This window comes from Apium graveolens, chromosome 10 (genome assembly GCF_009905375.1).
Source record: "Apium graveolens cultivar Ventura chromosome 10, ASM990537v1, whole genome shotgun sequence".
Classification (NCBI taxonomy): domain Eukaryota; kingdom Viridiplantae; phylum Streptophyta; class Magnoliopsida; order Apiales; family Apiaceae; genus Apium; species Apium graveolens.
In genome coordinates this window covers 77,721,134-77,793,222 of record NC_133656.1, presented here as the reverse complement: position 1 = coordinate 77,793,222, position 72,089 = coordinate 77,721,134, and the positions used below count along the sequence as shown (strand labels likewise).

Sequence of the window (72,089 nt, the reverse complement as noted above, 5' to 3'; positions counted from 1 at the left end):
AGTGGAGGAGTCACATCGGTCTCGCTTAAAACCCACAGCCTTACAAGTTCTATGAACCCGTTGTTGACAAAATCGCCCCATGTCAGAAATAAAGAAAATTCGTATTTTATTCCGTGTTTCATAAACACGAGAATCTCATGATCGTTTGTTAATTTTAAATCTTGAGTCGTTACAGATTTTATCTTGTTTAAAGGCATGGCATGGGTGATGTATCTAATACATACATACATCATTAATCTAATTAAAACATGCATTTTTCTACTCTACACATACTATTTATACATCATATGAAAAGTACGTAAAGTAAACGTGCAATAGTTATGGCCCAATCCTATGTGATCTTTTCAGGCTAATGAAAAGATCAAGGTCAATCTATGGTGTAAAAATAACTATTACATATGTCTTCTCTATTGCTTCCATTGTCTCCTTGGCCTCCATAGGATGCCTCCTCTTTCCCTTGTCCTTCTAGGATGTTACATTAAGAATTATACTAATGAACTTATAAAAGAACTCGAGTTACATTCGAGATAAAACAACTACAAATAGAAAACGACATGCAAGTCGTATTTATTACAAACCAAAAGAATAAACCATTACAACTAAGGTCTTAAGGCCATAACTATGCACCATGCTCAGTAACCATTAAAGAACAAGATAGATCATATAAAGATGACATACTATTTATCACTTATCATGATCCAATCAAGAATAATAAATAAGTAAAGCATATGTCATAAGCATATGTCAAGTATCAGAATACTAGAAAAACATGTATCAGAATACTATTCCAGAAGCATGTATCAGTATACACACGATCCATATCCCAGTTACCAAAAACGTGTATCAGTATACATATTTTAAGAGATCGCATACATATGAGTTATGGCAGATCTTAAACATACTAGTATCATCATATAGATCATTAACAGATTCTTCATATCATTCATATAATATAACTGTTATCATGGCAGACTCATATAACATAACTGTTATCATGGCAGACTCATCACACATGCATACTTGTAAAAATACAGTAAACACGTAACCAAATCAGCCCCTTATACACGTAGCTCTGATACCATTGTTGGGTTCCGAAGGCATAAAACGCAGCGGATAAACGTAAATAAAACAAAAAAATTCGAAACCCAAAAACAGGATCCATGTATAATTATGGGCAGATTATGGAGATAACGAATCATACCTTTCAAGAGATTAACTTTTACGAACTCAACGGAGATCCTAGCTATCACGCTTTGTGTCTACCTCTCGGAGAAACACCTCTATGGTATCCACACGAGCACCTTCAAGAACGTCTCACGAACTTGACTACGGAATGGATGTACTAGCCTCCTTCTTGACGATCTGAATTGCCTCTGCCTCTCTTTGCTGCTAGGGTTTTCTTAAAAACGTTCAAGCCTCTTTAACCTCTCATTATCTATTTATAATGACTGATTAAAAAGGCCCATAATAGCAAAGCCCAACCCTAGTAGGTATTGGATTAAATAATAAAAACGAATTTCTATTATTTAATTAATAACTAAGTCATACTTAATTATTATGGGCAAAAACATTCCTTTTAATTCGAATTTATATTATCTCAATTAAGTCTTACTTAATTATAATAAAATTCAAATAATCATCAATTAATTTAAATCCATAATTTAAATTAACTATTCCATTAAGTGCTCTATTTGTGTGACCCTATAGGCTATTATTTAATTGGCAATAATTTTATTCTCTAATAAAATTATAAACAATGAGCGGTATCTAGTAATACATCATTGTTACCCAATTAAACAATAATTAAATCGTGATTAGATAAAACCTTTCGTGATTAATGTTTTTTCGTGTAATATAATCCCTTTAACCATACATATTATAGATTAAACTCGAGGCATGTATTTAGTCATCCTCTTCAACATTTAATCTGGGTTTACTTGATGCATGAGTAGATTATTGAAACAAATCATTATTTGAGCATGGCCATGCTTTTATAATCTCACTCAATCAAGAGGCCAATAATATCTCTCCTAATTATAGGAGGGTTAAATCCTTTATCTATCATTCATATTTCTCATACGACTCATGATATACCCGATGTCCACTTTTATCATCACCCGATCAAAAGTAACTTTTAATGTAGTCAAAGTATATTAATCCTCGTATAGAAATATAATGATTTCAAGTCAAAGGATCGTTACACCATTATCACTGTGAGTCTTTCTTATGACTTTATTAAACATGAAGAATCTCACTGTGGGTCTGTCCAGTACCATGTACTCTCACATGTACCTATGTATTGACTTCAGTATCCCCATACTTATAACCAATGAGATGTGGTTATCTTGTCAAACAACATACTAGTCTATCTATGTATTATTATTGTCCTATATAATAATACTCGACTAGGGACCTTTAAGAATATGATATATTATATAATCTCAAGTTCAAGTCATGTACTTAAACTATACAATTTGTATCATGATTCTAAGGACATTTATTATGCTAACAAAATATCGCAGTAATTAAGGTCATAATAAATACATTTATTGAATGATCAACTGACATAAAGATAAAAGAATAATGTATTGCCTCTAGGGCACCTACACTAACAGTTCTGATAATCTCTCTTTCCTTTTATAAGTCAGCATTTAGATATTCATTCAATTTTAACACTTCATCTCCAACATATAAAGCATCATCTTTTTCTTTCTCAGTTTGATGAAGAACAACTAACTCCTTTTCTAAATAATCATTTCTCTTTTTATAAGCAAGATTTTTAGATGTTAATCTTTCACATGTTAAAGTTTGATCTCTATAACTAATAAACATGGTTTTAAGATATAATCTCAACTCAGTAATATCATCAGTATGAAATGCATAAGTTGTTTGAGGTACCTTCAATTCAGCAGTTTCAGGGCTGCTGTCAGCATTGCCATCAGGGAATAGTTCACCTCATGTTCAGAATCTGAAGTGTGTGTCCAGCTTTATTTCTTTGTGACAAGTGCCTTGCCTTTGTCACTTTTTCCTTTCTTGCAGTCAGGAGATATGTGGCCTCTTTCACCACAATTGTAGCATTTGACATTTGAGTTGTCTCCTCTGTCAGACTTTCCTTTACCTTCAGACCTTCTGAACCCTTTCTTATCAGAATTTCCACTTTTCCTGGAAAACTTCTTGCCTTTTCTGAATTTCCTGTAAGCTATCTTTGTGATACCATTCACCATAAGAGCACACAATTTCATCATTTCTTTATCAACATCCATCTCAGGTAAACTTTCAGTTTCTAAATCATCATCATCAGAATATGATGACTCTGAATCAGACTTTATGATGAGAGCCTTTCCTTTGCCCCTTTTTGAGGCAACAACTTTAGGAGATTCCTCCTCAGCTTTAAGAGCAACTGTCCTTGACTTTCTTCCATGCCTCTTGCTCCTTTGATCCATCTCAAGTTCATAAGTCTTGAGCATACCATAAATTTCATCAAGAGTAGTTTCAGTAAGGTCATAGTTGTCTCTTATGATAGTAGACTTTAAATCCCAATTTTCAGGAAGAGCTAAAAAAAGAAATTTAGATTTGAATCTTCAAGATCATATTCCTTGTCTACCAGTGACAGATCATTCAAGAGTTTGACAAACCTGTCATATAAGTCAGTTAAAGACTCATCAGCTTTTGAGTCAAAGTGCTCATACTCTTGAGTGAGTATAGTCCTCCTGTTCTTCTTGATTGCATCAGTTCCCTGACATCTTGTCTCCAAAGTATCCCATATCTCCTTTGCAGTCTTGCAATGAATTACCCTATTTGACATGACATTATCATTGGCACTATGCAGCAAATGCCTTACCTTTGCATCCTTGGCAATAGATGAGATGTCTTCAGCTGTGTACTCACCTTTCTCCTTTGGTATGGTCTTTGCTGGTTGATCAGCAACTACAACAGAGAGCTTGGTTGGCTTATATGGTCCTTCATTACTTCTATCAAGGTATTCTGGATCTGTAGCTTCCAGAAACATAGCCATCTTCACTTTCCATATGGGATACTCAGAAGGTCTCAGTATGGGAACCCTAATAGTCTCATATCGACTGTGGGTTTGAGTCTTTTGAGTTTCTTCAGTTTTGGTGGGCTTGGTTGGAGTTCGTACTTCTTCAAACATGATTATTTGGATCTTTACTGTATGTGTGTTAATAGATAAGCTCTGATACCAATTGTTAGGTCACACAACACTGTAGAAGGGGGTTGAATACAGTGTTAATACAATCAAATCGATTTAACACAAGTATGTAACAAAGATTAAGTATATTGAATAAACTCTGTTACAATAAGAACTGTTATTGTCTCTCAGTGATGAACAAATATCACTAAGAGCTGCGAAGTTACAATGTATAATCTTCTCAATAATGATAACACATATAGTGTACACCCTAAATCTGTGTTTATATAGTACACAGTTACGAGATAACTTCTAATTGATATGGAGTATAATTCTGTCTCCTAAAATATATCAATCAGATATCTTCTATAAGTCTTCCAGTTATTTAACTCTTTCCATGCATATCTTTTGTTGTTTTAGTCTTTATCTTCTACTGTAAATCAGCTTCCTTCCTTATATGAAAGTCTTCCCGCACTTAAGTTCTGACATGACCTTAAGTTCTGATATTAAGTTCTGACTTCCAGTAAGTCCTGATTTCAATAAGTCCTGATATGTCATGTTTGTTAAGATCTGAAAACTAAACATGAATCATATTAGACATGACATCTCAAATATATCTAACAAAGTACTTTCACATATTTGGCTGCAAATGTTTTGTTCTCAAAACTCATCCTGAACAGCTTACAAAATTTGATCTAAAAGCTGATGAAGGCATTTTTATTGGATATCCACTGTCAATAAAAGCTTTCAGAGTTTATAATCTGAGAACAAGGAGTGTTATGGAATCTATTTATGTGTATTTTGATGATAAGAAGATTACATGTCTAAAGGATGCAGATGACCATGGAAAATTGAGATTTCAAAATGAAGTACCATATGCTGAATAGTTAAATCCTGACAGTTAGTCAGATCCTAATAATCTAACAAACCCTGATACAGCAAATCCTGAAATCACTCTAAACTTTGATGAGCCGCATGTTAGTGGAAACTCTACAAATACTTAAGCATAGGTTGAAGGGAGCAACATGATTCACATCAAGGGTCAAGTGATTCAAATCAAGAAACATCGGTAGACACTCCATCAGACTCTGATTCCACAACTACTGATGATGCTGGAAATACTGATTCAGGGGGAGCATTAGGAAATAACAGTGGTACAAGGAAAAATGAAACAAGAGACTTCATGGACCAAGGGGAGGTTCTACTTCAAGAAGTCAACTTCCTTCTGCAAGAAAATGGACTAAGTCACATACACCTGACTTAATCATTGGAAATCCTGATTGTGGTGTTAAAACAAGGAAAGCCACTCAAAATGAATGTCTCTAACATTCTTTCCTATCTCAAACTAAACCCAAGAAAGTAGGAGAAACTCTTAATCTTTCTGCTCACAACTTTTATGCAATATTTATGGGAGATGCTGAAATGAGAAGATTCTTCACTGAAATTGGCTATGACAAAGACATGAAGAATATAGGCCAACTGAAGAGGATTGGGCTGAGGAAGGAGTGGAACTTCTTCTTTGATTGTATCACAAGGGCTTTCAACAACAAATGCACAAACTTTGTAAGTCATATGTCATAGCCTATTTGTATATTCGAGGATTCAACTCAACTCAAATAAGAATGTAATAAGTAAATAGTGGATCTACCGTCAGAGAGATCTCGCAAAGTAATATCTATCAAAGGATTCAGAAACAAGGTTCATCTACAGACTTGAGGAGTTAATTCACTGGAAGAAGTTCAAGAAGTTGATCATGCCTCAGTGATATAAATCAAGATCGTGGATTTAATCAAGTGACAGAGATCTCGTCAGAGTATCATTAATTACAAGGATTTAATCTGAAGAAAATCAGAGTATCAAAGTCAACACATGAAGAAACGTCACGGAAGTTAGTCACTCATGAACCAGACAGTACATCGAGTGTCAACGTTGAAGTGGTGGAATTGATTCATAATTTTCAGTGATTTTCAGAAGATTTGCAGAAGAATGGTTGCTGCTCAAGACTAGAATTAATTCTCTATTAATTAATTAAGTCATCTAATTTAATTAAGAAAATAAATTATATCTGCGAAGAATAATTTATTTATTAATTGAATTAATTGATTAATTAATTCTGAATTAATTTTAGGAATTTTCAGAAGTTTAATTGGTTTAAAAACAGTCTTAAATCAGCAAGACAATTGAAAATGAACTAGCATGACAATCTGGATTGTCATACCGATTGTCATGCCAAGTCATTTCAATTGTCATACCGAAAGTTACAATAGGAAGGAGATTGTCTTGCTAGTTCAACTGATTGTCATACCGATAGTCATTGTAGTTCAATCAGATTGTCTTGCTAGTACAATTGAAAGTCCTACTGAAAGTCTTGCTGAGCCAAAGAGATTGTCCTACCGATTGTCATTGCAGTTCAAGTAATTTTGTTGGATTGCATACAAAAAGAAAAAGAAGCAGAAGACATTAAAACACTGAAAAAATACAAGAACACAGCAGCCGCCTAAGAAATATTTCATTGTTCTCTGCTGAAATTCAAAGATCAATTTCTAGATTGCAAAGTTAAATCCAATCAACTAGAAATCTTTATCTTGTTCTTGCGTAACAATCTAGCGGATCAAAATCCCTAGAACTTAATCTCAAATCGCGTTTAGCATTTGATTCTAATTATTGCAAAAATAGAAAAAGTTCATGTCGAATTTATTCTAGATTTGTGATAATTGATTTGAGATTAATACCTTGTAATCGATACAGTTGTTATAACACCTTTCAAGTTTAATAATATTTTTATTTAACTTGAATTTTGTTTCACATTTTTTATTCCGCATTTATTCGATTATTTGGTACTGTTTGTATTCAACCCCCCCCCCTTCTACAAACAAATTGGGACCTAACAATTGGTATCAGAGCCTTCTGATTAACGAACAAATCAAGATCCTAGACTTTTGTGATTTTTCAACTCCTTGAATTTTTATTTATTCAAAAATTCATAATGACTTCACATAAAGTTGGAACCGTTAAAATTCCACAATTTGATAAAGAGAATTATATCATGTGGAAGAAGAAGATGCTATTATTTTTACAAGTTGCAAATCCCAAATATTCAAACTTGTTAAAGAAGGGTATAAAAACTCCGATGGTTATTGAACCGGAGGTAATAATAGATGGTGTGGTGACTACTAAAGCTAGAACCTATCCAAAAGAGCCCGAAGATTTTACTCCTGCTGAGAAGGAAGAAGCCTCCTTGGATGTCAGCCTTCAATTAATATTAATTGATTCCCTTGATCCTTTGATGAACAGACATGTGATGAACTGTAAAAATTCTAAACACATGTGGGAAACTATTGAGGTAATTAATGAAGGCACAGAGGAAGTTAGGGAGAACAAGTTGGAAATCCTAACCTCTGAATATGAACATTTCAAATCAAATCCAGGAGAAGGAATTACTGAAGTGTTTGAGAGGTACAATGCGAGGTCAACAAAAAGTTCCTTTTAACACTGCCAGCTCATCTTGAACATAGAATCACTGCCATTAGAGAAGCTAGAGATCTGAGTGAGATTTCTTTGGACAGGCTCTATGGAGTGTTAAAAACCTATGAATTGGAGCAGATTCAACAGAAGGAAGTCTACGGGAAGGATAGAATGGTCAGCACATCTACTGCACTTGTAGCTGAAGGTCAACAACAACAACAATCTCAACAGTTAGAAAGAATGGTACAGTTTTCCAAGGGTGAGGAAAATGAGTTAGTAGCAGAATATGATCCTCCTACTACAAATCAATCAAGTGATGATTTTTATTCCTTGGAAGAGCTGGAGCAATTGGAAGATGAATCAATGGCCCAAATTGTCAAGAGATTCTCTAATGTCAGATTCAGGAGGAATCCCAAGCTTAAGTACAAGTCCAACTACAACAAATTCCAGAAAGGTGGATCTTCATCCTCTAACACCAGCAGTGGTGGGTACAAAATAGGGATGGTTGATCGAAGCACCATTAGATGCTATAACTGCAATGAGTTGGGACACTTTGCCACAGAATGTAGGAAGCCAAAGCAAGTAAGAAAGAACTCTGAAAGGGCTTATCTGGCAAAGGGAAGAAGCTGCGATGATACTGACAGTGAAGATGAAGAAGAAGGAAATCTTGCTCTTATGGCTATTGATGGAAAAGCTTCATCGTCAAGAATAGAGGTAAAACTTTCTGATGCTGAAATGGTTTATCATCTAAGAGGTAACTTAGATTGTGCACGTCGTGATAATGAACTGTTAAGTTTAAAGATCACAGACCTTGAGAAAGAGGTCAATGAATTAAGACTTGTGCATATTAATCAAGACAAATTAAAAGAACAGGTATCTTTTCTAGAGAATAGAGTTGACTGTTATAGAAAACTCGAAACTATTCTCAAAGACAAGATCACCGGTCTTGAGACTAAGGTTAGAGCCTACTTCAATTCTTGTTCGAAGGCTAAAGAGTTCTACAGTAAGCAAACTGTTAATCAAACATCTGGAATAGGTTATGATTACAATGCTGCTATTGGAGAATTAGGCATAAACTCCCCTCCTCATGTCTGTGCTAAAGGGAGGGAAGTACCACATGTGCTTAAGGGTGTTGATGAACCCCTCTATAAAGCATCAGTTGCTGAACCATTTGATGCGACCTCTTCTGTTATTCAAGAAGAAATACGTGCTGAAGATCTTGCTAATGAGAAGGTTGTTTCCAAGTCAAGTGTGTCGAAAGTTCCAGTCAAAGTTGTGAAAGCAACTGAGACTAACTCAGACACACATGAGTTGGATAACAAAAATGCCATGTCTACCATACATAAATTGCCTGCTGTTAATCACTCTCATAAAGCATGTGGTGTTTCTAATTGTATGTCTTGTGCTTTTAATATGATGTATGCTTATTTTAATGGTAAGCATGTGTCTAATAATAAGACTACTCCTCGTCAGCATGTGAATAACAAGAAGCATGATAGGTCTAAGACTGCCAGTCCTTCTAAGGCTAGAAAGGAGACATTTGTGCCTAAGCTTAAACAGAAATTTGTTAAGGCTGTTTACAAGGTCAAATGTTCAGTCAGTGAGAAAGTTGAGACAATTAAAATTAAAAATGTTGTTTTGCCTGACAAAGGACAGTTCTACAAGTATGCCGGGCCCAACCAAGTTTGGGTTCCGAAGAAGGTCTAATCCATTTGTAGTGCAGGGCATTAAACAAGTATAACCGGTAGTGTGGATTCTTGACAGTGGATCATCAAGACATATGACCGGAGATAGAGCCCTGCTATCAAATGTGGTTGAGAAAGCTGGCCCCATGGTTACCTTTGGAGATAACAGCAAAGGTTTATCCGAGGGATATGGCTGTTTGCAAAATGGGAATGTTATCACTGAAATTTTGTATAAGTGTGCTAGGTTATTATCAGGAAGCAGTATCTAACATATAGCACCAGTGACGAGACTTGAGAATATTACGACATATCAGGCACTTGCTGCACATTACACTTGGAATTGTACTCTAGTAAGATGTGTACAAGTGTACTCCTGGTTGGTGAGTTAAAAGAGGAAGTCAGTGCACCACAGTTCATGGACTTTGCAGCTGCAGATCTATTGGACTATGCAATCTCTTCTTCACAATCTCACTTCAGGTTGGTATGAACTAGTATACTGCTCAAGCAATCGTCAAGGACATGGTATGGCACTCTAACTGCAGTTACAGTTTTATATAAATAAGTAGAGTCGTCATATTTATAACTCTCTTATCACTAGGCACAAACATATTATTTTATATGTGCAGTGGTATATTGATTATGCAACATAACAATTAGTATCTAAAGTACTTGACAAGTATCGGTCAATGATATCTTGTTAACATTATGTTGCAGATATTTGTAAGCTTTTGACATGAATGAGAATTACTTAGACTTTACCCTAAGTGATCAATGTTTTATCAAAAACTCATTCATATTGAAAAACAAAATTAAACTTCTTTCTACATTAGTGATTTCTTATTTCATGTAAAATCTTTTGAAATCACTATTGAAAATCATTTTCTCTCTATTACCATATATTCTGTGTTACAGGTTCAGTCTCCAATGACTTTCTTTCATTGACAGTCATGAGGTTGAAAACCCACAACGTCTATCCCAGACTGTAAAGATAAACACAGAAACAGAACCAACCAACACTCTCTTACCACTAAATGTAGTATGAATGAGCGTGAGGGAGATAGTGCCTTAGTGCACCACATAAGGAAGGTTCTGTAGTCAACCCAGTAGCTCTGTCTCCTACATAGATGAGTAGTATTTAAACCGAGACAACTGCTAGCCCCCATACATCTTCTCAAAAAGATGTAATGGCTGAAAAGGCACAAAAACAGTTACTAGATTCATTCTCTCAACAGGGTGCGTCTATTGAATTTTGCCTGTCGGCCAAGGTATCCGATGTAGTGTCACCACTTCAAACATAATCAATTCTTGATGCACAAGGAGAGGTTACACACACAAAGGATGAGTTGACGGAAACAAGAGTTTCGACCATTTTAAGGTCAGATTCGATTGTTCAAGGTTCGTTAGTGGACCAATTGCCTTTACAGGTGTTAGGAGAGGATACTGATCCAAAAGCCATATGTCAGTGGTCAGTGTCTACCTCCCCAGGCTTAAATCCCCTGGATGCATCTGCGGATAGTGGATCTGACATAGGTGCAGATCGGCAACTTGTTGACAATGATTCAGATATTACCTGATAAGTCACAAGGAAATGTCTTCACAGACATTAGAAGGGAACTTTGATCCTTATGCTAAATTCTTTGGATCATTGTTTACCTTCCCAGAATTCAAATCTGGAACCCTAAAAGGGAAACTAGCAACTTATAAATTATGACTCAGATTCATCTGACGAGTTTAACAAGGATGGGGATTTGTGAACTCCCATTGCACCACATGTGACCTCCTTAAGGATGGCTAAGGTGATTTTCCTTGCAGGTACAGCTGGATTATGGAGCTATGAGAGAAGAGTGATACACTTGTGAGAATGAGTGTAAACATGAGTGGAGAGAAGAGTGAAACACATGTGAGGTACACTAAAACAGGATCACACACTCACAGTGAGGAAGAAAGAGAAACACTTGTTATTTCTTTTCCAACCAAGTGAAATATGAGAACTCCTTCAGACGACGGCATACATTCCATCTTTAAGGGGGAGATAAAAGCTTAAGTAATAGTTTGGAGGATTCCTCAACTAAGGGGGAGAAATAGCAGGGAGGAAGAAAAAGACCCTAAAAATGTACACTACACCACACCATTGTTGTTTGTAACTACGGATCCTATTGTACGGGAGAGGTGGTAAACACAAGGTGATTTCCTAGTAAGGGAAGAAGCTGTTAAGGGAGTACCATTGGTTTTTATCTGCGGATCCTATTGTACGGGAGAGGTGGTAAACGAAGGTGATCTTCTTTAATCAGTTGATTCTCATAGGGGGAGAAGCAAGAGATATAGGCTTCTCAACAGGAAATGTGGTTGTACAAATGAAGATGAAACTACTTGAAGATATGTTCAGTCTAGAGGAACATCTACTTGGAATCTGGAAAATGTTAAATCTAGTCCAGAACTTTTCTACTATTTACTTTGCATGTATGTTTATATCTTTTTCTTATTTGTTAGTTGAGTTATCCTCTAGGTATTTGTGTGTTATTGTCTAACAAACAAATAGGGGGAGATTGTAAGTCATATGTCATAGCCTATTTGTATATTCGAGGATTCAACTCAACTCAAATAAGAATGTAATAAGTAAATAGTGGATCTACCGTCAGAGAGATCTCGCAAAGTAATATCTGTCAAAGGATTCAGAAACAAGGTTCATCTACAGACTTGAGGAGTTAATTCACTGGAAGAAGTTCAAGAAGTTGATCATGCCTCAGTGATATAAATCAAGATCGTGGATTTAATCAAGTGACAGAGATCTCGTCAGAGTATCATTAATTACAAGGATTTAATCTGAAGAAAATCAGAGTATCAAAGTCAACACATGAAGAAACGTCACGGAAGTTAGTCACTCATGAACCAGACAGTACATCGAGTGTCAACGTTGAAGTGGTGGAATTGATTCATAATTTTCAGTGATTTTCAGAAGATTTGCAGAAGAATGGTTGCTGCTCAAGACTAGAATTAATTCTCTATTAATTAATTAAGTCATCTAATTTAATTAAGAAAATAAATTATATCTGCGAAGAATAATTTATTTATTAATTGAATTAATTGATTAATTAATTCTGAATTAATTTTAGGAATTTTCAGAAGTTTAATTGGTTTAAAAACAGTCTTAAATCAGCAAGACAATTGAAAATGAACTAGCATGACAATCTGGATTGTCATACCGATTGTCATGCCAAGTCATTTCAATTGTCATACCGAAAGTTACACTAGAAAGGAGATTGTCTTGCTAGTTCAACTGATTGTCATACCGATAGTCATTGTAGTTCAATCAGATTGTCTTGCTAGTACAATTGAAAGTCCTACTGAAAGTCTTGCTGAGCCAAAGAGATTGTCCTACCGATTGTCATTGCAGTTCAAGTAATTTTGTTGGATTGCATACAAAAAGAAAAAGAAGCAGAAGACATTAAAACACTGAAAAAATACAAGAACACAGCAGCCGCCTAAGAAATATTTCATTGTTCTCTGCTGAAATTCAAAGATCAATTTCTAGATTGCAAAGTTAAATCCAATCAACTAGAAATCTTTATCTTGTTCTTGCGTAACAATCTAGCGGATCAAAATCCCTAGAACTTAATCTCAAATCGCGTTTAGCATTTGATTCTAATTATTGCAAAAATAGAAAAAGTTCATGTCGAATTTATTCTAGATTTGTGATAATTGATTTGAGATTAATACCTTGTAATCGATACAGTTGTTGTAACACCTTTCAAGTTTAATAATATTTTTATTTAACTTGAATTTTGTTTCACATTTTTTATTCCGCATTTATTCGATTATTTGGTACTGTTTGTATTCAACCCCCCTTCTACAAACAAATTGGGACCTAACAAACTTTGATGCCCTTCCAATCATGACTCAACAAATTGGGTACTCTCTAATTCATGGTACAAATTATGATTTTGGTAGAGTGTTTAATGTTTTATAGGGGATAGATTAAAAGTTGATAGGAATATAATATATTATGCTAGATTTTTTCAGTTAATTTTCAATGTTTATTTTCCTGAAACCCCAATCCCTACTAATCAATTTGTGTCACTGTTTAAGCTCACCGAGAGAGCTTTCTCTGATCTAATTTCTAAAGATTCAGAGAGGGTTGATCTTGCACCTTTGAGGTTGCCAGTGATTTCCAGAAACTTGCTAATTGTAAGGCTTCTTGTGACTTATGGTCTGCAAAACTAACAAAGTGCTATGGTGCAGGAAATAACAGTTGGGTACCCACCTGTAGCTCATCCCAGCACTGCAACCAAAACACTTCCACATACACAATCCACCTCAGGTGTATCGCAAAAGACACATGTTATAAATAGGAAGAAACCAGCAGAGTTGACTACTAGAGTTATTGTTTCAATTGAGAATCCATAGGACATAATTGTCCAGTCTGCTAGGTCAAGTGCTGCAAATGTTAATATTGCACAGAAAAGGGATTTTGTACAAGCTTCTCATTCTTCTAAACCTTCAGAATTTGTTAAGAGAAAGCTTGTACTGGATGGTGTAGAATCAATTGATGAAGACAATGCTCATTTATCATCAAAATTCAAGAATTTAAAAGTTGATTATACCTCAAGTTTGGTTGTACTATCAACTGATAAGGGCACAACCACTGGTGATGTTATTCAACCTGGTGATGTTGTTTAAACTGGTTTGAGCCCAAGACCAAAGAAGAGGAAGTTGGTCAAATCCTACATTGCTCAAAATCTGAGGAATATTAAGAAAGAAATTGCTGATGAGTCACAGGGTGCCAATACTGATGCTCAGCAACAGTCAATTGCTGATGCACCTGTGATGGTTACTGAATATCCAATGAAGAGGACAAGAGTGAGAGAGATCACTCATGATCAAGTAGAGCAGTCTGTCAAGAGGTCACAGAAACAAGGATTGTTTCCTGGATCAAGCACACAAGAACCGTATCTCAAAGGGATACAACAACTACTATAAATCATGATCTTGTCCCACAAGAACGTGCACTTTAAAGTAGTACAACACACATTGAAGAAATGGAGCATCTTGCTGAAAAGTCCATTGGCATAATGAAGCAACTGCTAAGATAACAGCTGAAGCTGCCAAAATTAAATTTTTTTTACCAGTCTATTAAGAGAGCTGCATCTAAGTATACAGCTTGTTTCAAACTTGGAGCTGCACAGGAGTCAGACACTGAATCTGAGGAGAGGAGTCCACAAGAACCTAAATGTCAAAGTCATCCAGCAATTTCTGAATCTCCATCCCCTCAAGAACCACTACCTCAAAGTGGTAGTGAAGGCTTGACTCCTGATCCAAGTATCTTAACTGTTGATCCTGAAGGAAGGGTTCATCCAACACCCACATCAGCTGAACTTCTCACAGTTCAATCTTTGGATGTCTATACAGAAGCCGATCCTTTAGAAACACAAGGTACAAATACTGATTTATCTTTATCAGCATTTGATTTAAATACTAATTTTGTATTATCATCATTTACTTATAGTATAAATCCTGATGACATGAATCTGATTAGACCTTTAAAAAGGAATACCTCTAGTCATATGATCACAGACAACTCTTCTCAACCGCCTCTTATTTCTGTAGGACAAAATTATCTGAGCCTTTCATGTGAGAATGAGAGAAAAGATCTAGAGAAAAATAGAATTAAAGAGATGTAGGATCCTTACCTGGCAAAAGGAGAGGTAGATGAGTGTCAGGATTTAGTTAATTTCTGTGAGGAAACTTTGACTATTGAAAGTCATGAGATGAGTGGTGTGAGGAGTAGTGAGACTACTTTAAAAGAATATAGAGCTTTAAGTATTTTTGTAAATAATTTTGTAGGTGCACAGAGTACTAAAGAAACATCTGCTGAACAATAGTCTGTAGACCCTCGATAAACTCTGATGTACCAAGTGTTGATAATCTCCCTGCAGGTCTAAGTACTGATACTTTCCTGCAGTCCACTCAATCTATCTTCCCACCTTCTGTTATCCTCCCTATTGTTGTTGTTGATGAAGATGTAGAATAGTCCACTCATATTGACTCCATAATTCCTGAATCACCACAGTACTCTACAGGTACTGAAGTTTTGGAGATAATTATTGAAGCTTCACTTCATATGGCAACTATTTTTCAAGATATGGAGTTAAATGCTGATGGTATGGCAGTTTCTAAAATAGCTGGATCACATACTGCACCAATTTCTGATGATCCGTTAAATGTTGATGTTGAAGATGAAGTAGCATAGTTTGTTCAGGACCCGGTTGCTGATGAAGAATCTGTTCATGAAAGTGAGTCTAATGATGGAGAAGATATTAATGTAGCATTAGATCCTGATGAATATCTTGATGAGATTATCTTTCCTGAAGGCATGTCAGAAAGGGATAAACAATTGAGAATAGCTGAGCTTGATGCTAAGAACAGTAAAGAGTTTTTTGATGCATAATGGACTTCTAAATGGAAGGATGCTTCACATCTTATCTCTGTTGCTAATGCTTTCAGATATTTGGAAACATCAGAGAAGAGTATTACAAATCCTGATATCCCGACTCATCTCAAAGCTTCTACACTGTTGATCAAAATAGTTCACAATACTCAGTCTTAGGCTAATTCTCAGATTAACAAACTCAAGGAATCTTTTCTGAAAACTAAGCTTACTGTTTCCTATGAGATGACCAAGCAATTGAGACCTATCCTTACTAGACAAGAAAAATCGAAAGACAACCAAGCTAAGTTGGAAGCTAATCAAGCAAAGATGTCTGGTCAATTGGATGATGTACAACAGTCTTTGGAGTTCATTATTTCCCTTCTACTTGGTGATGATTCCAAAAAAGGGAGAAAGTTTTGAAATCTAAATGCAAACAACTCCAATTGAAAGATATTGATGACAAAGATAATGGTCATGATGGACGAAGTAAAAGAGGTATAAAGGAGATTTATGGAAGGAAATATGGAGATCTAATTGGTACTAGTGGTAGTGGTACATCTAAAACCACTAGTCAATTTATACAAGGTGGGGAGATCGGGAGATTTGAAAGGAAAGTCTCAAAGACTGAGCAAAGTAAAGAGTTGGCTGTGACTAAATCTCAACAAACTCTGAAAGTCACAAATGCTGATGATAACCAATGCATTCTGGAGATAGAAGCTAGTGCTGAAGCTAGTCAGTATCTACAAACACTGAAGGTGAAAGGGAATAAAACAACTATGTTCTACAAGGATCCAAAAATTCAAGCTTTTGATTCTGAGGTGAGTAGAAGAATATTTAAGAGAGAAAATCCTGGAGTTGATATGTAATAGTTTAGGCTTATGGAGGAAGAATTCAAATCAATGAGATCAGCAAATACTGATGTTATCTTGCCTTATGATGATATTCCTGGAAGTAGACCTACAAAAGGAGTAGTGATCAAGGAGATCAGTCAAACTGATGCTGAAGGACCTTTAAGGTCTCAAGCAATTTTAAATGCTGACAGGATTTATAAGGGGAAGGAGAAAATTGGTGAGAAATCAAAGCCAAAGCCTAAAGAAAAATCCAAGAAGAAATCAGCATTTAAAGTTTCAAAATCTCAAACACTGATAGATCCAATCTATTCAGTATTTGTAGCTCGTGATGATGCTGATGAATAAAAGATTCAAGAAGAAGAAACCAACCAGTTCCACAAGAGAAGAAAGATGATTCCTGGAGCTGATTGGGCTGAGAAATTAAAGCTAGTAACAACCTCTGACAATGCTCAAGTTGATGAAGAGCAATTGTTGAAGCTCAACCAGTCACAACCCCTGATACTACTCAAGTTGTTGATAGTTCAAGTAAAACACAAGCTGATTTAACAAATCTTGATTCAGAGAATTTAAATTCTGATATGCCAGAATTGACTTTAGAAGAAAATAAGAAACTACTATGGGGAATCAAGACACCTGCACCGGTAAGAGATTCTTCTGAGACTATAAACAAGATCTATAGTGGAAACTCTCAATCTAGAAGAGCTGGTAGAAGAAGTGGCTTGTGACTTCCAAATGCTAATACTTATGTTGCTGATGCTTTAATTCTAAGGGAACCTGGAAATCTGAAAGCAATTAGAAATAATACAAAGCTTGAAGATTTGCAGAAAATTTTATCGGTACAAATTGTGAATGATCTAGTTGGAGAAAAACTGAATTATTTTCTGGATTCTGAGAGAAGGTTGAGGCTTACTCAAGAGCAATTGAAGAGTAAACCATGACAAAAGTTGTAATTTGTCACTACTTTATTCAAGGTAACCAACTCTACTACTGCTAGATGGTCAGAATTTTTGAAGAATCTGGTATACATGAAGCAGAGAGGAATGACATACAAGTCTAATTACATTCCAAAGTACGTTCATGAATCTGGTCATACCGTTGATATGCCTATTGGAGGAGCCAAGGTGGTTAAGTCTTTAGGAAGATAAGTTCTTACTTTCAGTCCTGGTGGAAAGATAGTTGGATTTATGGAACTGGATGACTTATCACTTGGAGAATCTAATGCACATGACCTCAGAGCTGCTGTTTATCAGAATGATGAATCAACAGAGGAGCTCAAGGATATCAAACAGAGAATGGAAATGTATGTAAATGTTCTTGAAGATATTCTACTTAAGAAATTCCTTGATAAAGCTACTGATAGTACTAGAGTTCAAGACTGAAGATAAAGTCTGAAAACACTGATCGTAAGATAGACTATTTATTTGTATTTCTGCATTTATATAGTTTTGACATCATCAATTTAGAACATGTACATATTTTCATAATGCACAAGTTAGGGGAGATTGTTAGAAAAAATTGATGATATCAGCATATAAACTATCAGAGTTTATTTATCAGTATTTTATTAGTATTTAGCAGAGGTGACATTATCATCATTTATCATCAGCATTTGCTGATCAGTATTTGACATCAGCATTTGGTCACTTTAGCTGAAAGTCGGGAGATATCAAAGAAGGAAAAGATTTGCAGAATACATATCAATATAGGACTTTACTTCTTGTAGAAATCAATACACATATATGTTTTAGAATTTCTTATTGTAATAGGATAGTATTCCTTATTAATTGTGTGGTTGTGCAGTATATGAGCACAAATTAGATTTACACTTTATGTGTCACGAATTAATACATCTTTTTATGTAACCTAGCAACTCTCAAGGATATTTGTTCATCATTTGAGATATTAGTTTTGTAATCAGTTTTTATTAATCAATACAAAACTGTTATCCTGTTGAGTACTTAATTCGATTTGTCTGCATAAACTGTATTCATCCCCTTTATAGTTGTATTAAGGACCTAACATAATTGATTCATATACTCATACCATATTTTGACTAGAAAATTGCAGAAGCTAACGGATTATAATCTTGATTAAATTAATACGAAATGCACTACAATAGCAAGACCTTTTTCAATAGAAATGAAAAAAAATCATATATTCATAAGGCCTTTAATATAATTTATCGTTTATTTTGTAGTCTTAATAATATAACATTGTTTAAGAAAATCATGAAGCATAAATGAAACAGTAATTAATTAAGATAAAATTTTAAAATAAATTAAATTTTAGAAAATATCAACAAAAAATGAAAAAAGATGAATAATTATTTATGTGTTATTAATTTTGAAGTAAAATTAATAGACCATTGATAAACGGATCTTGGGTATTATTTTGACGGGTATGTCTTTGTTTAACTCTCACAAAATCCTAGAGTCTAAACTTTTCTTTACCCTCCTCAATCTCTTTCAAATATCGAATCTCTTCAGCGTCGTAAATTTAGTCAATTGGGTATGTAATTTCATCTTTCACCTGCACTTTTGGTGGTGGTGTGTGTTTCAGTAAATAGTTGCTTATATTGTTTTAACCATAAATGAGAAATTGAACTGAGATATTATTTTTGTTGTGTTTAAACTATGTCGGAACCTCCTTCAGATGATTCAAAATATGATAAAATTTCAATACGTGATAAAATGTTAAGTAACCTATCACATAAAGAAAATTGAATATCATTACGAGGGGCATATATCACGTTTTTTGGATGGTGGCCAACCGGACATAGCCCTTGGAAAAATTAAATATGTAATTAAATTGAATGCCCGTGCCATATGGTACAAGAAGATCCATATGGTCTTAATAAAGACAATTTTAAAATAGTGCAATTCACTATCACATGTCCAATTACCCATGTTTTTATTGAACTGCACTTGACATTTTTTAAATTAGATCTGAATTACACTCATATATAATTTTTTTTTTAAATTCATGTCATGCTTTGGATGATATTTTTTGCCAAGGTATTCCATTTAGATATCCAACTACATACATTTTATATGGGTACATTTCGTTTATATGGGTTGTTTATAATTCTTCAAATACACATTATGTCATTACGTTAAAGCTAGACTTTATCATCATGCATTTTATTCTTTTTTATGTCCGGCGTTGCATTGATTTATAAAGTTTTAATAGAAATTTCTCCCTTAAGCATCAACTCGTACAAGTTTTAATTGCAAATTTATTCATCTGAGCACACAAGGTTTTCCCTACGCTTGGGAGGGGCAGAATGAAATAACTTATCGTTATCGCAGATATAGCCATGACTTCTATAAATGCTAAAGTGTATCCTGCCCCTCGATGAGAATAACCCACCTTACTATAGGACGAGTGATCCCACGCGTACAAGTGCAAAGTGCGAGATAACCCCCAAAAATCTCTCAATGGGTACAACCCGTTAAATACGGAGACAAGACTTCCAAAGCACACACAAAGTTTATTCTCCTACTATTTTCAGGGTCAATTGCGAAACTACTACTTTCAGGGGAGATGCAGGCTGGATTTCCCGAGAAACCATAATCTTCTTTTTGAATTTTTAGAATGGTTAAATTCAGTTAGTTAAGCAATCTGAAAACAAAATGGCTAATTATTTAGCTCATTTATTTATTTTTCAATATATTGCAAGATCAGTTAAGGTTTATCTCGATTGAATCTATTTCAAATTAATAATAAACTCTGTTTAAATTTGGCAAAAAAAGTACAAATTGAAAATTCCATTTACTAAATTTCCATTTAGTAACTGTAATATCAATTTTTTAATTAACAAATTTTGCAAAATAACATGCTAATACTGATATAACATTATAAAATGTTGTTAGGTAATGCTAAATGTACCAAAAATTATTACGATATTTTTTTTATTATTCGAATATGTGTGAATGCTGACGGACTATTGTTATATAGTCAATCAACACATACAACATGTGACATTTTGTATATTTTTTCGAACTTAGTTTGGTGTCTCAAGCGTTTTTCATATTTTTATTTATTAATATGAGTGTTAAAACACGTGAGTCCATTACATTGTAGAATTAATATTCTGGAAAGATTAGGGAATCTCAAATTACCAGGTATGGTTGCAATTTTTTTACTACATACAAATAAGGATTGTTTACCTATAGCTGTTGCGTTAGTGGTTAAAAATGTGAGAATCAATCCTAGTTGATCTCGGGGTTAGTTGTGTCCAAAAGATGCGTTTTATGTTCTTTTTAGGTATAATTTTTCACAAAAAGTACGGAAGTCTCTTTGATTACACGAGTTTATTATGTTAGAACTAAATGATACCGTGCTCGAATTAATTAAGAAGCATTTAAAAGACTACCTAGAAGATGATTTTATTGGAACTTATAAAACAAATCGGGGGAACAAGTGGATATGTGATCAATTTAGCATGTTTGCTTTTTGTATGAAATAAGAATCTCTTAACTTACCGGAAACAGGCAAGGAAGAGGAGAGTAAACATAGTATGTAACCTAAAAATATCGATCATGCATTTAGCTTCATGCATTATTAGTACATGGTGTTTTATATGTGACAGTTTTAGTGAAGTTAGGTGTAACATAACTACTGAAAATTTCACAAATATTGGAGTTTCGTAACTTAAAGAAAAGAAGTTCAATTAAAATGAAACATTATTGTGGACTAAATACTGAAGATGTTTTAAAAAATATTTTTGAATATGGTTTTAAATTGTTAGTTGAAGAATTACCGAGAATGATGAAAAATCTCATATTTTGAGACAACTATTATTAGTTGGGTTTAAAAGTTATTAAAGTAAGATAATAAAGTGTGTTTGTGACAATAGTGAAGTGTGTTTACTCATACGATGCATTACAATATTACTAGCCTTACAACCCGTGCGATGCATGGGTCTTCATTAATATTTTTATATTATTTAAAATGATAATAAATTATTTTTGGGTGCAATTGAAGGGTTTTTATTAATACTTTTATATTATTTAAAATTATAATTTGTTTTGGATCATTATCTTAGTAGTGTATTTATAGATAATAATATAAATATCTGTTGTTGGCGGGGTTCGAACCTGAATATTGGGTAGTGTATAAATACAATATAAATATTTGTTGTTGGTGGGGTTCGAAACTGGGAGTTTTAGTAGTGTATAAATATTTGATGTTGACGGGGTTCGAACCTGGGAGTTTGAGTAGTGTATATATTTTTATTATTTGAATCTAACGTTCTTGATCACTTGATTAAAAAGATCCAACGGTCATAAATGGGGATAACCAAACCAACCAAAAAAAAGCATACCAAATTATACCCCATTCCGGTTATTATAGTATAGTATAGTATAGATGATTTCTTTTTTTATCATATTATTGTTGAATGTTGATTACGCGAAGTTTAAAAAAATTAACAATAATTTTATTAAAAAAAATAATACACTAGTATTTGATGAACATTTTTTCAATCTTTATTATTTAATTTAACATAGCTCTTATAATTAATTTTAAGAATTAGTATTGTAATAAAAAAAATCATTTTAAAAGGAAAATATCGTTTGTACATTTATATGTTTATTTCACTATCCTTTTCTTAAACAAAATATTTCATGAGCTTTAGCAATCTTGTTGCTTTTAGAGAAAGTAAGAAAGACATCCACTTTAAAATATTAGGAAAATAGAATATGAATACAAAAATAATTTTATAAAGAAAACAATTTGTATTAAATAGCAACTTTTAGTTTAGTAAACAAATCATGTATAATTTTTAAGTAACATAAATAATACTATAATTGTTTTGTTTGGATATACAAAACTAATGCTAAATGAACAAACAATTGTACACTGATTTTTTTATAAATAATAAATAAATTTATACATAACTTTTTTAAGTAAAAATTAATCTAATATGCAAAATTTAAAAATAATGAAAGAAAATAAAAGAATAAAAATATATTTACTATCCAATATTCAAATATAGACTAGTAATTTTCCCGTGCTACGCACACGGATTTTTTTTTTATATATTTTACATCTTTTTCTTTAACAATATATACTTACAAATCATATATAATTAGTTATGACATTGACAAAGAGGATTCAGTAAAAGGATGGATTTTTCGGAAATCAAATGAATGATATTATATTACAGTTTCAGTATCATTTCGTTTTCAGTATCATACATATACAACTGACAATATTTAGGCATCTCTACCTTAATTGGGCATATACTCCCAAAAATATACAAAATTTATAGTAAATAACATGAATGTAACTGATTAGTTGATTGATATGTTTGTAGTTTTGGAACACCGCACCATTGCATTTGGAAGTTTCTTAGTAGTATGCATGCTTAATACATGGTTGTGAGACAAGAATATGGGTTTTATGGGTACCAGATCCCTGTTATACCTAGAGCTCCGAGATCTATAAGGGTAAGTTTACACTATAGTTTGTATTATTTAATTATTTAATTATTAAGTAATGGTAATTGCCCATTGACCTGTTCTGTATATTGCTTGTAGAAGAGTAGTTTTTAAAGAAATCACTGGATGTCGGGCAACTTTATGCATTTGAATTGCTGTAAATGGTTACAGGAGAGTGAAAGTTCTGCCTCTAGTAATATAGCAGGAGGGAAAGTGCCGCTTGGTGTTAACGACGAAGGCATAAAAAAGGAAAAAGTAGAGGAAAGAGTTGTGAGATCAGAGTGCCTTGATCAGTAAAGCTGTATAGAAAGTGTGTCTTGCACAAATATAATTGAATCATATTAGACAAGGGTTCATGTTTTAAACTAAACAAAATATCACATTTGTCCGGACAATATCAAGATATATGAACTTTGAATCAGGATTCACTCTCAGCTTTCCTCGCACTAAAAGGACCAACCTCCTCTGGTAGAGTAGCAGAAATGAAAGAGTACCCCTGCCACACCTCCTCTGAAAGGATTCACGTACTATTACAATAAGTCCCCGCACAAAACACACAAGCCTCAGTCTCACCTCCTCTTTTATTGTATATATTGGTATGTATAAGATATATTGCTAGATGATCAATATGTATTTATTGGACCTTACTTTATGTTATGAATGCAGGTTACTGGGAATGTCCAATTCAGTGACATGTTCCGAAAAATAAATATAGATGTAATATACGACATTGAAGTAACTAAAAGATACTAACATAATTGAAACCAAATCACATATTGTGACCATTAGGAGTTCAAATAGGAGTTTAAATATAACAGAAGAAGGAGTCTGAAACTGAATTTAAAAGTTGCTTAAGAACATAAAAGACTGTAAAATGATCTATTCAAATAGCAAGCAATTGTGAGCATTAAAAAATCTTCAAAGGAGTTCCTGAGCTCACTTGCATACCTTGATTCATTTTTCCTGAAATTTTTAAAAATTAACAACTAAATTCAAAATCAAGTATATAGATGAACAAACATACAAATATGATTATATATACATATACATAAGAATAATAACCTACATTTAATTTAAAATTAAAACTTAAAAAAGAAAATTAAAACAATTTAAGGCTAACTGTTTTTTATGAATATATTGTACCGTTTTAATTTTCTTGCTGTTTGATTTTCCTTTGGTGCTTGATTTTCCAGTTCCTGGAGTTTCTCCACAACTTGATAAATCTAGGACACTCTGTCATGTAGTAAACCAATTAGAGGTAATCCCTAAACTAACTCTAAGTAAGAATAATAAATTTATAACTTATATTTTCTGAAAATAGTATTGCGAAAAACTAAAGATATATTAGATTTTTACTTATGTGAAGGTTGAAACAGAAGATGCAGGATGTTTGGCTCCTGATGGTGATGATAATTCGGAAATCTTGTAACATACATCAACTGCTTCAAAAATTTGACTCTTCAACGATACATTATCATCGTTTATCAGTATACTCAATGTAAGCTCCATTCCTGCAATATCCTTTAGCTTTTTAGGATATCCAGTTTGAGTATCAACCTACAAAATAATATAATTTATTGTAAGTATAAACCGTGTCATTAAAATACTATTTAAATTTATTAAACCCATATATACCTTTGGATGATCAACAATCATCTTAGTGGCTGTCTGACCAACAATCCTCTTGACACATTTGTCAAGAAAAATAAAGTTCAATGCTTCAGTGTCATCGCCGACAAGTACTACTAACTTGAATCTGTGTCATCATTCAAGAATAAATGAAATGTGTAGGTCCTATTGATAAGTGACATTTTATACCACTTAGAACGTCTTATAATAGCTTGAATTGGTGTCTTGAAATCAAGTATTTTGTGTATTTGATGCATTTTTCAAGTGTTTGTGCATTTCGGGAGAGATTTAATAAATAATAAGCCTTGGCATGTGTTTAGCATTGCAAGTGGGAAGATAGGAGCAGATTGCAGCAAAGAAACGGGAGAAAAACAGATCAGTTTCCAGTAGGGGGCTGAGCGCCCGCTCAGCTCTGCTGAGCGCCCGCTCAGGAATGCTGAGCGGCCGCGCAGGGACGGATTTTCAGAATTAATATTTTAGACTCCTATTTCTGTTTGACTTCCAACTTCTGAGTTAGTTGGGCTTTATGGGACTCCTATATAAGTAGATTTCAGAGACGTTTCACAAAGGTTGGATCGTAGAATTAATCGAAGAGCAAGGAGATAAGGAAGAAGACCGTTTTAGCACACCGCAACGAAGAGGAAGCATATTTTCTTGTGATTCTTTATTTTTGTTATATCGTTGGATGCTAGTTTTCTTTACTTTGAACCTATTTACTCTTGTGACATACTTTGGTTTAATATAAGTAGTTTTAGTTATTATTCTCGTGTGTTATTATCATGTTTTCATATGAACCCATGATGACGATGAGTGCTATCATGGGCTAATCATGATCATGGGGTCGTAACGGAATTACTATGGAATTCTTTAGTTAGTTGTTTAATACCTTAGTGTGTGATGATTGTATGATATCTAGTATTGGTTGTGCGTATTCGTCTTATGTGTGTCGCGAACATATAAGATAGGGTGTTAATCTCTTGTGAAGCGACGGTGGATCTTGAGATTTAGAACTTGCTATGCTAGCATAGGTTCATGTAAGAGTATGCATGGTTAGTGAGTAACTCTAACCGTTTTATTCGCCCTGTGTAATCAAAAGGAATAACTTGTGCTTAAATCGTTATGTTGTCAATTTCTGTAGACATATAGGGACTCAAAATAATTGATGCATATTCAACTTCTATCTTAATTGTGGATGCTTGGTAGAATGGTATTAGTACAATGAAAGTTGACTTTTATCAGTTTCGTGTTATTCGATTAATATCACCACTGTTGCATGCTAAGGGTAAGAACAATAGCTATTGAAGGAAGTAGTAATGAAGTTGTGATCTCATGAGTGTTTTAATATTGTTAATTTATGTGTTAATTAAGTGTTTAATTCTCATAGTTAAGTGTAGTTAATAATTAGTTAATCAAATTTAAGTGTTATTGTCTTACATTGAGAAGTAATCATACATTGGTGAGTGAGTTTAATTGAACATAATTAGTCTGAGTCTCTGTAGGAATGAACTAGAAAGTATTCTATATTACTTGCGAACGCATATACTTGCGTGTGTTATTAGCGCATATTTTCGCCTTAACAAGTTTTTGGCGCCGCTGCCGGGGACTCGGCGTATTTGTTTAGTTTATGTACTTACCATCATTGGTCATTAGGACTCAGTGATTAAGACGTGTTATTGTTTCTGGTTGTGTTTCAGGTACTTTAGCGAGCGTTTATGTAAACTCGTTCTCGCACTCGCAAAAGGACTTTAGATATGGCTGAGGAGACAGACGAAGTTCTTGATATTCCGGAGAAGATAGATTTTGAAGATTCGGATTCAGGAAGTGAGCAGAAAGAACCATTAACCATGGGTGATCGTTTAGTTCCGGCAGATCCAGCTCTTATGGACTTTTCTCGACCCAAAATTGATGACATTCAGTCTAGCATCATGCACCCGGCTATTGAGGCCAATAACTTTGAAATCAAGCCGGGCACTATTCAGATGGTGCAAAATTCTGTTTCTTTCGGAGGTGCTGCGACTGAAGACCCCAACATGCACATAAGGAATTTTGCCGAGATATGTAGTACTTTCAAATATAATGGTGTGACTGATGAGGCTATCAAGCTGAGGCTTTTCCCATTCTCACTGAGGGATACAGCTAAGGACTGGTTACATTCTGAACCAGCTGGGTCTATAAGATCTTGCGCAAAAGTTTCTGGTGAAGTTTTATCCAATGGCGAAGACTGCTGCTATGAGGAGTGCTCTTACTCAATTTGCGCAGCAACTTACAGAATCTATGTGCGAAGCTTGGGAGCGCTACAAGGAAATGTTGAGAAAGTGTCCACATCATGGAATGCCTGATTGGATGGTGATCATTGGTTTCTATAATGGTTTGGGGGCCCAATCTCGGTCCGTGCTCGATGCAGCAGCTGGAGGCGCCTTGTGGGCCAAAAGCTATACTGAGGCTTATAATCTTATTGAGACTATGGCTACAAATGAGCATCAAAACCCAACTTAAAGGATGATGCATGTGAAGGTAGCAGGTATTCTGGAAGTCGATGCAACTACAGCTATTACAGCGCAGCTCCAAGCGCTGTCTATGAAGGTCGACTCTCTAGCCACCTATGGGGTCAATCAGATAGCTATGGTATGTGAGCTTTGTTCAGGTTCTCATGATACGGATCAGTGTTCTCTTGTTAATGAATCTGTGCAGTATGTGAACAATTATCATTGACAGCAGCAGCCTGTGCCAGCTACGTATCATCCTAACAACAGAAATCATCCAAATTTCAGCTGGAGTAATAATCAGAATGCTATTCAGCAACCATATCAGCAAGGCGTAAGTAAACGGTTCAATCCACCTGGATTCCAGCAACCACAGCATTATGCTCAAAGGCAATCATATCCTCAACAAGGAGGTGCAGCTCCACCCTCTAGTGCTAATTTTGAGGAACTTAAGCTGTTGTGCAAGAGTTAGGCGGTTTTTATCAAGACCTTGGAAAATTAAATCGGTCAAATAGCCAATGCAGTGCTCAATTGTCAACCTGGCACACTTCCCAGTGATACTGAAGTGCCAGGTAGGAAGGAAGCTAAAGAGCAAGTCAAGGTTATTACCTTAAGGTCTGGAAAAGTTGTTGATGCTGAAAAAGCAAAAGAAGGAGAAGCTGAAGTTGGTGATGAAGAAGCTAAGCAAAAGGAGAAAGCGGCGGAACCAAGGAAGACTACTGTTGAACACACTATGCCTGAGGGTAATACAGGGGGAGAAACAGCTCTATCATCCACCACCTTTCCCTAAGAGGTTATAACAACAAAAGCTGGATAAGCAGTTCGGTAAGTTTCTGGAGGTGTTCAAGAAACTTCACATCAATATAACTTTCGCTGAGGCTCTGGAGCAAATGCCTAGTTATGCAAAATTTATGAAGAGTATTCTTTCAAGGAAGGTGAAACTGGATGACCTTGAGACCATTTCTCTAATGGAAGAATGCAGTGATGTGCTGCAATAAAAGTTACCTACAAAGCTTAAAGATCCAGGTAGCTTCACCATTCCTTGTACCATTGGCAAGTTGTCTTTTGACAAGTGCCTTTGTGATTTGGGAGCAAGCATCAATCTGATGCCGTTGTCGATCTTTAAAAAGTTGAATTTGCCTGATCCAAAGCCCACCTACATGTCTCTGCAATTGGCTGATCGTTCTATTACTTACCCACGAGGCATAGTGGAGGATGTGCTAGTAAAGGTGGATAAGCTCTTCTTTCCTGCAGACTTTGTTATTCTGGATTTCGAGGAAAATAAGAAGATTCCTATAATCTTAGGAAGACCTTTCTTGGCTACAGGTCGTACCTTGATAGATGTGCAGAAAGGTGAACTTACTATGCGGGTGCAGGATCAGGATGTGACATTCAATGTATTCAAAGCAATGAAATTCCCTACAGAAGATGAGGAGTGCTTAAAAGTGGATTTGATTGATTCTGCGGTTACGTCAGAACTTGATCATATGCTAATGACTGATGCATTAGAGAAAGCCTTAGTGGGGGATTTTGACAGTGATGATGAGGATGGCAATGAGCAACTACAATATCTAAATGCTTCTCCCTGGAGGTGAAAGCTAGACATGTCATTTGAATCTCTTGGTACTTCTGACCTCAAAAATGCTGAAGGAAAGCTCAAACCATCTATTGAGGAAGCACCTACCTTGGAGCTTAAACCATTGCCTGAACACTTGAGGTATGCTTTTTTAGGTGATGCATCTACTTTACCTATTATTATTGCATCTGACCTTTCAGGTAGTGAGGAGGACAAGCTCTTAAGGATCTTGAGCGAATTCAAATCGGCTATCGGATGGACTATAGCATACATCAAAGGGATCAGCCCTTCATACTGCATGCATAAGATTCCGCTAGAAGAGGGTAGTAAGCCGACTGTTGAGCAACAGCGCAGACTTAATCCTATCATGAAAGAAGTGGTGAAGAAAGAAATTCTGAAGTGGCTGGATGCAGGAATCATTTATCCTATTTCTGACAGTTCTTGGTTGAGCCCCGTGCAATGTGTACCTAAGAAAGGAGGTATCACTGTGGTAGCAAATGAGAAGAACGAGCTCATCCCCACGAGAACAGTCACAGGATGGAGGGTATGCATGGATTACAGAAAGTTGAACAAGGCCACGAGGAAGGATCACTTCCCTCTTCCGTTTATTGATCAGATGCTTGACAGGTTGGCTGGGCATGAGTATTATTGTCTTCTGGATGGCTATTCGGGGTATAATCAGATCTGTATTACACCAGAGGATCAATAAAAGACTACCTTGACTTGTCCATTTGGCACATTTGCTTTTCATAAAGTTTCGTTTGGGTTATGTGGCGCACAGGCCACTTTTCAGAGATGTATGATGGCTATATTCTCTGACATGATTGGAAATAATGTCGAGGTGTTCATGGACGACTTCTCCATCTTTGGACATTCGTATGATGAATGTTTGAATAATCTTCGTGCAGTACTCAAAAGGTGTGTAGAAACTAATTTGGTGCTCAATTGGGAAAAATGTCATTTTATGGTGCGTGAAGGCATTATTCTTGGGCATAAGGTCTCTAGCAAGGGTATTGAGGTGGACAAAGCCAAGGTGGGAGTCATTGAAAATCTTTCACCACCTATTTCTGTGAAAGGAATCCGTAGTTTTCTTGGTCATGCGGGTTTTTATCGGCATTTCATAAAGGACTTTTTGAAGATATCTAAGTCGTTGTGCAACTTGCTTGAGAAGGACGTGCCTTTTAAATTTGATGATGACTGCTTGACGGCATTCGAGACTCTCAAGAAGAGTTTGATAACTGCACCAGTTATTACAGCACCTGATTGGACAGAGCCTTTTGAGATGATGTGTGATGCGAGTGATTATGCGGTGGGCGCAGTTCTTGGGCAGCGCAAGAATAATCTCTTTCATGTGGTCTACTATGCTAGCAAGACCTTAAATGGGGCCCAAATGAACTACACCACTACTGAGAAAGAGCTCTTGGCTATAGTATTTGGTTTCGAAAAATTTCGATCTTATTTGTTTGGGACAAAGGTGAGAGTGTTCACTGATCATGCGGCCATTCTCTATTTGGTTTCCAAGAAGGATTCGAAGCCTAGACTTATTCGTTGGGTGCTCTTGCTAAAAGAATTTGAGTTAAAGATCAAGGATCGAAAAGGTACTGAGAATCAAGTAGCTGACCATCTCTCTAGATTGGAGAATCCCGAGTCTACTTCACATGATAAGACATTGATCAATGAATCTTTTCCGGATGAGCAGTTGTTCGCAGTTCAGGAGGAAGATCCATGGTTCGCGGATATTGTGAATTATCTTGTCAGCAATATAATGCCTCCTAATTTGACCACAGCTCAAAAGAAGAAGTTTCTGCATGAGGTGAAGTGGTATATGTGGGATGAACCATATTTGTTTAGACAGGGAGCTGACCAGATCATCAAGAGATGTATCCCATTCTATGAGACGGAAGGGATATTACGAGACTGCCACTCCACAGTTTATGGTGGACATTATGGTGGTGAGAAAACGGCAGCTCGTATTCTGCAAGCATGTTTTTTCTGGCCTACTTTGTTTAAGGATGCTCATCAGTTCGTTTTAAGGTGTGATCATTGCCAAAGAGTGGAAAATCTTACGAGAAAGGATGAGATGTTGTTAAATGTGATGCTTAAAGTTGAGGTCTTTGATGTTTGGGGAATCAATTTCATGGGGCCTTTTGTCTCGTCCTGCAATAATCAGTACATCTTGCTGGCAGTCGATTATGTCTCCAAATGGGTAGAAGTCAAAGCTCTACTGACGAATGATGCAAAGGCAGTGTTGAATTTTCTTCATAAGCAGATTTTCACAAGGTTTGGAATGCCACGAGTAATCATAAGTGATGAAGGGTACCGTAAGTTTACTTCAATGATGCAGCGCTGCAATGTGAATCATCGTGTTGCTACTGCCTATCATCCGCAAACAAATGGTCAAGCGGAAGTGTCTAACAGAGAGATCAAGCGCATTTTAGAGAAGGTTGTTTGTCCGTCAAGGAAGGATTGGTCGTTAAAGCTCGATGAAGCTGTTTGAGCTTATAGAACAGCATATAAGACTCCACTTGGGATGTCCCCGTTTCAACTTATGTATGGTAAGTGATGTCATTTACCTGCGGAGCTTGAGCATAAGGCCTATTGGGCGTTGAAGAAGTTGAACCTGGATCTAGATGCAGCTGGAAAGAAGCGAATGCTTCAGCTTAATGAACTTGATGAATTTCGACTCCAAGCGTACGAGAACAACAAAATATACAAGGAAAAAGTGAAAAGGTGGCACGACAGGAAGCTTCATCCTAAGTTATTTGTGCCGGGGCAGCAAGTTCTTTTATTCAACTCTCGTCTCCGACTTTTTCTTGGGAAGTTGAAATCAAGGTGGTCTGGACCTTTTATTGTCAAAACTGTGTTTCCACATGGAGCGGTGGAGATTTTTGAGAATGATCTGGACCAAGCATTCAAGGTTAATGGTCAGCGTTTGAAGCACTACTATGGGGACACAGCAAACCGGGAAGTGGTTAGTGTCGTTTTATTGTCAACTTGAATAAGGTACGCTACGTCAAGCTAATGACGAAAAAGAAGCGCTTTTTGGGAGGCAACCCATGATTTGTTGTTACAAGAACCCTTAGAAGATAATAACCTATCCAAAACCACAAAAAAATCAGAAAAATAGGGCAAAGAAAAAAAAATTCCAGAAGACCCCAGAGCGCCCGCTCCGCTCTGTTGAGCGCCCGCTCAGCTTTGCTGAGCGACCGCTCAGGGCCGACTGGGAGAAATTTTTTTAAGCCCAATAAAAATCCAAAAAAATCTGAAAAATAAAAAAACAAATCACAGCCCATTACCCACGACCTATTTCCCCATTATCCCATGTTTTTAACCCTCAAACTCACTCCAAATCAAATTTTACCCTAATCCCTACCCATACACCTATTCCATATACTCCCCATACACTTTCAAACCTTAAACTCTCTCTCAAACCCAAAAACACAAATCTTGAACACTTTTTCTCAATTTCGATGGCACCCAAGAGATCCAGGACTATTGATAGTAGCAGCACTATCCCTACTGTTGATTCTTCGAGGGGTACTGCTGCGAGGCCTCGTTTGAATGATAGGGTTGCTGAGGAGGAGTATACTAGGCTTCTGGGTAAGCCGATTTTGAAGGAGAGGAGGTTCTTACCATCGTGGAGGGATGGTGAGTTGTTGCCTATGATTGCTGAGAAGAGTTGGATTGCTTTCTATGAGTCTCCTGATGCAGTTCCGATGAGCGTGGTTCGCGAGTTCTATGCGAACGCGAAGGCTGAGAAGAATGGATATTCTGTTGTTCGGGGGATGACGGTGGATTATCACCCTGCGGCGATTCACCGTGTGATTGGGCAGCGACAGAGGAAGCCCACGGAGGAGAATTGGAACGAGAAGACTGCTGAAGATTTTGACTTGAATTTGATTTGTGCTACTCTCTGTAGGTCGGGCACAGTTTGGACTTTCAAGACTGGGACTAACGAGTATCGCCATTTTCCGGCGATTGCGATGAACAGGTATGCCCGTGCATGGAATGCTTTTATTTGCGCTAATATTCTGCCTACTTCACATGCACATGAGGTCACAGTTGAGAGAGCACAGTTGTTATGGGGAATTTTGATTGAGGAGTACTATATGGACCTTGGTGAGTTCATCTACCAAGGAATTCTGAAGTTTTTGAGGGGAGCTAAGCACATGAACATCCCTTATGCATCCACGGTTACAAAGCTTTGCCGAGCAGTGGGAGTTCAGTGGTCGTCTCATGAGCAGTTGCAGTTGCCGGCCGCTCCTATTGACTTCGGGACTCTACATGCGATGCAGGAGTGGACCGGTGGTGAGCCTGAGGAGCATGGGCTGGGTTATCGTCTTCCAGGAGGGCATCCAGCACGAGGTGCTACCATGGCGAGGCCAAGGCAAGATGAGGCTGGTTCTTCTAGAGCTCAAGAGGGTGCTGGGATGGCTGATGCCCAGTATAGGAGGCTGTCGAGGAGGATGGATGCTATGTACGAGACATAGTGTAGGTTTGCTCAGGAGCTCACCCTTGCACTTGGGACTGCTTTTCGAGGCCTTGGAGCTGACATCCAGTGGCCAGTTTTTGGTGAGGACTCTGCATATCCGCCTCTTGATACACCACCCTCCGAGGGTGATGATGATGATGATCTCTCCGAGTAGGTATACCCTGTGTTCCTTTCTACTACCTTCATTGGGGACAGTGAAGATTTTAAGTTTGGGGGTGGTAGTTAAGGAATATTTTGTGTGTGTCATATAGTTGCATATTCATGATAGTTTAGTTCATATAGTTGCATATTTTTTGTCATATAGTTTTTTTTATTTATAGCTTTATTTATCATGTCATGTAGCTCATGCATATACCATGATCCCTTTTGCGCTGATTTATCAATTAATTTGTGATGATTGATGCGAGTGTAGTGATAGCGTTAAAGTGATGTTGAGTTGTGTAGGTTGATATGCATGCTAGAAACATTTGTAATTTCACTAAGTCTTAGAGAATACTTAAGGACTAGATTGTTGTTATGGTTTGATGGTTTTCAAGGTTAATCTATTGATTATGCTTAAAATTTTATAATAGGTTCTTAGTGATAAAAGGCATGAAAAGAAAAAGAATGGAGTGAAAAATGGAATTCATTGCTAATTGTGGCTAGGCGTCAAATGGCTAGTAGCCAGCTTGTATTTTTATGCGAGTAGTCTAGGGTTGAGCAAGAGGGAGCGAAACGCACTTGCTCAGAAATTTTGAAAAAAAAATAGAATAGAAAAAAGAAAAGAAAAAGAAAAAAAAAGAGAGTTAATGCATAATTGATCACGAGTGGGCTCTTTGGTATTCGAGTTATTAATTTCTTAGGGGACTTTGTGCCTAGTGACCTAAGGCTTTTATAGTCTGGGATCCGCTAACCTAACGCTCGCTACATGGATGCCATTGCATAAGTCTTTTGTGGACCTCACTCATTGCACGGTCAAATAAGCATTTGTTGTTATAAATAAAAAGCATGATTCCGTAATAAGCTCCAGAAATCTTGAAGTGTTATAAGTCATTTTATGCCTGGAATTTTATTCTTCGTATAATCATGCGATTGCCTTGAGGATAGTTGAGTTATGATAATTGATCTAGTTTCGAAGCATATCTGTTAAGCATCTGCACACACCACGTTTTTGGTTGTATGTTAGTTTGCATGATTTGATTGATCTTTATTCACCTAATTGCATTTGTTGAGATGTCGTAAGTTGGTTGGTTTGGTCGTAGTAAGGGGGATCGTTGCATTTCATATAGATTGCATTCATGCATGTTTTCATTTTGTTTTTGAGTCTGTGACGCTTGAGGCCAATCATCGATTTAAGTTTGGGGGGTGTGATAAGTGGCATTTTATACCACTTAGAACGTCTTATAATAGCTTAAATTGGTGTCTTGAAATCAAGTATTTTGTGTATTTGATGCATTTTTCTAGTATTTGTGCATTTCAGGGTATTGGTTGCATTTCGGGAGAGATTTCATCAATAATAAGCCTTGGCATGTGTTTAGCATTGCAAGTGGGAAGATAGGAGCAGATTACAGCGAAGAAACAGGAGAAAAACATATCAGTTTCCAGTAGGGGGCTGAGCGTCCGCTCAGCTCTGCTGAGCGACCGCTCAGGAAGCTGAGCGCCCGCTCAGGAATGCTGAGCGGCCGCACAGTGACAGATTTTAGAATTAATATTTTAGACTCCTATTTCTGTTTGACTTCCAACTTCTGAGTTAGCTGGGCTTTATGGGACTCCTATATAAGTAGATTTCAGAGACGTTTCACAAAGGTTAGATCGTAGTATTAATCGAAGAGCAAGGAGATAAGGAAGAAGACCGTTTTAGCACACTGCAACGAAGATGAAACATATTTTCTTGTGATTCTTTATTTTTGTTGTATCGTTGGATGCTAGTTTTCTTTACTTTGAACCTATTTACTCTTGTGACATACTCTGGTTTAATATAAGTAGTTTTAGTTATTATTCTCGTATGTTATTATCATGTTTTCATATGAACCCATGATGACGATGAGTAATATCATGGGCTAATCGTGATCATGGGGTCGTAACGGAATTACTATGGAATTCTTTAGTTAGTTGTTTAATACCTTAGTGTGTGATGATTGTATGATATCTAGTATTGGTTGTGCGTATTCATCTTATGTGCGTCGCAAATATATAAGATAGGGTGTTAATCTCTTGTGAAGCGACGATGGATCTTGAGATTTAGAACTTACCATGCTAGTATAGGTTCATGTAAGAGTACGCATGGTTAGTGAGTAACTCTAACCGTTTTATTCGCCCTGTGTAATCAAAAGGAATAACTTGTGCTTAAATCGTTATGTTGTCAATTTCTATAGACATATAGGGACTCAACATAATTGATGCCTATTCAACTTCTATCTTAATTGTGGATGCTTTGTAGAATGGTATTAGTACAATGAAAGTTGGCTTTTATCAGTTTCGTGTTATTCGATTAATATCATCACTGTTGCATGCTAAGGGTAAGAACAATAGCTATTAAAGGAAGTAGTAATGAAGTTATGATCTCATGAGTGTTTTAATATTGTTAATTGAAGTGTTAATTAAGTGTTTAATTCTCATAGTTAATTGTAGTTAATAATTAGTTAATCAAATCTAAGTGTTATTGTCTTAACATTGAGAAGTAATCATACATTGGTGAGTGAGTTTAATTGAACATATATAGTCTGAGTCTCTGTGGGAACGAACTAGAAAGTATTCTATATTACTTCCGAACGCGTATACTTGCATGTGTTATTAGCGCGTGTTTTTACCCTAACACCTATGAGTCTGTAGTTTGAGTCACATTATCCAAACCTTAGATTGCAGGATAGGAGATTACTTTTTTTTTCAGGAACTGGCATAACATGTGCACAATTCGAACACTTGTATTTTCCTTCAGGTTTTATAGCTTCTCCGTAGCATTTGGTGCAACCAAGGTACCACCAATTCTGTTCCTCTTCCACACTTGACACTTTTACTCGACAAAGAAAGGTTTTCTGCATACCAAACCAAAACATTAGAGTTATTAAAATTATTGATCTAATTTATTGCATATATTACTATTATCATTTGTCAAGGTTAACTTGTAACACCTTCAAATCAGCTGCAGTATTCTTCTCGATAAGTTCCTTCAGTGTTATAGTTTGTATAATGATAGGGGTGCATGAAGTTTCAACAAGAGAAGGAATGATATTTTCGGGAGTACTTTTGTATCCTTCTTCCTCAATTCTTAAAAGACGTTAATTAGTGAAGTTAGTAAATCGTAAATACTAACTTATATAATAGATTACCATATAATAGATAAATTATATTACCGGTTCCTCATCTCTTTCACAAAATCATTTTCCAGATTTAGATAAATTTTGGAAGATGGAAGAGTACTTATCTGAACAGAGCCTTAAGAATGTTTTCAAAAACAATAAAGCCATTAGTATTCAAACAAATAGCAAAAAAATATGACAAAGTAATGCACTCTATTAGACTATAAATCTATAATCCCACATACTCTCCCAGATCTGCAACTTTGTACTCGTAACAATTGTAATAATAGGACGATCCTTAATTTTCGCATACATTTCGTCAGTGGTCGCAGCAAGATCTCCCCATACACTAACCTTATTAGAGTACCTTTTCATGTGATGTCAAAATGTAATAAGTAACGTAATAAAAAATTGTACATAATTAAAATAAAGTGGTTACATGCGGGAAATGCAAGAGAGTACCTTCCATCTGTAATTCTGAACTTTGTGATCTGCCTATTCCCAAACTTGGTCTCAATGGTTTTGACATTTTCGAAATCCTCTAGTACACCAATTATGTCTGTGCATAGAATAAAACATATATATTAATCTTATCTTCGTATAAAAATTGTTACACTTCTTCAAATAATGGAGTATTTATACATAAATATCTAACCTATGGATAATTTTGGTTTTTTAACATTTTCATATCCAGACACCAGAGCAAACAATTCACTTAGATCAACAAACTCGAACTTATGATTTGGTATCATGAAGTCATCTTGATCAATTTTCTGAACTGTAGTCGAGTTTGAGAAATTTATAATATACTCAGAACTTTTAGGCCTTAAAGTACCCATAGCCTCCTTAGTGTAGAAATTGGAAAATATGTAAAGACCTCCTTCCACCATGTCTTTCGATATAGAATTCCACTTGCTCGTGTAAACAAATGCATGTATGTGACAATTCTGTGTAAAGCCTTTATGTCATTAGTTTATAACTTAAAATGTAAATAAGTTATAGCAAAAAATACACTTATAAATGTATTGAAAAGAAATATAAGGGCAATGACTTAAGTTATTGATGATATCCTGAGAATGGAGTAAATGTACTTACATCTTCATCCAATAATATTAGATTATAACCCTTAAGCGGTTCTTTGGAATCTGCTGATGTTGATAGTGATGCGACATTCTTGTTATCCGAACCTTTATTCTCCAAGATGTACGTGACGTATCAAGTGAAGACAGTGGATCAAACATTTTCTCAATGTAATCTGTAATAAAATCAATGAATATTAAAAACGTGTTCAAGTTAGGCTATACTGTCAACTTAGACATGTTGTTATGAATTGAATAAATGATGATGATGATGATTAAGACTGAAAGAACATTAAGGAGACTTACATATTTAAAAACCAGTTTTGCTTCAATACAGTTTAACCGTTCTTCTGAGGACTTGCATATATGATAGAGAACTGAAAGCACGTACCTTGAATGATGGAGGTGATATCATCTTTAATGTACGTGACACATATCTATCAGTTTCAACTGTTTAAAATGATATACATTTTAATTTTGAAAATATTTGGACATCAATTAAGTTTTTCCAATATTCATCTTTAATGCACGTGACACATATCTATCAGTTTGAACTGTTTAAAATGATATACATTTTAATTTTAAAAATATTTGGACATCTATTAAGTTTTTCCAATATTTGGGCAAAAATTACACTTAATCACATTATATATCTTATTATATTTAAATGTATGTTTAAAGAAATACTTATACAATTGACACAATAAAGCATTTTTTCTATTAAAACTGATAAAATACGATTAAGATTTAATGTTTGAAATATAAATAAAATGGAGCTCCCACGATCAGTGCATGTCCAAATTTGATATGAATTATACATATATTTTCTGCAACTTCTTTTATGAGTAAAATTTCTGAATGCGTATTTTTATTAATACGTAATTAAATAATATATCTAGATAAAAAAATCAAAAAATTATGATAAATTTTAAAGTTTAAGAAAATATAAAAATTAATTGAGATAATAAAGCATTTTAACATATCAGTACTGATAAAATACGAATGAGATTCATTTTTTTCAATGTATGTGATGTGCAATACTTGATAATTTTATTCTCAAATATGAAGTTCCTCTGTATAAATTGCAATAGTTTGACTGAAGATTTAAACTTTTATTCGAAAATTTTCATACAGAATTATTACAGTATATTAACATTATATTTTTAAAAAGATGAATTTAATTATTTAAATTAAAATCTTCAATCAAATAATCCAATACTTGACTTTTCTTCTCAAATTTAAAGGTCCTATGCTTCATTGTTGATAATTCTGTAAAAAAAATGCAGCAAGCTTGTATCAAAATGTAAAAATTGATATAGAACAGAGTTTATAAAAGTTATAGATATTGAAACTATACCTTTCTCTCAAAATGTTAACAGCATCATGTGCAAGATTAATATAGAACTTAGAAGACGAAATAGAGGATATCGAAACTGTATCTGAAAAAAATGTGTCAAATTTGTTTTTAATATAAAGAGGAACATATGAAATTAAAATCAAATTTGTTTTTAATATAAAGAGGAACATATGAAATTAAAAATTGTAGAGTATATGGTATCTTATATTACTTCACTATTTTATTTAAGACAATAAATGGATTATTAGATTAAAGGACTTTACTATGAAACACAGATAACTTGCAGCTTGCAAAAATCAAGATGGTAGGTTCATCAACCGCCTCCTATTAGTGGATGTATAATAGCAATCTGAGCATCCCATACAGAGACCTTTACAGAACACCTGTGTATAAAATATGATGTTGTTAAAAATATATTACTTGAATTTGGGCTACACCTGTTTTACTGTTCTAATAAATAGTCACGTATAAACTGTACGGAGACATTGTACTATTGTTACCTTAAATCATCAAGCATGAAACGAAGGCATGATTTTAGCCCGTACTTTGTCTGGATGTTTCTTATCGGCTCAATATTTGACACAATTCCAATGACATCTACATGGAATTATAAGTAAATGTTATAAAACATAACTTAATTAGTACCAAAATAAATATATATACTCGAATATTCACAAACCTTGAGAGAATGCAGGTGTCTGGTTGGGATCCATGGAATACCCATAATCGTATAATTCTGAAACACTCTTCAGTTCAAACTTGTGTAATGGTATAAACACAGGAGGCTGGACAATTTGATGGCCCGTTGTTATGTGGGTAAACACAATTCTGATAGCGGAGGATACAGGTCTAAAAGATCCTGTCGCCTCCACTGCCATGAAATTCATAAACTCGTAACAGTGTCCCTCGTGAATGGTATTCTCCCACCAATGCCAAACTGATGTTTGTGCAAAAGCATGAACACGGTAATCCTGCATAGAGTAATAATTAAAATAAAAGTTCTTAAAATACGTCCATTTAGCCCATTTTAAAGTAGCTTTCTTTATGTAATTATGTGTCATATTTACCTCATTATCAAGGAATATCATATTCATACCAATGAAAGTATTTCCTCCATCACCAAGTGAATGCCACATGCGAGAAACGCGAACTCTGATTTACCAGAGAGTGTCTGATGTATCAAGTGCGCGTAGAGGATGGAAAACATCTGTTTAAAAAGATTACAAAATGTTAATATTACAAATACAAATGATAGAAACTCACAAATGAGTATTCATATTCAGTATCAATATGATATAATTGAAGGACCGAGTATTTCAGTTCACTCCCTCACCCATGTGTTGACAGAACGTTGTTACAGAGATAGTTCAATTTAAGTTAATATTTTAGCTCTGTAAAATGTGGAGATAAGTACAACTTGTACTTCTTTATATACTTATACAGATTCCCTCTAAGCCGGCTACATCATTCTTATTATAGGTTCATTTTGTTATTCTGGTAACTTGCAACTGATTTGCACAATTTTTGGATATATGATTCATAAGATATCTCCATTCATTAAGTCAGAGCACGGCTCAGAGCATTGTAGGCGGTTTAAGACTTTTTCTACTCATAGCGTGTTATACAATGGTTATATATATATAAGATAACATGAAATGATTTAGTCAATATATCATGTAATATGTACAATTTTTACCGCATACCACATTGGTTAATTAATGGTCTGATCAATAGCCCACATTATTAGCATATATAATCATATGAGTTGGCTCTGTTTATATGATCTTATTGATGAATATAATCTACTCTCAGGTGTTGTTAATAATTGGCGTGCAGGTTTCAAATCAATATAAACTAAATAGTGAGTACTAATAAACAAGATTTTTTGTAATTTTAACATTTGCTCTTGTTTTCAACTTTTTCTTAACTTGTGATTATTATTTAATCTATAATTTGGATTTACCAAATTGTTATTATTTTTTTATAAATTAAATGAGTAAGATGTACTAAGCTATTGACTGATAATAAATATACCTTTAAATTTAAAATAATACATGTAATTGCATTTTATTTGAAATTAAGAGAAACCATCAAAGTACTGATGTTTAATTGTCAATAACATGGAGATTATAAAACACCTCATCAAAAATCAAATGAGATGTTTGAGTTGGCTATTTATACACCTTGTTAAAAATCAAATGAGAGGGTTGAGTTGGCTACTTATATAATCTCATTGATGAATATAAACTACTCTTGGATGTTGGTAATAATAGTTATGTATGCCTCAAATTAAAGTTAATTAAATGGCGAGTACTATTAAGTAAGATTCTTAAATTGTGATTATCAATTAATTTTTAATCCAAATTTACCTATTTGTTTTTCATTTCTTGGTAAATTAAATGGCGAACATATACTAAGCCATTAACTGATAATTAAAAAATACTTTAAAAATAAAATAATACTTGTAACTGTATTTTGTTTGAATTTATATTTAAATTACATTGTGAGTACTAATAAACATGATCTTTGTAATTTTAACATTTTTTCTTGTTTTGAAATTTTTCTTAACTTGTGATTATTATGTAGTCTGCAATTTGGATGTACCGATATGCTTTCATTTTTAGTAAATTAAATGACTAACATGTACTTATATATTAAGTGATAATTAAAAAATTACCTTTAAAATAAAATGATACTTGTAACGGTATTATTGTTTCAAATTGAACAAACTACCAAAGTACTCAAGTTTAATTGTCAATAACAGGGAGATTATAAAAGACCTCGTCAAAAACAACATTAGCAGTAAATTGACTGGATTTTCCAGTTTCTCCTTCAATCAACACATGTAATCCTTCTGGAGACGTAACCCGAGAAACTGCAACATATAGATGGCCATGTGAGAATGGAGGACTTGGGAGAAATAAACCAACCTTATCTAAGGACTGACCTTGACTTTTGTTAATGGTCATTGCAAAACAAATCTGCAGAGGAAATTGAATTCTTTTGAATACAAATGGGAAATCTGTATCTGTAGGCTCCATCTCAATTCTCGGGATGAGGTGTTTTGTACCAGCATGAGATCCAGTTAAAATTGTACATTCTACACTATTTTTCAAGCATCTTGTAAGTACCATTCGTGTACCATTGCACAGACCCATAATTTGATTAAGATTTCACATCAACATCACGACTGCACCAACTTTTAATTTCAATTCATGCTTTGGAATAGATGGCAAATTAATAGAATTTAAATATTCTACCGGGAAAGAAGATTCATAGTCATTATCCATACCATCACATTCATCGTCAATTGAATCTTGGCTAAGATAAGTATACGTTGTTCCTGGAATAAGAGAAAGCACCTGAGAATTAACTTGATCGACAATTGCATTTGTTGGTGTGAGAATTGCTCATTCCTTCAAATAAGACTCTGAAGAGAACTTATTTACAAAATCCGGATAAGTAACATCAACGATGCTCTTCACAGAATCTGTAAAATTATGAATAAGAAATTGGCTTGGAATCGATATCTCAGGATCTGAAAATATATTCTCTGGATGAATATTGTCAATTTTGCCATCTCCTACATTAAGAACCCATTTACTGAATTCAGCAATTCTCTGATTTTCTGCTTCTATTTTTCCACGACCAAGCCGCATATTAGTCCGCAACAAGAAAATTTTGCAAAAAATCCATAATTTAGATTGGTTGAGTGACGCATTGACTACTTCAGCCATTGAAGCTTTAGGAATCACTGGTAAGATTTGGCGAAAATCACCACCAAATAAAATGGTTACACCACCAAATGGCTGAAATTTTTTCTGAGGATTAACCGCAACCATAATATCATGAAAGGAACGATCTACACATTCAAAAGCATGGTGATATTGCATTGGTGCCTCATCCCATATGACCAAACTTGTATTCTTTATTAATTCAGCAATATATGATCCATGTTTAATGCCAGCTACTGAACAACGATCTAATTTGAGAGGAATGTGGAATCTGGAATGTGATGTTCTTCCTCCTGGTAATAGTGTAGCAGCAATTCCAGACGATGCAATGGGCAATACTATTTTACCTTCACTGCGCAAGCGACAACATAGTGTGTTCCAAAGAAAGGTTTTACCACATCCACTACTACCGTAGACAAAAAAAGGCGTCTGTTACTCGTATTTATTGATTGTAGCACATCATTATAGATTTCTAATTGCTCTGCATTTAAACATGAAAAGTATTTGTCATGCTCTTCCTTCATAAGATTTTTGTCATACCCAGTTTCTTCCTCGATCAAACGGTTAGTAGAATATTGCATGTAACTTTCCTCTGGAAATGGCATATCTAGATAGTTTTTCAAAGATTTTCCTATTCCATTAAGTAGCTTTTCAACCTCTGTAAAAAAATGATAAAATTTGTACTAAGTATATTAGAAATTGTCAAAATGAGATGGTCTTGTATTTAGTGATTATGAAATAAAAATACAGAGTTTAAATATATACTGAGCATTGTGTGATTAAGGAAATACATTCAGAAATATATAGAATTTCATATGTCCAGTGACAAATTGTACGTGTCACTTTTTTATTAGTTTAGAATGACTGTGGTATACCTGCAAGCGCATAATTCTCCAGATCAACATCATTGAGATTCAAATCTTGGTTTCCAGATTTATTTCGTATCAGATACAAAATATCTTCAGACAAAGGTTTTCAGTTTTCACTCCATAATTTCGCTGGATTTGCTACTGGACAGTTATTCAATATAAACACAAACATTGAGCGAAGCTGCTGTGGCATTGATGACTCTGCATTTTCTCTAAGGGCATAATGCCACTGGTTATCATCTTTAAGCAGGCCAAGAACATCACACACTTCTTTATAAGTACCATAGACGCGACGATCAACTGTTCTAAGATCCTTGAATGATGTTGCACCTTTACTACGTTGTAAAAGCATCCGAAGATAAAAAGAATCTCCTTGTGATGCATGCACCTCTGACAATCGACCAATGACCATGCCTCTCTCCCTTTGTTTCCAACTACATTGTCCAGGCTGCCACGTAAAGCCTCTTGGGAATTCTTGATAAGTAAATTCTCGAGCATATGGAATGTTCTTGTTTGCAACAAACCAAGCCTCCAATTTACTCTTTCTATTAGATGCCTTGCTAGCAATTTCTTCAATATTATCTGTAATATTGAAAATTACATTTTTTTCTACCTTCATCATGAACAGGTAAACATTCAACAGAAGGATATCGATAGTGAATATCGAAACCTAAAATCCTCCATGCTGCTTCTGAAGCACATACATACCTTCCATCAAGATAATGTCTAATCTCATCAATATTTTGAGGGGTTCTTGCAGCAGTTGCATTACCTTTTTTTCTTCGAATCAACATTGTAGCATTATCATGACCCTTCAAACAATATTTAAACAAATATTTTAGGGATCTTAAATTATTGCAGACCTCAAGGTTCATGTGACACTGAAATCAAAGCAACAGATCTCGATTATACGGAACAACAAATTGATTTTCCAACTATTGTTTACTTTTGAGCACAGTCCTGTTCATTTTCCTTCGACGATAAACAGGGAAGCCGCAATCATCAAAAAATGTATGACCATTATACCTGATTAAAAAATATAAAATAAATCTACTGCTAAATTAAATGATGATAATGTGATGAAGAATGAAGAATATCAATTTTGCAAGTCTACTATGTCTAAAAAAATAAAAATGATGCTTTACAAATAATTAAGGATTTTATGTCATATATTTATAATTTGTCCTTAATATAAATTGATTATATTATATTGAGATTCTCCGGCTGAATTGAATAGAGATTGTGCAGTCTGAATAGATGAATTTTACGAACACGCCACTCAGCAATATTTCAAAGATATGACATAAGTCAGGAACAATTTCATACATTTGGTCAATCTTTAAATACGGATTTACCTAATAACTATTAGACACGCCTTAGACTTGACAATCTTTTAATTAAATAAACCGTGAAAGTTTAGTCGTGATAAACAGTGGAAATTGTGATTGTCTATGTCATAATCGTATATGATTATTGTGTTTAACTTCCTGCAATTGCAAACATTGTCGCATCAGTATTATAATGATGTCCTTCTCTCTCTACATTAGCAATTCTATATTAAATGTTCCAATCTTTCACAGATAAATTAGACTCCAACTTTAAGAAAGACGGCTTAATGAATGGACGACCATGATTATAAGAATTTTGGTTTCATTCATGATAGTTTTAGGAGTTTGATTATCACCAATATGAATGAGTGGCTAGCATATTAATAAACTGAGATAATACGAGAAATTTATTTAAATGAATTCTCAAATAACTTTAGTGTGATAGTTTTGATCATTTTGTAATTGTGTTTATAGGATATTAATAGAGTTACCTTTTCGGAAAATGACGACCACATTTTCCATTCGACATACACGGAGAGTGGGGAAAATCCTTTCCACATGGACCGTGTATCATATAGTTCTTAACAGCATTGTAGGCAACAAGATCTGTATCTTGGTCTGGAATTTCTGCAGAAACCAAATTATCAATATGCTCAATGTTGTTTGGACGATCTTTTGGGTGCAACCAAATCAACATATGTACATGAGGTAATCCCAGTTTTTGAAACTCGATGACATACATAACTGTACACAAATTTATAAAAAGATTAATATAGCATTTTGTTAGATTTAAAATAACGAAAAAAATAAAAAAAGCTATAACAGTATACCTCTAATGCATTTTCCAAAATAATTCTTATTCTTAATTAGATCAACCAACTGATCTAATTTTATTTTAAAAACCCTTGCAACAACATCTGGTGCGTCTTCTACACCTACTCCAGGTAGGTGATCGAGCATACTTTGAATTTCAGGCCATTTAGTATTGTATGTCATTATGAGAAAAAAAGAAGGATGTCCAATACTTCTACAAATAGCCAGTGAATCTTTAAAGTATTGCGACATATATCACCGCGAACCCGTGAATGTAGCTGGCAGAATTATGTTCTTTCCTAGAGATGTTGGATTTGCATCACCTTTCCTAATTGAGTCACGAATCGAATTATACAAATCTGCTCTAATTGTTTTTTTGGTTCTTCTTGACCCAGTTCAGCCTATATTGTTCCACATATGTAAAGGCATCTACAATGTACTGTTGCCATAATCGACCACATAAATGTGGTGTTAAACATGTAGTAGAAATATTTGATTAAAGACTAATAATTATTGCATTGCAGTTGTAAGCAAAGGTAATCCATTATTGGCGTGATTAAAAAGTTACTAAATAAATAAGCAAGTCTTTAATAATATAATTGTTTGATGTTTATTATAAAGCACACATAGTAAGTAGCAATCAAAATTGATATGAGGTTTTATGTCAATTAGCAGGCACATGGCTACATTTTTTAGAAAAGCGATATTAAAATTTCATTACCTTCCATTGCCCTGATCATGAGCTTGAAAGCATAAAATTCGCGCATTGACACATAACACCTCTGTTTTGATTCTTCATCATCCTCATTGTCATCAATAAATTTGGGCGGTGGTCCACCGTGTTTACCCATTAAAGGACTTTTTTATGAAAACCGGGATTTCCATGTGGAAAAAGCAAAGGATATTACAATGGCATGAAATTTGCATTGGTTTCAAATACACGCTGGAGCTATTTATTTGATTTCTGGACCACAATATCTCTTGCGCCGCAAGAATCTTCCATGTCTCCAACAATTAATGCACCCACTTCGTTAGATGGCCCCGTCGTATTTGGGCGTCCTGATGCTGATCTTGTAGAAACCAATTCCAATTTTACTTCCTCGGGCTCATTATTACGAAAATGGTCCCTTGCCATTCTGAAAGTTTGTACTAAACTATTATTTTCATCAAGCATTAGAAGCAAACCATGAACAATGTCAGGATCAGTCGAATCACTACCGGGAACTGCCTTTTTCCTGTTCTCTATTTCATTTTCAGTATCATACACATACAACTGACAATATTTAGGCATCTCTCCCTTAACCGGGCATATACTCCCAATTAAATGATAATTCTGACCGCCTAATTTGAATATGTAATGAGCACTTCCTCGGTTTATGCTATTGTCAATTTTACCACCGACTGAAGTGAATGCAAAAAGAGAGTTGTACACCCTGATTTTTTTCTTAAATTGGACAGATTTCTTGCTTCCATTCAATAACTCTGCAAGTTGTGGAGGTGGATGATTTTTCAGAGGAAGCTGCACTTGCCCATTACGACAACAAATGGAAAAGGTAGGCACTGCATGTTTGTTTGATTTATTATTCCGTTCCTGATTCCACATTAATGACTTGCAGTAAGCACAGACCTTATCGGGCCTTCCCAGATCCATATAACCTTTCCACATATTTGCTTGGCCTTGAAAAACACATATTAGATTTGGAACTGCTATTCATTCTTACTCCTACTAATCAAATACAAAAGTACTCTGAATGATCATTAAATTTAGGAGTTTACCATTATTTGGTTCATTATAATCTTCTCCGTCACCATCACTTCCATATTCAGAAGGAATAGCTGTGCAAAATACATTATTGAGTGTTACTGTAAATTTATGGAATCAGAAATATATATATATATATATATGTATATGACAATTTTATTAATATAACACGTACAATCTTCATCGTCCTCAAATTCATTCAAATCTACATTGTCAAAAATTCCAGCAAGTTGCGAGTTTCTGAATTGGAATATTTTTTTTGGTTCAGATGTGGATGTTTCTCCAGACGTAGATCCAGTGTGTTTTAGGTATTAGCATTACAAAAAAAATTGCGGATAAGTAAGTAAATTTCTGTATTTTATAGTTGCTTAATAAAAAAGACCTTGTACTACCTTTGAATTGTGTATTTATGGTAGATGGTGGCAGATTCCAGGACATTTGACTGGTATGCAATGGCGTTGTGTTACTTGATGCACCATCATTTGCTCTAGAGACATGTATCCCTGGATAAACATTTCATATTCATAAATTACACATGACTTTTTAGATTTCTGTAAATTGGAATAATATATTTATATTTATATGTAAATAAATGATAGTGTATATACCTCCTAAGTTTACCGTATGAAGTCTTCGCTCAGAAGGAGAGTTCCCGGTTGGATTGCTTACTACAATTTCGGATTTTTCAGTGTGTACTCAAGCGAAACACAATCCATTTCACAAATTTTCCAAATTGATATACAAACCTGGTCCAGTGGTTGCACTAAATTCCCGGTACAGATTTTTTTGAATGACGTTTCCTCTGTATGATTGATGAATAATACCTAAATAACAAATAAATGTATATGTTGACTTACATTTGAGCACTACAATTTTCAAAAAAATATTCAAATTATATCAATGTGAAATAAATTTTCACAAATTTACTATGCAAATTCAACCTCCTTGCAAAAGTTGGCTGTGTATGGTTGAGCACTATAATTTTCCACAAATGTGTATTCTGAATTTTTATCTTAGAAACGAACATGTCAAGATAAATTTGTTTACAAATTTAGCTGAGAAAATAGGTGTGGTACTATTTGGAGTTTACAATATTACTAGCCTTACAACCCGTGCGATGCATGGGTCTTCATTAATATTTTTATATTATTTAAAATAATAATAAATTATTTTTGGGTGATTGAAGTGTTTTTATTAATACTTTTATATTATTTAAAATTATAATATTTTTTTTTGGATCATTATCTTATTAGTATATTTATAGATAATAATATAAATATCTGTTGTTGGCGGGATTCGAACCTGAATATTGGGTAGTGTATAAATATAATATAAATATTTGTTGTTGGTGGGGTTCGAAACTGGGAGTTTTAGTAGTGTATAAATATTTGCTGTTGATGGGGTTCGAACCTGGAAGTTTGAGTAGTGTATATATTTTTATTATTTGAATCTAACGGTCTTGATCACTTGATTAAAAAGATCCAACGGTCATAAATGGGGATAACCAAACCAACAAAAAAAAACATATCAAATTATACCCCATTCCGGTTATTATAGTATAGTATAGTATAGATGATTTCTTTTTCTATCATATTATTGTTGAATGTTGATTACGCAAAGTTTAAAAAAATTAAAAGTAATTTTATTAAGAAAAAATAATACACTAGTATTTGATGAACATTTTTTTAATCTTTATTATTTAATTTAACATAGCTCTTATAATTAATTTTAAGAATTAGTATTGTAATAAAAAAAATCATTTTAAAAGGAAAATATCGTTTTGTACATTTATATGTTTATTTCACTATCCTTTTCTTAAACAAAATATTTCATGAGCTTTAGCAATCTTGTTGCTTTTAGAGAAAGTAAGAAAGACATCCACTTTAAAATATTAGGAAAATAGAATATGAATACAAAAATAATTTTATAAAGAAAACAATTTGTATTAAATAACAACTTTTAGTTTAGTAAACAAATCGTGTATAATTTTTAAGTTACATAAATAATACTATAATTGTTTTGTTTGGATATACAAAACTAATGCTAAATGAACAAACAATTGTACATTGATTTTTTTATAAATAATAAATAAATTTATACATAACTTTTTTAAGTAAAAATTAATCTAATATGCAAAATTTTAAAATAATGAAAGAAAATAAAAGAATAAAAATATATTTACTATCCAATATTCAAACCCATATATACCTTTTTCTATCATATATACCTTTTTTCTATCTTTGTGATACACTGCTACTACCATCCGATTATATCAGTCTCTCTTTCTAAAAATCCCCAAATTGCAAACCCTAATTTACTTTGTTCATTTCTTTACTGTTTAAAATGGTTCCGTTCTCAGTTACGGCATCGACCCAGATTCGATATCTGCTCGAAAACGTCAATGAATCGAACTTTGACTCTGTGTTTCGAGAATTGTGTGAGGTATATGTGTATGTGTTTTTGTGTATTTGTGGTGTGTTTTGTAACGTGTGTAGTAGTGTTAAGTCAATTTCGATGTGTAAAAGAGTTAAAGTTGTGAACTTTAGTGTAGATTGTATGCGGGGTTGGGATTGTGATTGTCAATTGAGTTTTGGTGTTGGTGTGTGTGATTGGTTGATTAGTTTGTTGATCCGGAGGTTGAGTTTGTTGAATGGTGGGAATGGTGATTGTGTTTGGTTTCAGATTTTAATTCAAATTTTATGTGGATTGCTACTGAGATTTAAGTTTGATACAGGAAAGTCGTATAATTTGTCGAGGTTGTAATGTTGATTGTATATGAGTTTTTTGGAATAGTAATTGGGTTTTTAGTTAAGGAATTAAATGGGCGCATTTTATTGTTTTTTGGTTTCAGTTATTTGATCTTGGGCTATATTCCGTGAAGTTGAGTGGAAGATACGTATAAAAATTAACGCATTAAATGTCCCTTTTTATTTTCAAAACTATTTTTTTAAGTTTCTTTGGAATGAAATGCTGCAAAAGACCATAAGCAACCCATCTCCAAACTTGGGTTGGGAGATCATTTTTTATCGTGCTGACATTTATGCACATATATATATTTGCACGTGTATGGATTTAAAATCTGATAAGTTTCTAGATTTCTAATTGACTGTCTCAATATGTGCAAGAACTAATAGTTGCTTCTGGGTCTGGTGATGTATATTTATAAATAGTTAGAATTTATGTGTCCATGTTTTATGTTGTGGAATATTACCCTGTTTCAATTGAATTAATGTTAAGGGCCTTTGCTACATAGGCTGTCAAAAAGCCTTTGTTTGCGACTTCCATAGTCCTCTATTGGGTTAAGTATGAGACTTTCGCTTGATAAGAAGTGATGATATAGCCATTTTGATATGTTGTCCAAGAGCTTCTTGATTTCCTTTTGTCTTCTTTTATTTGCTAATGTTTTGTTCTTGTGTGCAGTTTATTGGATATGGAACTGAGGAAAGCATATTGGTACTCCAAACCTGCTTTGATCAATTGAATATGCATGTGAAAGACTATAAGAATATGCAACTGGAGCCTATATTTGTATCAATTTTTAGAAGCATTTTGAATAGACCAAATTTCAGTACACTATTGTGTCAGTCACTAAGAAGTGTGCCAGTCAATGAAGAGTTCTTGGATAGTCTCTCTAAGGCCTTGCAACTTGCAACACCTGAAAGAATTGTAGTAGGTCTTGCTCTATCAGATTCTGAAAACCCTGACGTCAGAATGTGTGGTATGTTGCATATACTCTCGTATAAATTATGACCCTGAAATGGTGTACAATGCTAATACTCTTCTTCTCTGTCTTGCTTATTCGATTAATAATTTATATGAGTGTGCTCTACAGGGAAGAATTTCTGCATAAATCAGATTGCACAACTATGTTCCAATCATGAGTCGCTGGAATCTGCTGAGCAAATTCAAAACATTCTTATTTTCCTTAATCAAACTGAAGGACTTTCAGAGCATGTGGATTCATTTATGGAAATACCATCTCTGGTTCATTTGAAAGATGATTCTGAATTTATCTTATCTCCTTTAATTACTGATGAACTGCGTGAAGCCAACTTTTTCAGGTAACTTTGTACTAGAGATTCCAGGGTTCTGCGATAGGTGTCAAGTGTTGTTTGTTTTCCTACTCAAACACCTATGTTTGTTTTGACACACAACACTTGACCCCTGTTCGTGTTCAGATTTAATTAAGGTTGTTAAACATTGTACGATTAATTTTTTCCTTTAATTATGTTGCAGGAATTTGGACATGCTCAATGATGGCTCTGAGAACGACTTTGATACTATCTTTACTGAAATGGAGAAAGAATTAAGTATGTCTGAGCTGATTACAGAATTTGGTTATGGTTGTACCGTGAATGTCTCACAGTGCAAGGAGATGCTATCTCTATTCCTACCGTTGACTGAAGTTACTGTTTCTAGGATATTCGGAACAGTCGTCCGCACCAGTGCGGGACTTGATAGCTACCAGAATACCTACTTAACATTTTGTTCTGCTATCACCGGCAGTAGCCTGTCGGATCTGCCTCTCGTAGATTCTTGGAACATTGATGTTCTCCTCGAATCAATAAAGCAAGTAGTAAGTTCGACCTTACCTTTAACCTTATTTCTCATCTTAATATTATCTTTAATTTTTGTACGGAATTGCAAGTGTTTTCATTACTAATAAATCAGCATAAGTACAGGCTCCAGGAATCAACTGGATAAAGGTGTTTGAGAATCTTGATCATGAGGGCTTCTACATTCCCAATGAGGCTTCTTTTGCTCTTTTCATGTCTATTTACAGATATGCATGTCAGGTATATATTGATAATGCCCTCCCTTCCACAAAAAAGAGGGTTTGGTTTGCTAAATGTGTACACAATAGTTTATCTTTGTTTCATGTTGACTCAAGAATGGGAGCTCTAGTAGGAATAGCAGCAATCAAAGTTGTGATATAGAATTTGAATTATTGTGTCATTCTTTAATACAATTAATTTAAAATGACATATTTGTCAGTTATAGTTTCAAGTAATTATATGCGGGGCGACATGAATATTTCCATGTGAACGAAATAAAGAATACATGAGCTCGGTGTAGTGACTAATAACAATAATGCACTCCAAATATTTTGTTAGGAACAATTCCCGCTCCATGCTGTTTGTGGCTCTGTATGGAAGAATACTGAAGGCCAGCTGTCTTTTCTCAAACATGCTGTCTCAGTACCACCTGAAGTATTTAGCTTTGCACATTCTGGGAGGCAGCTGGTATGAAGCAACTTTAAAATTTGTCATTATGCTTTTATGATGTTCATGATAATCAAATAAAAACCTTATTGCAGGCTTACATAGATGCCGTCAATGATCACAAGTTCCATCTGGGACATGCAAATCATGCTTGGCTATGTCTTGACCTTGTTGAGGTGTTGTGCCAGCTAGCAGAGAAGGGTCATGCAGGTTCTGTTCGACCAATGCTGGAGTATCCTCTCAAGCACTGCCCTGAAGTTTTGTTGCTGGGGATGGCGAGCATAAATGTACTGCTCTCTCATAGTGATGAATCTTCATGATGTTCTTTTTTTCTCTTTTCAGTTCTTTAATTTCTTTCTTTATTTCAAATTTCAGACGATATATAATCTTCTCCAGTATGAAGTTTATTCTATTGTCTTTCCTGAGTTGCTGAAAAGTTCTACTGGGGCTAGTGTGATCCTTCATCTTTGGCATGTCAACCCTAGCCTTCTGCTGCGTGGATTTATAGATGCATTTAACATGGACACGAGTAATATGATTAAGGTTTTGGAGTTGTGCCATGAGCTAAAGGTATGTACATTTTAATTGTGATGTGTTTTAGTATCTCTATTACAGTAAAACTGCAACTTCATTTGATATAACAGTATAACTAAGTAAAGCTGAATGAGCATATTGATTAAGTCAGCTATGTTGCTTTTGTTTAACAATTAGGAGGCTAAACATACACGAACCTGGTAGTTTTAAAGAGTTAAATCTTCTAGCTAAGTGAGTATAAATGCTGCTGAATGTATTGAAATGAAGTAAATGTACAGTACAACCCATCTTGGGCTGTATATTTAGTTCAGAGTTTCTGTTTAACAAGTTTGAGCTCGGAAAAACGAAGTAAGCTTAAATCTCTGATCAGATTCTACTGCCACAAGAACCAATTTTTGTTAGACTTTACTTGCAAGCTAGTTGACCCCAGACTGAGTTTAAACAAGCTATAACTTGAGCACATCGATTACGTTAAGTTTAAATTATTTGAATATTTAATTATGCTATAATTTAATCAGAGTTATGAAATAATTTCAAGTAATAATTTATGTTGAAAGAGTAGTCAAGTTTGGGGCATACTCCAGCTCAACTTGTATTGTTAAAGGAGAAAGATCTGTGTTTGTGCTCGAGTTTAGTCATAATGAACGGGGGTTCAAGCTGCTTGTAAGTAGCTTTAATATCCCTAAACCTATCAAAGCACATCTGAATTTTTTCCGCTCTTTTCTTGCTCCTCTCTTTCACTTTTTCCTGTCTATATAAATTCATATTATTAATCTTATAATATTTACATCTCTCCTCTCCTACAATAGTAGCCGAATATTATATATAATAGTGAATTTTGGAAGCTCTTAAGCTGATAAGTATTAGGAGTTCAATGTTTATTTGCTTGTTTATCACATTTGGTAATTTGCAATGTTGCAGATTCTCTCACTGGTATTGGAGATGGTTCCTTTTTCTTTTGGTATCAGGATGGCTGCCCTTGCTTCTCGAAAAGAACTTGTAGACCTGGAAAAATGGCTGAGTATTAACTTAATTACATATAAAGATACCCTTTTCGAGGTACACTATTGCTTATGGTTCACGTTTATTTAAACTTCTATTTCTTGGCTATTCGCATATTGCTCATACTTGTTTCTAGAGATGCTATGAGTTTTTTTCTAGAGCTGCTGTGAGCTTTGTACAATATCCTGATAATACATATGATTATTTCAGGAGTGCCTCAAGTTCGTAAAAGAGGTCCAAATCAGCACTCAAGATATGCCACCCACCCGTTTCGATCAGTCTGGATCTCTTTGGAATATATATTCGGAAACAATTTCTACATTTTTAAAGGTTTTTTTCTTAAAAGTATTTCTTTGATGTTTTTCGTCTCCCAGTTTTATTGAAGACATTGTTTAACTTTTGTGCAGGTCCTGCAAGCTAATACGGCCTCAATTTCTTCTCGCAGTCTCTGCGAGGAAATAGAGAAGCTGAATGTGACTGTTATGCATTCTAATATAAGGGTTGTAAATCCTAGCGCTGCTGATTCCTCAACTGCTGATGGATATGCGGAAGATGTTGAGACAGAGATCAACTCCTATTTTCATCAGATGTTTTCTGGCCAGTTGGCGGTTGATACCATGATTCAAATGCTTGCTCGGTACAAAGAGTCATTTGAAAAGAGGCATGTCCTCTAATTTTTATCCTTTGTGATCGTTTTAGTCTCTTGGACATAATTTAATGTTTTTGTTTATATGTATCATTATAATTTTGTTAGTTCTTTAGCACTTATTAGAATGTTTATTTAGTCTATTTATGAGGGAAGTGGAATTAATTGACTTAAAGTTAACTCTACTCACATATAATCCTATTTAATCCTGAGTTCATTTGCTTGATGATGAAAATTTAAATGATACACCTTACTTTATTTGGTTCATTTTCGTCGAGAGTTAGAAATGGAAATCAATGGAAACATGAATCTTCTTGAACCTTTGAAGTGAAATTGTGATGTTTTGCATTTACTCTTCAGATAATCAGAAGTAATTAAATTTTATCTATCTTGTGTTTTGCAACTTTCTTTCTTGTGTTGAGATTTACAACTAAAGTTTGTTATGGATATACTTAGAGAGTAAAGTACAAGCTTCTGTATCTGTGCTTGTTCATTTTGATTATGCTAACCATTTTGTGGATGTGCAGGGAACAATCTATATTTGAGTGCATGATTGCAAATCTGTTTGAAGAATATAAATTCTTTTCCAAGTACCCTGAAAGGCAGCTCAAGATTGCGGCAGTTCTTTTTGGTGAGTTCTCTGGCGTCTATTTAGCACATGACTCAGCAGTTGGCTCTTGGTTTTTGCTTTTTCAGTTTTTGCTGTGCTAATGTGTTTGACTTGCCTTTTAAACTTTGATAGTTATTACTATATTGAGATACTTCAAATTTCTATAGAGATTCTATATTCATGCTCTCCTTGCTTTTAACGGAAGCAGTTGTACTTGGGCAGTCATGATTTAACAATTTCTGTCTAAAAAAATTGTTTACAGGATCACTCATTAAGCATCAACTTGTTACTCATCTCACACTTGGCATTGCTTTGCGTGCCGTTTTGGATGCACTGCGCAAACCAGCAGATTCGAAAGTAGGTGTTATTTCTTCACACAGTTATTTCTTTCCAGTGCTAGTTGTCTTTAACAACATTAACATTACTTTTAACTGCAGATGTTTGTTTTTGGCACCAAAGCTTTAGAACAGTTTGTTGACCGGCTGATTGAGTGGCCACAGTATTGCAATCATATTTTGCAAATATCTCATTTACGTGGTACTCATTCAGAGCTTGTTGCCTTTATTGAACGAGCGCTTGCCAGAATTTCATCAAGCCATTCAGAGTCAGATGTGGGCCACGTTCCTGCTGTGGATCAGCACCAGAATTCAATTACTGCAGCACATGCAGAGGTGAATGTTCAAATATAAATTTTTAAATATTGTCAAGTGCTGCAAGAGTTTTGGATTAATGATTTATTGGGATTGTGGAGATACAGTGTACTGCAATATTGTTTACTTACAAAAAAAATATTGCGGGATATAATTTAATGAAAACTTACCTCTGGATATAATTCCAACTTTTTTATCCACATCACCTCTGTACGCCGACTTCTCATTTTTATCTCCTTACCCATGTAGACACTCAATATTTCATGGTTGACACTTCATTTAAGGCCAAGAACATGCAAAGTTATAAATTATATCAATATATTTATGTTGGACACTTCATCCGAGTTGCGGAAACATAAATTTTTTCAAATCAACATCCACATCTTAGGCAAGTAAAAGTTATTTTGACTGTATCATATTTTCTTAGTAGTCTAGGTAGACATTGTTGGCATTAGTTATGTACTAGTACTATGTAGTCTACATACCATGATAGAAAACAATGGTTTGTTGATGAGTATAGCATCAAGCAGTTGTTTTATAATATTCTTTGTCATCTGTTTGAAGCTTGTTTGTTCAGAAGTCACTCTCTTACTTTCCAAAATTCCCTTAATAATTCACATTTATCTGCTTTCTTCATTTTAATGTCAGCTATTAGAATTTTTAGATGGAATAAAAATGATCTTTTGTTTTGTCATCAGTAGAATATGTGAAATGGATGAATAATAATTAAGTTGTGTCCTCTTTTACTGGAAATATAGCTACTCTTCTGGCTACATGTCAAATAACTTCTATTATATTGACTTTTCTTCATGGTGTATCTTCAATTGGTAGATTCAATTCTTACTAAACCTCTTTCGTCCTTTAAATTGTTTATATGTTTTAAATTGGTCTTCTAGGTTGTTTTATCCCCGTGTTTAGATTGTGCTGATGCATGCACACTCTTTAGGCTTTGCAAGCTCGGTAGTTTGTACGGTAGGATAGAAACAGTATATGGTGCATAATTATAAAAAATTATTTAAAATTCGCTACTTAGATTTGGTCAAGGATGGTTCTTTTGTTATTAGTATTCAACAAAGTTTAATGCTTGCTAGATTGCTGTAGTACCAAGTTTCTCTTTTCAATTAGATGCAGGGGTCGTCATTCGTTTCAGTTGGATCTAGTAGCATGTCAATAGCTTCCTCTTCTGTCCAGCTTCAACAAAGGCAGCAGGGTTCTTTAGAAGACAGACATAAAGCTTCCCCACCTTTGTCCAGCTACATGAAACCAGCTTTATCATCTGCAACGAATGCATCAATATCCTCCGCTGATACATCCAGCACTCTGAAGGCAAGTCGATGAATTCTATTTTAGCTGAATATTATTGAATATAGATTCTCTGGATAGCATTCGCTTGTGGTTTTTTATTATTGTTTTTTTATCTATGCTCATTCACAATGTGGTTACAGAGTACAGCTAATCCTGCATTATCTTCGACCACTGGTTTTGTTCGTCCCACCCGCTCGACTACCTCAGCACGTAAGTATCAGCTACATTTATGTGTTCCTGCTATGTTATGTACGTGCAATAGCACACAATTGTTTTTCGTCGGACCTTTTCTATATTTTCTAACTTGTCTGAAACAGGGTTTGGCTCTGCTTTAAATATTGAAACACTTGTTGCTGCTGCAGAACGAAGGGAAACTCCAATACAGGTATGAATTTTTAACTCCTGCAGTCCTGGCTGATTTATTCTGTGAGGTTATTTATATCAAAAGTTTGTATATAAGCAAGGTTGGATCTTGGTTAACTTACCCTTGCAGTTAGATGGACCTGATAAATCAAAATTCTAGGCTATTGTTGGAATATTTAGTTATTACAATTACATTATTATATATAATTAATTTACAGTTTTGAGTTGTATACTTTTACATAGTTAATTCTGAAAACTTTATTTTGCTAAAGATCCTGTTTGAGTAATGGAGCTTTTTAATTGAAACTTTTGCGTTATTGCACCTAATATCTTAAAAATACTCCTTACAGGCCCCGGCATCCGAAATTCAGGATAAAATATCATTTATCATAAACAACTTATCTCCAGCTAATGCGGAAGCTAAAGCAAGAGAATTTTCCGAGTTCTTCCAAGAGCAATATTATCCTTGGTTTGCGCAGTATTTGGTAATGAAAAGGTATAATTTCCAACATTCTCTTATGTATGCATTCTTGATCATTTAATTAACTTTTTGAAATATCGTTGCTCCTATATGGAAGCTTGATCTCATATTGAATTGAACATGATATCTTGTCAGAGCAAGCATCGAACCAAATTTTCATGACCTGTACTTAAAGTTCTTGGACAAAGTTAATTCAAAGCCTTTGAACAAAGAGATTGTGCAAGCTACTTATGAGAACTGCAAGGTTTATGCCATATATATATGTGTCTGTGTGTGTGTGTCTTTGCATGTAAATACTGTTATTTATTCGACATTCTGATTTCTGTATGTAAATAAATATTTTAGGTTTTGTTGGGATCTGAACTTATAAAATCAAGTTCTGAGGAACGTTCATTGTTAAAGAACCTGGGTAGCTGGCTTGGGAAGATAACGATAGGCAGGAATCAAGTGTTGCGAGCTCGAGAGATTGATCCCAAGTCTTTAATTATTGAGGTTTGGTTTATTGTCTGAACGATTCTCTTTGGTTTTCTTCCTGTCTTAATAGGTTTACTTAAGAAAATGCACTTAATGTCTTTCTTCACTTGACTAAAAAAAAGAAAAATATGAACTGAAACGCAGATTGATCTTCCTTGTGATTTTTGCAGGCTTATGAGAAGGGTTTGATGATTGCATTGATTCCATTTACTTCAAAGGTATGTTTCTGGTTGATTTTGTGCATATTGTTTGATGTGGTTTGTAGCAGTCATACTAAATTTATGTGTGCAGATATTGGAACCTTGTCACAACAGTCTAGCGTATCAACCACCCAATCCTTGGACTATGGGTATCCTTGCATTACTAACTGAGATTTATGCAATGCCAAATTTAAAAATGAACCTTAAGTTTGACATTGAGGTACATCTTTACTTGTCTAAGTCTATGTTTCACATTTGCAAACTGTGTATTATGTATTTAATGTCCATTATTGTATGTATTTATTCTCTTGGCTTCTAGGTTCTATTTAAAAATCTTGCTGTGGATATGAAAGATGTCACTCCTAGTTCTCTTCTCAAGGACAGACCAAGGGAAACAGAAGGAAATCCAGATTTTTCCAACAAAGATGTTGCACCGCAGGCAGCAATAGTTGGTGATGTTAAGTCTGTAGTGCCTACTCTAAATCAAGTTGAGCTACCACATGATGTTCCTAGTCCAGCCCATCCTCCAGCACATTCTCACTTATTATCCCAGGTTTGTCTATGCTTTTCTAATTATAGTGGATGCCTGCATTCATCGTAATGTGTTCGTATTGACAGTTTTCTCATGAATGCTATGTTAGTATACTCCTTCTGTTCATCTTTCTGCGCCAACATTGGAGGATGAGAAGGTGACTCCTTTTGTCTTATCTGATCAGCTCCCTTCTAATCAAGGGCTTTTACAAGTGCAATCTCCGTTTACTATTAGCCAGGTTTCGTGCCCCCTCCAATTTTAAGTTGCCCTATGGAGATAATTAGATATTAAGGGTCTGTTTACTTCAACTGTTTTCCAGAAAATTTTTCTAAGAAAATTGGAAAAACTAAAAACATGTTCAAATACAAAATTTTCAAAATAAAAAATTGGAAAAATAGAAAACACGGTTTTCCCGTGTTTTCCAAATTATAACTACAAATATGAAAACTGTGGAAAACAACATTTTGATGTTTTCTAAACCTAGAAAAGTGAAAAACACGTTAAACACCTAACCCGCTTGGATCTCTCATATACAAAAACATTTTATATTTTTATTATTTTTAACTTTATATGACCCATTAACAATTTTATAAGTTCACTTAGAAAGTTAAAAAAAAGTAGTGAGGAAACAACTAATATATTTCTAACTTAACTTATGAAACTTATAAATTTTCAACACTATAATACATATTTTTAAATTAAAAAGTATAATGCATATTTGTAATAAAAAATTTCAAAATAGTTTAATTTAACAATTATTAATATTATTAATTATGAGTTATTTCATAAAATATTATTAAAAAAAATTGTATATAATTATTAATTGGATGCTCTTCTATATTTTTACTCAAATTATATCGTCATTTATTTAATATTTTTAAGAAAACAAAAAACTGATCATATATTATTTTGGCATTTGGAACACATTCTCCCAGTTTCAACTGTTTTCTTAGAAATGAAAATTTTAGAAAATTTTAGAAAAACAGAAAATAGAAAAATGGAAAAATTTTCTACAAGTAAACAGCCCCTAAAGTTTTTGACATACGTGTGTTGCTTTTTCAGCTTCCTACACCAGCGTCTAATATTGAACAGCAAGTGGTGGTCAATCCCAAGTTGCATAGTCTGGGACTGCAGCGACATTTCCAGAGGTTTGCGGTCGTTACTTCTTCTTTTCTGCTGCTGAAAGTTAGCTGATTTTGTCGAGGAAGCATTATCATTTTGTTTTGGTTGCAGTGTACTTCCTGCAGTTATGGATCGGTCTATCAAAGAAATTGTATCTAGTATTGTGCAGCGCAGTGTTTCTATTGCAACTCAAACAACAAAAGAACTAGTGCTAAAGGTATTGATATTTATTTTATCCTATCAGTAGACTTAGTGATTAGTGAACCAACTCCTATATTCTAATGGTTTCTCTGTAACTACATTCATGCGCAGGACTACGCTATGGAATCAGATGAGACTCGAATTCGTAATGCTGCACACTTAATGGTGGCAAGTTTGGCCGGAAGCCTCGCCCATGTGACATGCAAGGTATGGATACCTTGTCATTAATATCATATCACATCAGTTGTCAAGATCGTGAAGTTCTATAGGTTTCAAAACAGTTTATGTTGTTACTTGGATTTCTTTAATTGAGGCACTTACAAATGCAATTTTCTTCTGTTAGGAACCTCTCCGTGCTTCAATTACAAGTCACTTGAGAAGCTCAGTCCAGGGTTTGACACTTGCAAACGATCTCCTTGAACAAGCTGTCCAGCTTGTTGCTAATGATAACCTTGATCTGGGATGCGCTCACATTGAACAAGCAGCAACGGAGAAGGTTAGGCAAAGGTTTTCCTGGTCGAGTTTGGATAATGAAACTGAAGCTAGTTCTCAAAATTATGATCTTGATTGGATCTAAATTTTGTTTTGCTGTACACATATTATTACTTGTGATTGTTACTCAAAGAATGTAAAAAGATGTTGCAATAATATGGTTCTTGATTCCACTTCAGCTGACTTTGAATTCTCATCGTGCAGGCTATACAGACTATTGATGGGGAAATAGCTCAACAACTCTCTATAAGAAGGAAGCAGAGAGAGGGTGTTGGTCCAGCATTTTTTGATACAAGCCTGTATACTCAAGGTCACATGGGGGTTTTACCTGAGTCCCTCCGACCCAAACCTGGGCGTCTGTCGCACTCACAACAGAGAGTCTACGAGGTATAAACCCTTGCTTACCATCCTGAACGAGGTATGACCATTAGATATTTAGATCAGTGATATGACTGTGTATCTTGCAGGATTTTGTCCGGCTACCCTGGCAAAATCAGTCTAGCCAAGCCTCAAATCTTTCTCCAGTTGGTCCTTCAACATCTGTTAGTAGTGGCGTTTCCCAGGCATATAGTTCAGCATCTGGTCAACTGAATTCTGGTCCGTACTCTGCCCTTGGGAACACAGGAATGGGTGCTGTTGCACATTCCCTTGATCTTGGACCTGAAGAAATGGATGCTGGTCCACTAAAACAACTTAGGTATTCTTTCTAGTTTTAACTAATTAGCCTTGCACTTGTATTAATTTTACTTAGGTTGTTACTAATTTTATATTGTTGATATTTTCCTTGTTCTATATTTCAGTGTTTCCACAGTGCCTTCTGGGTTGGCTGAAGGTGTAGTTCAACAAAATTTTGAAAGTGATGCCATCCCTATTTCTTTTTCTTCTGCTTCAACGTCTGAGTTGCAGTCTGCAGAACAAACAATTGCTTCAAAAGTTAGTACAACATACCAACACTTGTAGAGCGTGTGATGCACACACAATCATACACGGTTATATATGCAACTTCCCAACTAACAAGAATGTGAATTATTTTCTTATTAGGAATCTGGAGTATCTGTGCAGTCATTACCTTCTACATCCACAACTGAACGACCTGGAAGCAGCGTCTCAGAACCATTGTTAACTACAGGCGATGCACTGGACAAGTACCAGCTTGTTTCAGAGAAGGTTAAGACTTTTTACTTTTCCTTGTGCATTTTCAGTTCTCGACAGATGGGTGGAGTGCTTCGCTTTTTTGGTTCTGTAATGTGGAACCTGAACTTGTTCTTGAACACTTAATATAAGCTTAGACTAATATTTTTCTTTCTAAACTCATTCTTTTGAGTTTCAAAAAATATATGATACAGTTGATATGCAGTAACTTTTGCTGTGTAAGAGGTGGTTTTTTATATAAACACAGGTCTGATTTGATCTTTGTTCATTATTCTGACAAGGTTGTTTCTGGTTATGTGCAGCTTGAAACTTTAGTAACTATTGATGGTGCAGAAGCTGATGTTCAGGTAGAGCTTCTAACCTTTGATGCTTTTGTTGGCGTTGGGCTGAACCTTTAGATGCAATCTTTTCAGTTAGATCACTTAAGAACGAAGATACTTATTGTACTTCCATAGTTTTCTTCTTTACTAAATGGTGTATCATGCTCTATAACCACTTTGGTGTCATTTGAAAACAACTTAATGCATCTGAATTGGGTATATCTGAATCGCTCGGCCATTATGGTTGTTAGGTTGATTATTTGATATCTGAATGGTTCCTAAAATAGCTAAATCATTCATGTTAAATAATTGGTCAGATTCGTTCAGATATTCCCTTTACATAACAACCCCGTGTTAATTTCTACCTTAATCTATATGTTTTCTTAAAAAAAATATCACATGAGGTTATAGCATTAATTTAGTATCATATGATACTAACATTTTAATTTCTCTTGTATGTTATTTTTTCTTACGCTGCCTGTTTTATGAATAATTAAATTTTAAATTATTTCAGCATGTTTGTTTTGATGGAAGATACTTATATATGATACAGTTAAGTTGATTTTTTTTTGTATAAAAATTAATTTTTATAAATTGTAAAATGTATTTAATTTTTTTTGTTGGTTTACTTATCATTATGTTCATATTTTTTCTGCGGTATAGGGAAAAAGGTTGAAATTGATAATAATTTTTTTTACCAACGCATGAATGACTAAAAATAATAAAGTTTACTTTGTCTGAATCAGAATATTTCATTAGAAGGGTAAATTAGCAAAAATAAATTCTCAGATTGTTAGAAAAATTATTAATCAAATGAATTTATTCATTTAGTATTCACATTAACAGTTCATTCACATTACTTTGTAATTTTAATGATGCAGATTAATGTCATTCAAATTTACCAAATGACCCCTTAATATGTACAGGCAATTGTTGCTGAGGTTCCCGGGATCATTGTAAGGTGCATAAGTCGAGATGAGGCTGCATTGGCTGTAGCACAGAAGGTAGACAGTCTGCCTTTAAAGCCTTCTTTGTGCTACCTTCTATTACCCATACTAAGTATGTAAGCGATATGGCAGGTTTTTAAAGGGCTTTATGAAAACGAGTCAAACAATGCACACGTTGGTGCGCAGCTTGCAATTCTTGCTGCCATTCGTGATGTTAGCAAACTTGTTGTCAAGGAGCTGACTAGTTGGGTATGTTTAGAACATGTCTCCTTTTCAATTGATTCTGGTGGCTTGTGATAGGTTTTCAGTTAATTGATACAACTTCCAAAACCAGTGCCCTGATATTTTAATATTTTAATAACGATCCTCAGTCACATGAAGTATGGTGTACTTTTACATGTTGCATAGTCAGGATGTACTTTCCATTGACTACTGGCATCTTGCTTTAATTGGTCTATTGATTGAACAAAATGGTCTCCCAGAACGAGATTGTTATCATAAATTGATATGAGCCATATAAAGTAGCACATTTTTATTCTTTGCATTGGTTAAGAAATGCAAATCTTGTCCTAGCATGCGGCAGAAGAGTTTATTGATTTGATTGCATTTTTTACAGCGCCATTTGTTTTGTAAGCAGTAGATAAGTACATGTTTTCTATTCTAGTTGCTTAAGTAATGTTTCAGTTGTTTAAGAACTATTATAGTTCAACTTTATATAGTTCAATTGTATATCCTTGTATGGTTGGTTTTGCATCACAATTTTAGATGAAGATGCAACTCATTAACTACAATGTAAATGATGACTCTAATATGAATTTTTTAAAGTAAATGGATGAAAAAATGAAACGAGATTTAACCTTAAATGAGTAGACTCTTGTGTATTTTTAAATATTCTTTCTTGACGTGTCAGTGGATTTATTGACTTTTTACGTATAAAATTTTATTTGTTAGTGCAGCTGTGTTAGATGTTGTACAACTGACTATAGCCTGAAAGTACTTGGTATATTTTGGTTTTCTTTTGAGCATACCTTTGTGGGAGTTAGTTTTATCAAGTTGCTAGCTATCGATGTTGGTTTCATCTGTATATTTTTGATAAATTTTTAAGATATCGCTATAATAATTTATGTTTTCGGTATTCTGTGTACAACTAAAGAAGGATCTTCCATGTATAGGTAATCTACTCCGACGAGGACCGAAAATTCAACATTGATATCACTGTTGGCCTTATTCGAAGCGACTTGCTTAATCTTGCAGAGTATAATGTCCATATGGCGAAGCTTCTTGATGCGGGAAGGAATAGTATGTATTATTAAAAAGGCTTGTCATGGCTATTTGCTTTTGTTGTAATTGACAGTACTAACTGGTTCCCTTAAATAAAATTGCAGAGGCTGCCACGGACTTTGCAGTTTCCCTCATTCAAACTCTAGTGATGAACAATTCTAAAGTCATATCTGAATTACATCATCTTGTTGATGCACTTGCTAAGGTTTGCTTTTTATTCTTTATTATACTTCTGAATTGATTACACGGATTTTTAAATTGTGATCACCGTTATTGCAGCTTGCAGCAAGGCCTGGATCTCCTGAGTCGTTACAACAGCTTGTGGAGATTGCTAGAAATCCTTCTTCTAGTGCTACTGGTTTATCTGGTCTTGTTGCCGGGAAAGAGGATAACCTAAGACACTCTAGAGACAGAAAGGTCAACAGAAGTGCCATCTTCTCCACTTTGCTTTGTCTCTCAGCAGTCAAGTCATGATCAGAATTATATACTCTTTTGCTATATAATCTTACTGTTGTCTGTTTATGCAGCAAACTACTGGTCTATCTGCAGCAAGCCGGGAAGAGTATTATCTTTTGGATTCCGTGGAACCAGATCCAGTTGGATTTCGTAATCAGGTGTGTCCATAAGAGCCATTAACATCAAAAAGATTTAAGACTCTTTAGTAGCACAGTGTTTTCCCTTGATATTACTTGTTAGAGAAAATCGGTTTAGAACTTGGCTTAAAATACTTGGTATCTGATCTTTAATTTGACCGGTTTCATAACTGTGCAGCAGTATTTACTGGAAATAGATAGCTAAATATATTCCCTCATGTACTATAAATTCATTTTGATTAGCCTATTGCACCAGTTCCTTGATTACCATAGTTTCAGAAATTTTCTCCATGAAATAAAAAAAGATTGATTGCACTTTTGCTGTTGAAAACCAGATAGATTGAAGGAGGGTTAAAAAATTTCAAAGTTCTTGTTGGCAAAGCACTGATACTATATAACACTATTAGTTATGATTTCTTATATATATATTTAATTAAACATGAGTATCTCTTTGTGTTTGGTTCTGTACTTTGTAGGTCTCAATGCTGTTTGCAGAATGGTATCAGATATGTGAACTTCCTGGGGCAAAGGATGCAGCTTCAGCTCACTTTGTTTTACAGTTGCTGCAAAGTGGGTTGCTGAAAGGGGATGATATGTTGGATAAATTTTTCCGGCTTCTCATGGTGCTTTTATAGTTTTTTTCTTGGCTTCTTATCAGGCTGCTTCTTTTACAGCTCTATTTTGAATCTTTCGAGTGTTCCTTAGTCTAAACTGTTTATATCTGCCGCAGGAACTCTCGGTGTCTCACTGTCTACAATCACATCAACAAACACAGCCGCTGTCTTTCCTTGCTATTGATATATATGCCGCACTTGTCTTTTCAATACTCAAGGTGTGATCTTGGGATTTGTGATGTATTTATTGGCTTTATTATTTGTTGTGTATTTGTTTCCTCACTTTCTTTTCTTGTTTGTAGTTTTTTCCCGCAGACCAGGGATCAAGTAAATTATCTCTGTTGTCTAAGGTTTGATTCGAAATCATAAATCCTTTTAAAAGTTTGTTTTAGGGAGATATTTTTTGTATGTATAAATTCTGGTGTATCTGTAGGTTCTGGCGGTTACTGTGAGAACTATTCATAAAGATGCGGAGGAGAAAAAAACAGCTTTCAATCCTAGACCTTATTTCAGGCTGTTCATCAATTGGCTGCTTGACCTGACTACGTTGGAGCCAGTGTCTGATGGTGCAAACTTACAGGTGATGTTTATGACATTTCTTTTCCAGGGCTTGGTATGACATTTATTTTCCAGGGCTTGGACTTAAAAGTCATACAGCATCAAACACTAAATAGTTTGTCGTGTTCAGGTTCTGATAGCACTTGCCAATGCATTCCATGCACTGCAACCTCTTAAAATACCTGCATTCAGGTTAGTACGCCGAGTGACACTCTTGTCCTTGTTCATGAGCTCATTTCTTACGAGTATGCCTATTAAATTTGTTACTAGATACAAAGTGATTGCTTGTGTAATACTTCAATAGGCTAGATTTTTGTTCGCTTCTTTTAATATCTTTTTTCTCAACTTTTCATGACTTAAATATATGTTTTGACAATTCGAGTATCGTTAATTTCTTTAATTGATGTTAGCTATGCATGGCTTGAGCTTGTGAGCCACCGTAGTTTCATGCCAAAGTTGCTGACTGGGAATCCTCAGAAGGGTTGGCCTTTTTTCCAGCGTTTACTGGTAGATCTGTTCCAGTTTTTAGAGCCATTCTTGAGGAATGCTGAACTCGGAGAGCCGGTTGGTCATATATATACACTTACGTACTGAATTTTCAGTTCCTTTTTATATTACAGCTAAATAAATGCCTTATACTTCGCCCCCATCTTCAGGTTCATTTTCTGTATAAAGGTTCACTGAGGGTATTGTTAGTGTTACTTCATGATTTCCCAGAGTTCCTCTGTGATTATCATTTTAGCTTCTGCGATGTTATCCCTCCCAGTTGCATACAAATGCGAAATATAATTCTAAGTGCATTTCCTCGCAACATGAGGCTTCCAGATCCTTCAACTCCCAACTTGAAGGTGTCATACTCGTCAAGTATTATTATATGCAGTATGTTCTGCTTGATTGTAACCAAACTGTTTTTGTACTTGCTTAGATTGATCTGTTGGCGGAGATCACTCAGGCCCCACGTATTCTCTCGGAGGTCGATGCAGCTCTGAGAGCGAAGCAGATTAAGAGTGACGTTGATGAATTCCTAAAGGTATACATGTTATTAGGTTGCTAATATATAATATCTCGACCTATATGCATGACGATAAACTGTCTACGGCCAGAGCATTTAAGATAGTACCTTGGTAATTTTTATTTGTTCCGCTTGTTTACGAAGAAAGAATAAACCACTTTATTTAATTTTCTGAACTGTCTTGTACCTCTCATAAATGTGCTACCATCTATGCGGCTTTTGTAGACAAAGCAACAGGGATCTTCTTTTCTTTCTGAGTTGAAGCAAAAATTGATGCTTCCACCAAGTGATGCTGCTCGAGCTGGAACACGGTACAATGTACCTCTGCTGAACTCCCTTGTACTTTATGTTGGAATGCAGGTATGAGATTTTCTGTTTTCATTTTACACACTCTCTCTGTTCTGCATATTCGGTCAAGAAGGACAAAGCATATTTGTCGATATACCCCTAAATCTCTTCTTTTAAAGCACAAGAATTTAAGTAGATCCATAAAAATTCACACCCACTGAGATAATATTGAATGACTGACATAGTGGTATTCTGTACAATGCACTTCTGGCTGATCTAGGAACCATGCTTAACCTCTAAAACATAGAATATGTGCTTGCTGATTAGGACATTTATTTTTCGACATTTAAGCTTGCTGATTAAGACAAAAGTACTACGATATGTAGAAAGTTCCATGGTTTGTTTTCCTTTTCTATTACACCTCCATGAAGTTGTTTACTTTTTGTCAGAAGTGACTAAGTTAGTGATTTCAAGTTAAACGTTAAATTACTGGTAATTCTTGGAAGTTAATTTGGTCATATAAACTATAGAGCCTTGCGTTGTGAGTAAGCAATGCTGTCTACTCAACCAAGTAGATCAGGGGATATGTCTTCATAATATATCTCATGGGATTTTTACTATATTTTTTAGGCTATACAGCAGCTGCAGGCAAGAACTCCCCCTCATGCACAGGCAAGCGTCTCATTGGCTGCATTCCATGTGGGTGCTGCTTTAGACATTTTTCAGTTATTAATCACAGAGCTAGACACAGAAGGGCGGTACCTCTTCCTGAATGCTGTTGCTAACCAACTACGTTATCCAAACAATCATACACATTATTTCTCGTTCATCTTGCTCTACTTGTTTGCAGAATCAAACCAGGTACAGGCATTCATTTTAGTAAGATAAGAGGAATCCTCATAGTATTCTCGCTGATTCCATTTTGTTTACTGAATTTTACTTAAACACAGGTTTATATGTCTAGGCAAAGCATGGATTGTTAAGATTATATATAGTTAAAGCCAAATTGTCTGTTAAATACCTACAGACAGTGGCAGTAGTCTTATAAAGTGTATACTTTATTGGCAGGGGTGCCATAACTTTTACGGTTTACCCAAGAATTATTGAGAACTGAATCTTGCTTTTCCATTTGCTTGTTCTATATCAGTGTCTACTGACAAATAGAACTTTATTATTCTTTTTTTTTTTTTGCTTTTGGGGGGGGGGTGTTAATTGCCCTACTGTATTTTAAAAGAACTGACTTGAATTCTGGTACAGGAAGTAATCCAGGAACAAATTACCAGAGTCTTATTGGAACGCCTCATTGTCAATCGACCTCATCCTTGGGGCCTACTAATCACGTTCATTGAACTCATAAAGGTATCTTCTTTTTTCCCGTCAGCACTTTGCAGATTAATTTTAGTAAAGTAGATTAGAGTAATTCGAAATATAATTGGTGTCCTTTTATTGAGCAGAATCCGAGATACAACTTCTGGAGTCGGTCTTTTACCAGGTGTGCGCCGGAGATTGAGAAGCTCTTTGAGTCAGTCTCGAGATCATGCGGGGGTCCGAAACCCGTGGAAGAAGGGGTGGTTTCAGGCGGGTTGCCAGACATGCACTAGATATTCTGTTTATTATGTCACTTTGATGTGCTGATATTGTACATTAATTAAGACATTTGTATGACAATAGATGATACTAAGGATGTAAATTATATCCTGAATTGGTAAGTTTATGTTTGTTGTAACATTAAAAATTAGCTATACAAGATAGTTTAGTTTGCATTTGTAATTAACTTCCACAAATTATGTTTTCTACATATTTAACTGAATCCCGTAGATTTATTTAGTTGGCTACACCAGTGCCGGGCTTGGTTGAGAAGAATGGAAGGGAATGGAATGAGAATTGTTGCTAAAATTGGAAAAAGTGATGGAGATTAGAGGGGAAATTTTGAAATAAGTAGGAAGCCTAATTATTTTCTACCTTAAACTTTTTTTTTTGACATTGAAAGTATGAGATTTAGTTAGGATTCTTGTAATGAAATGAGAAATGAAGGAGATTCTTGAAGTTTTTTTTTTACATTGAAAGTATGAGATTTAGTTAGGATTCTTGTAATGAAATGAGAAATGAAGGAGATTCTTGAAGCGAATGAGTCCGAGCATGTCCAATGCTAGTTGCCTCCATTATGCAAATTAGAACATTTTCGAACCTATTTGGGGGTGTATGTAATGACTTTGTTTAACTTTTATATTCTTACCATTTTCTTAAGGATTTCTAGAACCATGAAATTTCTATTTGATGTGCAGTTGAGAATGTAAAATTAAATGTAAATTCAATTCTGTGGACGGAGGAATTTGGTAGCAACAAAGTTTGAGGTTCGTGGCCGAAAACAAGATCTATGACGGTGGTTCTTTATCGGAAACGTGAACAGTAACTGGTGGATTCGATGAACAGTGTTGGTCGGGAAGTATGAACAGTGTTTGGTGGTGGTGATTATTGGGGGTTGAGATTAATTAAGGTTAGTGGTGGCTCCTTTGCGCTCTCGCTTTTGACTCCTTGCAATTTACCTACGTATTCCTATTTATAGGGAATCAAGCCCACGTAGTTCTTGGGGAATAAGAAACCTAACGGGCTTAGATTTCTTGTCTCAAGGCCCAATGGGAAACCCACTGGAAACCGTCTTCTACTAGCTTTAGAAATGTCCGTCGATGATGCCCAACCACAAAGGCCCAAGGCTCGTCCGTGGCTTCGAGACTTCACGGATAAGGCATCTCCCTGGCCAAGGATAACCTTCCGCCGACTGTTTCTCTAGTTCGTGGACGCAGGTATAGCCGTGGTTCACCCCAAATGTTGGACGCATCCTTCTCCCCCGATAAGGGGCCCCTACCAGATTACAGGACAAGTGATCCCAAACTTTTGGTTGCAAAGTGCAGGATACTCCGAAGTCTCCCAACGAGGACACCCATTGACTACAGAGACAGAGCTCCCAAAGCACACACCAGAATTTACCCCACATCCCCAATAAGGACACTCATTGACTACAGGAGGAGGTCTTCAGTCCAGGCATACCCCTGGAGGTCTCTGACCACGGACACTGCCTTTCCTGTAAATGTGCTACATGAAGGAGTTCTTCAATAGAGTACCTGCATCAAATAAGTTAGTAATAATAATTCTCCATCTTCCTTGGATCTTCCAAAGAGTCCGTCCAAGCAATCATGTTGAAATCCTTTCCAAGATATCTCACTGACTTTGGGCGCGCCCTAAGATTTGTCATTGGTGGGCATCCTTCACAATTTTTCACCTTTTCACCAAGCCACTGGGCGCGCCATCTCTTAATCTAAGAGGACGCGCCCCCTTGTAGATGGGGATTATCTGACATCAACCTCTATCAGCCATCAAAATAAGAGGCGCGCCTTTTCTATACTCAGGGGGCACCTACTTTCCTTCCATAAGGCAGATAACCCTGTATGTTCCTTGATTTTAGGCATTTCTTCCTCAATTTTTGACTATTTTATCAATCTCAATCTGAATATTGTTTATACCAATTTTTGGGCATAACAAATTCTATAAAGAAAAATGTTAGGGATTCCAAAATTATTTTTTAAACATGACAATATAAATACATGCTCCTGATGCATTCTCATTCACGAAAAAATTTGTTTCCCGGATCACAAAACAGTCAGAATTATAATAAAATATCATTAATTTTTTATAGTTAGCCGAAACTCATTTTAACTATTTTTTTTAAAAAATATCATGATTTAGTGAAAACATTTTTTTACTAAAATTTTCGGTTTGTTATCAATAAATGTAATACAGACAGATGGGTAGCAACTAGCAAGGGTATTCCATGCATTGTTTTAATGTTATGTTGTAATCGTACTTCTGTTGGGTATTTCTGACCTGGCAGTTGACATTTAGCCCAAAAAAAGCTAAAAAAGAATAAGAAAGTTATTTAATCATCAATATTAAAATATATTGATGTGGAAGCTAGTGTGTTGTACAATAATGAATGCCCATTATTTTATTCACCAGACGCTCTAAGAGCTATCAAAATTTATTTAACAGTCAAATTTTGATATCAGACAGGCTA

General features: G+C 34.8%; 2 protein-coding genes, 1 long non-coding RNA gene and 1 other non-coding gene across 6 annotated transcripts; 2 read left to right on the top strand and 2 right to left on the bottom strand.

Moving 5' to 3' along the window:
- Positions 1-24,374: 24,374 nt before the first annotated feature.
- LOC141690684 (replication protein A 70 kDa DNA-binding subunit D-like) lies at positions 24,375-37,366 on the bottom strand. Its single transcript, XM_074495460.1, has 8 exons — positions 37,132-37,366; positions 36,939-37,035; positions 36,722-36,843; positions 36,531-36,612; positions 36,309-36,444; positions 36,031-36,212; positions 24,654-24,774; positions 24,375-24,575 (listed from the first exon to the last, which is right to left on the bottom strand). Exons 1-8 carry the CDS (start codon positions 37,364-37,366, stop codon positions 24,375-24,377), a joined length of 1,176 nt encoding a protein of 391 aa, XP_074351561.1.
- On the bottom strand, positions 26,874-26,980 carry LOC141694005 (small nucleolar RNA R71). Its single transcript, XR_012563338.1, has one exon. It is a non-coding gene; the product is annotated as a small nucleolar RNA R71 (small nucleolar RNA).
- Positions 37,367-45,450: 8,084 nt separating the features above from the next.
- Positions 45,451-47,866, top strand: LOC141690071 (uncharacterized). The gene is made up of 3 exons (XR_012562654.1): positions 45,451-45,551; positions 47,115-47,209; positions 47,687-47,866. It is a non-coding gene; the product is annotated as an uncharacterized LOC141690071 (long non-coding RNA).
- A 1,797-nt stretch (positions 47,867-49,663) lies between these two features.
- On the top strand, positions 49,664-69,787 carry LOC141692281 (uncharacterized). Of its 3 annotated transcripts, none has more exons than XM_074497041.1 (51): positions 49,664-49,860; positions 50,839-51,136; positions 51,251-51,479; positions 51,655-51,994; positions 52,101-52,214; positions 52,533-52,661; positions 52,736-52,927; positions 53,016-53,210; positions 54,096-54,233; positions 54,387-54,506; positions 54,584-54,837; positions 55,350-55,453; positions 55,695-55,789; positions 55,870-56,103; positions 57,214-57,408; positions 57,528-57,597; positions 57,705-57,772; positions 58,101-58,246; positions 58,367-58,475; positions 58,577-58,723; positions 58,876-58,923; positions 58,997-59,125; positions 59,225-59,458; positions 59,547-59,675; positions 60,500-60,585; positions 60,671-60,776; positions 60,872-60,967; positions 61,104-61,256; positions 61,457-61,639; positions 61,720-61,949; positions 62,053-62,185; positions 62,294-62,419; positions 62,707-62,751; positions 63,651-63,728; positions 63,804-63,920; positions 64,844-64,970; positions 65,057-65,157; positions 65,232-65,369; positions 65,480-65,566; positions 66,022-66,168; positions 66,276-66,377; positions 66,462-66,509; positions 66,593-66,739; positions 66,848-66,909; positions 67,128-67,281; positions 67,374-67,565; positions 67,643-67,747; positions 67,955-68,089; positions 68,648-68,878; positions 69,275-69,376; positions 69,472-69,787. In XM_074497041.1, exons 1-51 carry the CDS (start codon positions 49,762-49,764, stop codon positions 69,616-69,618), a joined length of 7,194 nt encoding a protein of 2,397 aa, XP_074353142.1. In that variant the 5' UTR covers positions 49,664-49,761; the 3' UTR covers positions 69,619-69,787. The 3 variants fall into 3 exon arrangements, with proteins under 3 accessions (XP_074353142.1, XP_074353143.1, XP_074353141.1); XM_074497042.1 differs by having other exon boundaries at positions 57,208-57,408; positions 59,547-59,594; XM_074497040.1 differs by having other exon boundaries at positions 57,208-57,408.
- The last annotated feature ends 2,302 nt before the right edge of the window (positions 69,788-72,089 follow it).

Coding starts and splice junctions, on each gene's coding strand:
- LOC141690684 (XM_074495460.1), bottom strand. CDS start 37,366: ATGGTGGAAGGAGGTCTTTACATATTTTCCAATTTCTACACTAAGGAG. Junction 37,036..37,131: donor AAAACCAAAATTATCCATAG/GTTAGATATTTA, acceptor TTCTATGCACAG/ACATAATTGGTGTACTAGAG. Junction 36,613..36,721: donor AAAGTTGCAGATCTGGGAGA/GTATGTGGGATT, acceptor AACATTCTTAAG/GCTCTGTTCAGATAAGTACT.
- LOC141692281 (XM_074497040.1), top strand. CDS start 49,762: ATGGTTCCGTTCTCAGTTACGGCATCGACCCAGATTCGATATCTGCTC. Junction 51,480..51,654: donor CGTGAAGCCAACTTTTTCAG/GTAACTTTGTAC, acceptor ATTATGTTGCAG/GAATTTGGACATGCTCAATG. Junction 67,566..67,642: donor CTTCAACTCCCAACTTGAAG/GTGTCATACTCG, acceptor GTACTTGCTTAG/ATTGATCTGTTGGCGGAGAT.